Below are 72,089 nucleotides of genomic sequence, written 5' to 3' on the forward strand. Positions count from 1 at the left end.
TGTACATTCACATACATTAAATAAATCTTAAAACAAAACAAACAAACAAACAAAAACAGTATCTGGCCCTACTCAAAGCATAATGCATAAAAATATTCTGGGATTCATACTCAGATGGGTAATATTTTAAAAATAATATTATATTAATTATTTTAGAATTTAATACAATACACTTTGAACATATTTACCCCTTCTCCCGCAACTCCTCCAAGATCCAATGTCATCACCCTTATGTACTATCCACCCACTCAGCTTTCAGTTTTTTTTCATTATTTTGGTTTTTATCCAGTCCAATTTGTATTGCCTAACTATTCTGGACAGTGGGGCTATACTGGAGTATGGTTGACCCACTAGGGATCACATCATTAAAACAAAACAACAACAACAACCACAACAACAACAAACAAAAAATCAGCTCCTTTCCCAGCAGCTAACAAAATGCCAATATCTTCTCAGCTACATGGTGGCATTTTACCACTGTTCCCCTACTCCATGCTGAGACACTGTCTGAAGACAGCTTGTATATGTCTTGGGCATTCTGCCATAACTATTGTGAGTTCCTATGTACAACTGCCCTATTACCTCCAGTAAACACATTTTCCATGAAGTTATCTACCTCTTTTGGCTCTTACAATCTTTCTATCCCATCTTATACAAAGATCCCCGAGTCCTGGAGGGAAGTGTGTGAGGTGCATGTTCTATTTAGGTTGAGCATACCACAATTTCTTATCCTCTACATGATGACCAGTTTTTGGTCTCTTTGTTAATTGCCATCTATAGCAAGAAGAAGCTTCTCTGATGAGTACTGAGATATGCAGTGATATTTATATGTGATTAAGAGTCATTTCAATACTATGCCCATTTAGCAGAATAATTGTTTTAGGTTTCCCAAATAGTTCCTAAGACCTATCCAGCCACGGGTTATTAGCCCCATTAACAATGCTAGGTATGGGTTCCATCTCATGGAAGGTGACATATATCCAATTAGAAAGTGGTTGACTGCTTCCATACCATTTGTGCCACATACCAGTGGGCATATCAGGTCGGTAGTTGTTATTCACAGCTGGGCGACATTAATAATTACTTTTTTCCTCCATTAGATGTGTAGGACCTTCCACCACTATAAAAGCTAGCCAATAGGAATGAAAATTCCAGGTCAGAATTATATTGATTTCCCCATGGTCTATGATAAAAGCTGTGTGATGTTCTCAGCAATAGGAGCTGGCCACCAAGTTCCAGAGACTAAACCTAAGAACATTGGTAACAGATTGTAATGCTTCAGGGTTCCATGAACCACATTGACTAGCAACTCAGTAATAGGCCATTCCAATACTTTCTTTTTGCTACCATGTGGTTTCTAGTCAGGTTATTGTTCTCTTATGATAAAATAATGCCATTCAAATTGTTTGTGCATGTGTGTGTGTGTGTGTGTGTGTGTGTGTGTGTGTGTGTGTGTGTGTGTAAGAGAGAGAGACAGAAAGATAGACAGAGACACAGAGAAAGACAGAGAGACACAGAGACAGAGAGACAGAGAGATTAGAAAGTTTCTACAGTATTAGGTTTCCACATGGCTTTTTAAAAAATGGTTTTTAATATTAGTTATGTATCCCTATATTTGTTCTACCCTGTCCTTCCATCTCCCACACCATTTAATCCTTCTGTAGCATTTATTACTCTTTACTCCTTTATATCTGCATATCTATATTCTGTACATCTATATTTTGTATATCTGTATATCTGTACATCTGTATTCTATTTCCCCTGCCTTGAATGATCATTTAGCAGTATTGCAACTGAAGTACACATATGTAAAGATGCAAAGCTAACATCTGCACATGAGAGTAAACATGCTATATTTATCTTTCTGGATCTGAGTTACTGCAGGATGATTATTTCTAATTCCATTTATTTATCTGAGAATTTCATAATTTTATTTTTAGAAGTTAAATAATGTTCCATTCTGTAAATGTTCCATATTACTCTTATCAATTCACCAGTTGGTTGAAATCTACATTATTTTTATTTCCTATCCATTGTAAACAAAACAGCAATGAACGTGGAAGAGCAAATATCTCTATAGTATAATATACAGACGTTAGGGTGTGAAGAGTGGTGTAGCTGGATCATTTGGTAGATTGCCAGCTTTTTGAGGAATCTCTTCACTGATTTTCATAGTGGTTACACCATTTTGTGCTTTCTCTAGCAACAAATGAGTACATAGAATGACAAACTGGATCAGTAATAGAATTCATCTTTCTGCTTTCTTTAAGAAACAGATTTCAATAATACCATCAATACCATCAATAATAGATACCATCTTACAGGAAAGAAACAGAAGAGTTATTCTAAGCAAGTTCAACAAGTGAACAATCAGGCTTAGCTATTTTAATATCTGATACAACAGAACAAAACTAAACCAGAAAAAAAGTTATAAAAAAGGCTTTTATTCATTAAAAATTTTACAAAGAAAATATTATAATACTAAACATTTATGTACCAAGCACAGGACACTCAACTTCATACAAGAAACACTAATAGAACTAAAGTCACAGATTGGCAGAGTGACCATGTCACCCCATTATAGTGATAGTGTATCGTTTCAATACCCTGTTCCCACTGCTAAATAAGTCATCCAAACAAAAACTAAATATAAAAACTCTAGTGCTAAATAATATCAGAAATCAAGTGGCTCTAAGACATATGGAAAATATTTCACCCAAAGACTAAAAAGTATACCATTTTGCAAGTGACCATGTAACTTTTATGATGTTGACCACATATTAGGACACAAAGCAAATTTCAACCAATTTGAAATAATATCTCAAATTTTGATCACAAAGAGTAAATATAGAGGGGCTGGAGAGATAGCTCAGCATTTAAGAGCACTGACTCCTCTTCTAGAGGTCTTGAGTTCAATTTCCAGCAACTACATGGTGGCTCACAACCATCTGCAATGGCAATTTTGCCCTCTTCTGGTGTGTCTGAAGAGAGCAATATTGTATTCATATGCATAAGATAAATAAATAAATAAATAAATAAACAAATCTTTAAAAATAAAAAATGAATAAATATAGATATCAACAACATAAATGGCAGAGAGTGTAGAATCTCCTGAAAGCTAAACAACTTACTACCTCATGAAAATTGCTCAGAGGAGAAATGAAGAAGAAAATTTTAAAATTATCTTGAAATGACTGAGAATGAAAACACATTATTCCAAAATCTATGAAGCATAATGAGAAGGCAGTCCTAAGATGAAAGTTTGGAGTTCTAAGTTTCTATATCAAGAAACTAGACAGATCTCATATTAATAGCTTACTCCTCTACCCAGGGCTTTGGACAAAAGCACAAAAATTAGCAATACAAGAAAAGAATAGACCAGAAGAGATAATCAAAATCAATAATCTTACCTTATCCAAGTTCATGTTCTCTGTCTGTCTGTCTGTCTGTCTGTCTGTCCATCTGTCTTCTGGTGTGTGTTGACACATCAGGTGTAATACTGTTAAAGAAAATTCATTTTCCCTTTTCCAGAGCCTACTAGGAGTGAAACTTCCTGCCATCCTCCCTTTCTCCATCTGGTTTTGTCTGGCTTGAGTCTGCACAGGTCTTGTGTATACTGTCATAAGATACCATGTTCTTGAAACACAGAACCTAGAAATATAAAGCTTATTCTGAGCTGGAGGTTTCTTCCCTACTGGCTATCTGTCATAATGATAGAGGATTATATATCTGACAATGGGTGAGAAAACCTATCATCAATCCCACACAGATGTGAACTGTGCTACAATAACTACACAGCAGGCAAGATATGCCCATGGTGCACTAGCTCCACAGATGTTAGCGGAGTAACCAATGATGGGTATGAATTTAAGGCACAGTTTCATGAAGTGGAACCTATAACTTTTACTGGGGTAAATCTATAATACAGAACATATCAAAACTACAGACAAGTCATCTATACAAATCTGTAAAGTGACTTTGTCTGAAAGCTTTCACATTAGTGTCTGCAGGGGTCAGGTTTGGGATGGGATCAAAAGGATGACTTTAAAGAAAAAGTATTTGGTGCGAGCAGTATTTTGTTTGGAAGGAGGAAAGTTTGCCTTTATAAGTTTCCAAATAAAGGTAGGAAAAGTCAAAATGAGAATCGCCTAATGAACAACTTTCCAAAGGTCAGTGTAAAAAAAAATCACTGAAACAGAATCCCCAAAAATATATACTTTGATTTATTTGTTTAAAATGTTATTTTTCTCTTAGAGCTGGGTTCTTGATAAATGACTAATAAAACAAACAAATCTGAGATTTTATAGGATAAAAATAAAAATACCTCCTCAAATAAAAGCAGAACAGTGGGAATCTGCATTCAAATATGCAGAAAGCTGAGACATGACAATAGAGACTTATTAGCAAATCCCAAGGGAATGAAATGAACTAGTTCCTGGTCCAAGTTAGTAAGTAATTAGAAGACAATTGAAAGACCTGCGTGTGTGCTGGATAGAATAGTTTTTAATTTTTAAAAAAATTAAATCGTTTTTCCTTCCCAGTTCCTTTCCTGAGTCTTCTCAGATAGTAATCAAATATCAATATTCTTTAAAACCAAAATTCTTTTAAAATAATTTACAATCTTGATAATTAAGTTAATCGATCAAAACTTATTGAAGCTAAAATTAGTTTTCTAACAAGCTACTAAGATTTTGATTCATGGCTTCATATATTGTCAATTTTAATAATTGTTCCTTTTTTGTTGTTGTTTTGGACATTAGAGGTCACTCACCCACTGTGGGCACAGCCTTATATTTATTTATAAGTAGGCTAAGTCTTGAAGATACTTAGATCTTTGTATTGCTTTACTCAGGTTTTTTCTGTGCTCTGTTGTACAGTATTAGGAGAGATATGATAAAATATTCTTATGTAATTTGTATGTGTCTATTTTCCTCATTAATTCTTGCAGTTTTGCTCTGTATGCTTTGAAGCTTAGTAGTTGTGTCAAAGCTTAGAATTGCTTGATTTCATTGGATGATCGCTATCATTGTATCAAACCCAGGACTTTGCCATGGATGACAAGTCTTTCAACAATGAGTCACACCCCAGCCCTGGAATGGCTGCTCTTACTGTGTTAAAATCTGTCTTAGTTCTTAGTTCCTACAATGCCTATGTCCTTATTTCTGCTCTCATAGTTTCTCTCTGTGTCTTCCTGTGTAGGCAGATATAAAACATTGCTTTAAAACTTATCCTGTAGGTTTTTCTTTAGACTATTCTGTCATTTGCTCTTCAGACATTACTTTGTCAGTCTCACCCATAAGACAGCACATATACAGATAAAATTCTTTTGTCTAAAATGCCTGGTCTCTGTTCCTTCATTCATTTAGTTATCTTTAACTTCGTCGTGGGACCTAACTTGGCCAGATAACCAGGTAAATTTCCCTTTTATGGTTATCTGTGTAGTACTTTGGTTTTTCTCTTATGACTATATATTTCAGCTATATTTCATAAACATGTAAGATTAATGTCCGTTTCTGCCTATATGCCTTAGTTTGATGAAAGGAACACCAACTGATTTTTTTAAATCTTTAAATATTTGCAGCATTAATCAGTTAAGAGGTAAATATTAGTACAGTCAAGTTCTAAGTTTCAAGTGAAAGTTAAGTTACTCAAGTAAAACTTAACGGAAGGCTCCTCTCATTTATCTGCATGACCACACCTCACTGAGGAGTGAGGACCATATCAAGCCTAACTTGTTCTACCCTATTCAGCCAGTCCCTTTGCCTGCAGTTTCCAGTAACTGTAGGCTTATTATAAAGAACAGTTTACTGAGACAATGCTATCTTTTGCCCACCCACACCAGGGACAAACAGAACTGACCAAGTCCTGATTTATTTCAAATATTTTCCACATCATTTGATGCAAATTCCTTTTCTACAATATCCCATTGTCATGTTTAAGTGGACGAGGCAAAGCAAAGGGCTCTGACTCATGAATGTTCACTTTCTTCCTGGACTAAGTAGGCAGTTATAGGCAAAAATGTTCAATGACTCAACTCCCTGTGAGTGTATTCGAGTTTGTTTTCTCTTTTAGAAACTATTCTGCATACAACTGGGAGAAATAATGACCTGCAGTGTGTCCTCCTGTCTCTCCAGCCCAGCACTAAGACCTCTAGGACCCTTATGTTTGCAAAATATTCCTATTTTTCAAGATTGCCTCATCCATTCCTTTCTTACATGAAAACAATCTGCTCTTTCCACCCACTTACTCTTAGAAACGTTTACAGCAATCAGATAAGACCAAGCAGAATAAATACCATGGAAAGTTAAGAAAACTGGGTGAAATAAATGACTACAAATTGTCTAAGGCTTGAACTGTCCTTGGATCGAGTTGATCAGCACTGGGATTCAGTATCTGTGATCGGCAGCACATAGCTATACCCTACATAAGCATCAATCAATATCGTATTCAAATCCACTTACTCGAAGAACAGATCTTAGTTTATTTTCAATGCACCAAAATTTAAAGTTTGTCAAATAAATGTTTAAAAGAAGAATTTTAATATCTAATTCCTTTGAAACAAACACTTCTGACTGTTACTCCTTTAAAAATAATGATTGCCTCTGATTCCTATATCCTCCAAATGTATATATCTTTGTTTTTATTTCCTGTTATCGTCTGGAAGATGATTTACCCTCAACCCCCATATATTGAAACTTAACTTCCACTGTGGTAGTGCTAGGAGTGAGTTTTTAAGGAAAGGATGGATTCCTCATGTATGGAATTAATGTTCTTATTTTGAAAGAATACCCAAAGATCTCCATTACTTCTCTGGCACATGTTGAGAATAGATGTGTATGAACCAGGAGGGCCACCCTCATGACAGCATTTGAAGTTACACTTTTATTATATATACATACATACATACATACATACACACACACACACACATACATACATACATTTATGAACACACACACATACACATTTCTGTATAATGACTTGTGGATATATACAAACATACACACAAGCACAAACTTCATATATATTAAGCTAAAGAATGATTATGTTACAGGTGTTGAACTATCCTATGTCTAGCTATTCTGGATCAGTTTTCACATGAAAACATAGTAAGGTGGACCAAAAACAGTAATAATAGCAATAAAATAGCAAGCAGACAACTAGCATAAAAGTCCATTGAAAGAAATGATAAATATATAAAGCAACAATAAAATTGATAAACCTCCATCTAGATTTTTCAAGGATACAAAAACAAAAGACAATAGACAGAAGTCATGTATTTCAGATACCAAGGATGGGATGCTACAGATTGTAGGAACACTCAGGTGTTCTTAAGATAACACAGCAAATGTCTTTTGGCAACTTCACCAACATATATGAAACTAGTAGTATCTGTGAAGTAAAAAATTATGAAAACCGATGAGATCAAATAAAATATCTATATAACTTTACACCAATTAAATAATTTAAATTCATAGTTTAAAACTTTTCTACCAAGATAGGTCCCAGTGGTCTAAGTGGTAAATAAGTTCCATGATTTAATAATAGCTTGAATAAATAGAAAAGATGTGATCATTTCCAACTCAGTTTTCAAGGTCAAAAGTCATTATAAAAAGATGAAGCATAATAAGGATTAATATCTATAAACTTACATGTATACAACATCACAGCATATTTTCTTATTTAATATAAGAATATATATTATTTAATCACCAAGTAGAGGTCTTTTAAAATTATGATTGTTACCATTTTTAATTTAATTGAGAATTTCACTAAATCAGTAAATGAATACAACCTCAATTATCTTTTAAAAATCTATTTATTTTTGCTCACTTTTAAAACACATGACCTATAGTTAGTTTTGCATGCATGTCTATTTTTTTTGTTTTCTGTCTTTAAAAAAACTTTAAATATTTTCATATTCAATTTGTTACTTTATGTGTCTGAATGTTTTGCCTGCCTTTATATTTGTACACTGTGTTTGTGCTTGATGCCTGAGAAGGTCACGAGAGGGCTTCAGATCCTCTAGGACTGGAGTTACACACACACACACACACACACACACACACACACACAACTCTGAGTGTACTTTTATTGTTTGTGTGTATATGGATTCAAGAATGACCACTCTGAAACTGATAGCCAAGAAGGGGGCTCATCTCCTCCCAGAAGGCATTTGTTGCCTTCTTTGTATAAGGATAGGACCCCATGAAATTTTTGTTCTTCCATGTTAACATTTTGATTATCTTAATAAATGAAGAAAGGGGATATTTAAAACTTGAAGTATAGTTATGATATTTCTGTAAGTGCATGTATGAAATACCCACTGTTAACATAAATCCTAGTGAAAGATCACTTAGGATTAGGCAGACATGAAAACTCAGCCTTCACCACTTCTAATTTAACATTTTCCTGCAGATCTTGGCCCCAGCATCATTTTAGGCAATTCAAAACTCACACCGAGTATTTATGTCATCTATATAAAACTTCAAGTTACTTGTCATGACTGCAGGCCAATAAATTGGAGTTCCACATACAATAAAAACTATTTAAACATGAAAGTATAACAATGTGGTTTCTTAAATTATTAATAAATTTCTACTATTTTTTAGGTATTTATTTTTGTAAAAATCATGAAATATTTAGAAAAAAATGTTCAGAAATGGCAGAAATGACTTGTACAATAAAAACTTCAAAGTTTAGCAGAGAAGAAAATTAAAAACCAAGAAACTGTTGGTGGGTTAAAATTTCAGTATTGCTAACATTCCAGGTAAGATGGCTCCATAAATAAAGGATTTTGCTAGTACAAACTTAGTAACCTGAGTTCTCTCCCCAGAAACCACATAGATAAAAGGAGAAAGCTAGTTTCTACATGTTGGCTTCTGCTCTCTACATGTGCACTGTGGCATGTACACACACACACACACACACACACACACACACACACACACACAAATCAAATAAGTGTAAACATTTAAAAAAAACTTTTCAGTTGGTCTGAGGCTTTAGATTCCTGAAGCACAACAATTAAAAATCTATAATTTCTTTGTAGACTTTGTCATGATTATTTAGACATACTTATATGACAACACAAAGAGCATTTCTTTTAAGCTCAAGTTCTAGTAGCCTTTAATATTAGCTACAGACTAAAGATCGTTATGTTGAGTCTAACAAGCCAGTCCAGCAAAGACATTCTTCACCTTTTTTCACATTTGTCATATTTAGGGGATAAAATAATGGAAGAACATGAAAGTAAAACATGAACTACCAAGAAAGTTGAAAGGGATGCGGAGAGAGGAGAGGGGTAGTCTGGGAACAGAGGAATAGTTGATGAAGTGAATGTTTTCAAAAGTACATCATATACACATACAGCAATGTCATGGTGAAACACCTTGCTTTGTGCCATAAGTATATAATAAGCAAAACTGCATGTAAGAGTTCAAATGTATTCTGGATTGCATTTCAGAGAGGAGACCCTGATACGTACAAAGGACAGGTCATTTTGTCATTTTAATCCATCATGCCAACAATTCTAATGCACTCTAGGAGTCTGGGCCTGCAGTGTTTCTGCAATTCACACTCAGGAAAAAAAGTGTAAAGTGTTAGACTTCTTTTTCAGACTTGGAATGATGCAAATTAAGAAATAAGTTTGAATTGTATCTGTCAGTTTTTCAGCAATGGAAATTTTAGGCAGAAAGGGATTTGACACAGGGAATAAGCTTCTAAGCAGTTCTGGGGATGTTCTGCAAAAGCTACTGTCAACTTGCAGAAAATGCTCAAAAGGAAGAGTGGTGGAGGCGGGTGCTCTTGAGGCTCACAACTGCAGGATGTTCAGCGGGGGTTTTTCACCATCTTTCACAACTGCCCTGGAGCCACAAGAACAATGATAGCTCCCTTGGTGTCTTTCGTTGGTGGAGTTCCTGGAGAAGCAGACTGATGGAAGCAGGCATTCTTAGAGCTTGCTCCAAGCAAGAACACAGCTCCAAAGCTTCCAGATGCTGTGACAGAGGAAAGAGTAGTCACCCTGCCACTGAGAGATGCAAACTGTAAGACATTTTGTTCAACAAATAAATCATTGAGCACATACACTATGCAAGGCATGACCCTGGATTGTGAGAGAGGTGTGAATGAATTGGCATCTGTCATCAAGAAAACTGCAAAAGATAAAATTTGTACCCAAATAATAGAGTTTAGTGAGTAGAAAGCAAACATTAGAAAGTAAGTAGAGTGTAAAGAAAATAGAAAGGGCATCTATGAAACCTTAAAATTGACGTTGCTTAATTAGTTCCCTAGTATTTTAAATGTGTAATCTTTCTGTTCCTGTATTTGCAAGAGACATTTATCCTGAAGTTTCAAAAACAAAACAAAACAAACCAACAAGAACATAGTCAATTCAGCAAAACCCATTGAAAGTTAAATGTTTTCCTTGAGAGTTGAGGCAATGCTGAATGATGAGTTTGCAGACACACTGTGACATGGTGGAGCTCCCAAATGTCAAAATCTAGGTCTTCCTTATAGATACTGCGAAACTTACCTTTGTTATCTCATCCAAAGATAAACATGTCCTGAGGGCTTGGACCCAACTGAGCAATGGCTGACATGACAGTTCTTTTAGTGAGCTGCATCTTCATCAAATACATCTTCAGCTTCAGAGGAGTATGTTATATTGATACTGAAAATTTTTACTTAGAAATATATTTTCTCTGCATACACCTAACATATTATTGGGGTTTGTGATTGCTGCAAATCTAGAATATGTATTGGTTGTTTTCCTTTGCTGTTATAGAACCCCACAGCTATGACAATACACGGATGGAAGGGTTTGGGAGCTGGGGGGCTTATGGTTATAGAGGGATAAGAATCCATTATGGCAGCAAGCTGCAGACATGGTGGCAAGCACAAAAGCTAAGAGCTGAAATATTCAAGGGTGAGCACAGAGCACAGAGAGTCGACTCAAAGTTGGGCAAGGCTTTAAGTACCTAAAGCCCACCCTAGCACCATACTTCTAACAAGGCCATGTCTCCTAAACATCTTGAACCAGTATCACTACCTTGGGGACCTGCTGTTCAAATACAAATACCTGAGCCTATTGGGAATATTCTCAACAAGAGATTTCTGAACAATTTAAAAGATTTAGATTTTTTTGTACATTAGTTTTTTGGCATTAATTAATTAATTAATTAATTAACTTCACATCTTGGTCAAAGCTTCCCCTTGCACTTCTTTTCCACCTTCCCTCCCCCTCCTTTCATATTTATTTTTACTGTTGTCTATCTGCGGATGTTTTTGACACCCTGATTTGTATACAAATCCTCTCTATTATAGGTTAGCTTTGCAGATATCTTACTGTATTAATTCTGATGATTCTTCTTAGTCATAATTCTAGCTACTGGTATCCAGATGTTAGAAGTTTGCCTCCTTCCACCTTTTGACAAATGGATACATTTATTGCAGTTAATGCCAGCAGTAGGTAGTAGTAGTAAGAGCTCTACATGGATTTTTATATACTTTGGGATTATTTGTAATAAAGATCATGTAATGTTTCAAAGCTATTCTATATTATTTTACAGATAAAACACACATTGTTTTGTATTAGTCATACAGATGTGGAAATTTACACTCATTACTCAGAAGTGATACCATATTGCAAAATGTTATTTTTATCTCAGCAAAGGTTTAAAAACAGTTTCATTCTGATTCCCAGACTCTTATTCTACTTAGGCTCTTCTTTCATATGCAATGAGGTAGATTGCTATTTTAAGTTGCTAACAGTTTGTGATTTTTGTCCTGTTCTCTATTTGCAATGATAATTGGCTAATTAGTGAGTTGATCATTCACAAAAAACACAGCCCTGTAGAGAAGCAGGCTTTGGATATGCAAATGTTCTCATATATCAAAAGAAATTATTTTGAATATTTTCCCCAAACTCAAGTGCTACTGCCTACTTCACTGCTTTCTTCAATACCAAAAGGTCATCAATGACATTTTAAAAAACACACCACACAATAAACTGTGATTAATCTGTTTTAGGAACCTTGTGCTTTAATGTTTATATACAATTTCACACTGTGCTACTATCATTTATGCATAAAATCCTGTCTCAACCAACTACGTAGCATGGAGATTGTTTCATCTTTATATGTGGTCATGACCACGTTACGTTTAAGAAGATGATATAATGATATCCTTTAGAAACATTTATGGTAAAGGCAGCTACTCAAGGAGCACAGATTCAAATTAAACAGGATCCTGGCTTCATTATGTTTCTATTCCTACAATGAAATCATTGTAATAATTAATTTGCAAAGAAACAGGTTTATTATTTCAGCTTTTGGTTTTGCAGGTTCTTACCTAGAACTGATTTTTGTTGTTGTTGGCCAGGGGTGAAGTAACCTAACCTGATAGGAGCTTTTGATGAAGGTAAAAACTAAACTCATGGCCAGGAAGCAAAAGAAGAAAATACAGGAGTCAGGCTCACACAACACACTTTGTGGACTCCCCAGTTCAGTGTGCTTCTGTAGTGCTTAGTGGAGGGCTTGTCCTTTAACTGTTTGGCTTGTCAGGGAAAGCCAACATACAAAGTATGTTAGACTCTAAATAGCACTGTGCCTTTTTTTTTTTTTTTAGCTCATGATTCTATCACTGGATAAAAAAATAAAGACACCTTTTAAAATCATTTTCTTATAAAGAAACATCTACAGCAAACCCAAAGTTTTTAAATATAGTTATTTTACATATAATTTCTTCTGTTTAATTCTCTTGTATTAACTTTTGTACATGGGCATCTATTCATCTTAACACATTATCAAATTATTTTAAGACCAATATATCATTTATTATATGATTACATTTTACAAACTATTTAATTTGATCTTTACATAAATCTCATCAAATATTGACAGCAATTCTACAGATGAAGGAAAGGAGGCATAGAATATTTGAATAATTTATTAAAGTCATATAGATAACTAGTGGCCAAGGTAGGAATTGAGCCTGTGACTGCTCAATTCGTAAGTTTATGTTTTTAATCACTGTTATAATAAAACATTACCATGCATAGCTCCTGGATTGGAAAACAAAAAATAATGTATGTAACAGTACTTTGTTTGACAATGTACTTTCCTTTCATAAGCTAAAACATTTTTCAGGTTTTATTTCAGTGAGTCAAGATCAATGTATCATTGATTTTTAGAGCCCACGTCTATAATGTCTTTTAGCTTTTTCTTATGTGGAAATGGACTCTCTATTCAGATATTAAAGAATCATTACACAAATGACAACCCAATCATCTATACACCATAGCACGTTGAACGTTTTGAATCAAAATGGGCAGACTGTAAGAACTCACCTAAAGTTTTCTCCATAGCAGTGGTGACAATGATGGACTAAGCACTCTTTTCTTTTTGGAGGGAGGTTGGCCAGAGATAAAAAACAAAACAAAACAACAACAACAACCCAAGCCCTCAGTTAGTAACCTGATCAGGGACACCTAATTATAAGATCAGAGACTACATTGTAACTAGAGAGTAGCAGAAAGGCCATGTAACTAACACTTACTGGTGAACTTACTAAAGGCATTCACAAATTTCTGCTCCAGAAGTTTTCTTAATCATGGTATATGTCCTAGTATGCCTTCTGTTGTTGTGTTATATGCCATGACCACAATACTGTGGGAAGAAAAGGATTTATTTCATCTAATAGGTCATCATCAAGAAAAACCAAGACAGGGACCTCGGGGGGGGGGGGGGTGAGAAAAGAACTGAGGCAGAAGCCATAGAAGAATTTGGCTTACTGGCTTGCTTCCCCTTTTTCATAGGGAGCAGACATGTCTGCCTAGGGTTGGCATTGCTCACAGCGGGCTGGGACCCCTTACATCAATTAGGAGTTAAGAAGATGCTTCCCAGACATGGCCTCAGGTCAACTTGATGGAAGCAATTCCTTAAATGAAGCTTCCTTGGTGACTCTGGTGAGCTGTAAGTTGAAAAAAAAAAAAACCCTACTGAGCACAGTGTACTATCTGTCATGTTGGGAGGGTAGACTATGCAGAAAACAGAGTAAGGACAGCAAAGCTAACAAGACTGGAAGTCCACACTCGCTCTCTCAGGTCCACTTTAAATTTTCTTGCTGGATTTTTCTTCCCCGTTGTCTTTTTTCAGCACAGCTGGTTCATTCCCTTGCCATGCTGGTCACTAGATTTATCAACTTGAACGAATCTACTCCCTAGGGACAATTCACTCATGCATGAAATGTAAAGAATGGATGTCATGTGGCAGTCTCTGAAAAATAGTAGCACCTTTAGAAATAATGCTAAAACACTGATGAAGAATAAAGTCCTCTTCATTATTGTCCTTTTTTACGAGGCTGTTTCTGTTTCTTCTGCCATTCTTTCTCCATCATCTCTTTCCCCATGTCTCCTTGTGATGAGGATAGAGGAGACCCAATTGCCTTCTAACCTTCCCTGATGAACTTCCATATTTTCATTCCAGACTAGCCTTTCTAACCTTGCCTACATAAAACAATACCAGTGAATATAGTTTGTCTCACATTCCTCATATCACACCCAATTCATCCTTTCAATTCATTTGCACATAGCATTTTCTGATTACTGCCATCCGGTTTGTTAGCTATATCTGCAAGTTCCTATATTCCACAATTATAGGTGAGACAGTTTTGTCTCTTCATCAAGGTGACACTCTTTTTTTTGTGACAGCAGAGACAATATATTACATATTTTGCTTCATGAACAGCACCTGGCACATGGAAGCTATTCACTGAATACTTGAATTGAAACTCAATGTGCTGAGCCATGGGGAAAGCTGCCTGAACAGAAGTACTTACTAATTCAAAAGGTCAGGGAAGCACTTGAGCTGGTTTTGCTGATATCAGGCCTCCTGTCCTTTCTGCATGTGGGAAATTCGCACTTATTGTGCATGTGTGGCTGCCTCGCCACCACCCAGAAGTACAGGTGCAGACATTAGCATCGAGCAGATTTGCACAGGCAAGGACTCTTCCATTTGTCATGAAAGCTAGGCTTCCAAGAAAGGAGGTGATAAGTTGAAAAATTAGGGGGAAATATGTTTTAAGAAGTATCTGGCACACCCCTTCCCCACCTCCACGTTAATGAAAGGAAAGGGGTGGGGGAAGGAAATGTTACGCTGTACATTGGCAGGAAAATTATGCATGTCCTGTGAGCAGATGAACATGGGACTGTGAACAGGAAGCTGATTATTCCAACACATTATATTTCTCACTGGAAATATCATCCTGGAGGAAAAGTCCAACATCTCTGCTTTTGGAGCACCTACTCCTCCAGCTGTCTATATAATCTTGGCTGGAAGATAAGAACGAAGGTCATTTAAAAGTATGCTCGACAGGATTTGCTCTATGAGGCTATTCAGCCCAGCTCTGACCCTACCACCAGTTTCTGGAAACGGCCTTTTTCCCCCCTTTTGTTTGATGCTAGTTGGAGCAATGAATTTTTATTCCTATTTATTGCTAAACATCCCTCCTTCCTGTAAGCAACCTGCTGCCCACTTCTAGCCATATTTGATCATCCCAAAGTAACAAAGAAGAAGAAGCAGAAGCAGCGTAGACCAAGAAAATCTTTTTATTTTTATTTTTGCTAAACTTGGGATTGAGGAGAGAGAGGACTCTGTGTGTAACACAAAAATTGAGAGTTATTTGCATCAAACATTCCATTTACTAGAATACAGAAAATAAAGCTGGAATTTGAAGCATTAATGATTAAAAAAGGAACTGGATAAGAAGGAGAAGGAGGCAGTCAGAGACGTGATTTTAGAACACATGTTTACAAATGATTTCTGAGGTGCATTTGTTTCTATTTCCCTTGGGACAAAGCACCATAACGATAAATACAGTTCTTTTCTGTCTCTCAAAGAGAGCCGTATTTTTTTCTATTAAACACAATCAAATATAAGCATTTCAGTGTCAGATCATATCAGTATTAGCTGCCGGCATTAGTATAGTATCGGTCTGAGGTTGACTCAGCTACCCCTTGCCTCTCCACATGAAGCAGTTTCCTGTTGACCAGAGCCTAAAAACACATTCCCCATTAGCAATAGATGCAACTCTGAAAAGATTATTGGCTCTGAGCCACTAAGGAAAAAGTCAAAGGCAATAGGTGCAAAGGTTTTTCAAGCAACGGTGTTTTATAAATCACAGAGGCAAAAAGAGAAAAAAAAAAACAAAAACCAAAACCAAAAATTGTGCAGTAAGTAACAACAGTCACCTTCATCAATCAGTAAAACAATTTTGTTTTTAAATTCCACTAGAGTAGCTCAAACAACAACAAAACCACCACCACCACCACCACCACCACCACCAACAACAACAACAACAAAGATTCGTGTAAAGCTCTGCCTTGCTGAAGTCTGCCCAATTCCCACACAGAGGGTGGTATTTTGAAACAGGAAGGACACAGGTGTGCTTCATTTGAAATGGAATTCATTAACAGGCTCTATGATTTTCCTCTGCTCCCGCAGTATCAGAATGGATTGATAAGCTGCCATACTTGAGGGAGAGGGAGGCACATGTACAAGAGTTTTAAAATGGAAAGGCTGCAGAGTTAGGACTACACACAGTCCACCTCGTGCCTGCTGATTTATTCAGAAGGACAAGGGTAAAGATGATCTTGTCTTAATTTCAGTGCATTTTCAATGTGACAGAGCACCAAATCCAGTCACTAACCCCGTTAAATTACTTGCCAAGGGCTGGACCCTATTTTTCTTTGGAAAAAAAGGTGCCAGGGCAATAAGATAATTTGTAGTGCTGGGTTTCTAATATAAAATAATTCTGACCATTTAAAACAGTTTTTGTAGGAAATATTTTATAGTTAGAGGAATAGTTTTTGACATTTTGGGGGGGAAGAACAATGGGCCGTTTACAGGTCTACACAGCAGATTAATGAATCTAATTGAGTCTGTAGGGAAATGCTTCAGTTTAACTACTGGAACTAATTTATACATTCACCACATCGTAATAAGTCAATTTAAGTTTCTGGAAATAAAACTGGATATCCTGGGTATAGATTTGAACTATAAATTTCTGCAAGAAAGGAGTCTGTGTGTTCATTATACATTGTAAAATTACCATATGGACCTGTCAACACTTCTTAGCACAGCTTTGTAATAATGTCATTTAGTTTAACATTGTAATGTGCCAACTGAATTAATGTGTATGACACAAAGCATGCCTCCCTCCCAACCTCTGCTTCTGGGGAACTGTGCAACTTTTAAAGATTTTTTTTTCTCAAGGCAAGAGCCTCCTGCATTTGCATAGGGAACTTCAAGATGAAGATTGAGTGTAACCACATTTACCAGGAGCCTCTGAGAAACAAGCTATGGGGCTCTGATGCCGAGACGTTGCAGACAGATGAGCTCTGTAGAAACAGAAATAAATCTTTACCTGGGAAACCTCACTTCACACCCAGCACGAATCAGCGTGGAATGAAAAATAATGTTCTCTAATGATTTTGAACCATGTGAAACTCTGAAGATGGAGAGGTAAGAAAGTATTCTATACATATTAACACTTGGCGTTACTGTAGTGCTCAAGATACTTTCTTCAATCTGAGACCTTTCTTCAGTACAGAAGGTAATGTATTCTACCTATATGTCATTAGACGGTGACTTAACATAGCCTGATGAAGAAACTGTCTTCAAAATAGGAACTGAAGGGAAAAAAATCACTAACGTTTACCCAGGTAAAGTCATTTATATGTAAAATTTAATTCTCATAACAGATTTTATAAATGAGAAAACTGAGTTGTATACTGAATTGCATACATGGCCAAACATGGACTTGAACATAGATGTCTAATGCCAGGGCCAAGTTATTTTATATACTGTACAATCTACCTATAATAGTAGTAACAGATAGAGCTGTCATGTTCCCAGATATGCAAATGATTTGACTCAGTCTAGCCTCAAAGCAACCATGAAAGATAGTTATTATTATAGTAATTTTATGGATATAGACATCAAGAGTTAGAATGTATAACAGCTCAAAATCATTGCTCTAGTAAGTGGGAGAACCTGGATTTTAACCAAAGCAAACCAACGTAAGACCATGGAATCATCCAGTCCCCTCACAGTGTATCCTAGTAACAGAACAGGTGTTAACTCCTTCATAAGAGTCTTGCCTATATAAAAATCTGTCCCTGGGTTAAGAAATTGACTTTTACAAATTCCTGTTCCCTTAGAAGCAATGCACTATGATGCAGGTATTTATGAACAAACTAGCAGAGATATGCTTCTATGGTGAGCATTTGTGGAAAGCTAGCTGTTGTCAGGCAGAGTTAAATATCACAGAAGGAACTTGTTACTAAGTCTTTAACAGAGACGAGTTTCAGGGAAGGCCTGAGCACTCCACAGAAAGTTACAGATATGGGGTAAATCTGGGAAGTCACAAACACATAAGAACTACAGTGTACAAGGACAAAGAGTTTTCCTGAAGAGAAGGGAACCTCTACTTCACAAGTGGCATCTATGCTAGCATGACACACATAAACACCAGACATGATACTAATACTTGAGGATATTTAGTTTCCTTTTAAAAAATTATGTTATTATTTAAATAGTGTATACTTGCAGGCATGTTGTACATATGTAGGCACTCACGCGCCAAGACAAGTGTATGGCAGTCAGGAGACCAGTTCACAGAATTGGCTCTTTTTCCATCTTTATCTTTTACATGGGCGGGAGGCTTGAACTCAGTCTCAGGATTGTGTGTTACATCTACCTGCTGAGCACATCTCGGACTCTTCGATTTTTAAACTTGCTCATTAATTTGGAGTTGACTTTTCTTTTCATTAATGGGGACTTTAACCTGGAACTTCATGCATGTGAGGCCAGCACTTTACCACTGAGCTTATATCAACATTGTCCAAGAAGAACCGCAGAGTCTGGGTTTGTTTTCAGTGCTTGTGACTGAACCTAGGGTGTCAGGAACGTCAAGCAAACCCACCATTGCTGAGATAGCTGAGTTACTGTCTCTCCTTAGCTTCCTGATGTAAAGCTTGGGTATTGCCTTGTTTGACTTGTTTGACTCAGTTCATGCAGCTTGAATTTTCTCTCACTTTGATACTCAGTGGTCTGAGATTGCTTTCCTCATTTGTTCTCTCACCTATCTATCTATCTATCTATCTATCTATCTATCTATCTATCTATCTATCTTCTATCTATCTATCTATCTATTATCTGTCTATCTCTATCTATCTATCTATCTATCTATCTATCTATCTATCTATCTATCATATATTTATCATCTATCTGGGGAAAAGGAGGGAGAAGAAAGAAGAAAGGGAGAGTGGGAGGAAGACAGAGGTAGAGAGGGAATGAGTCTATGCTATGGTGAATTTGTATAATTTAGAGAACAAGCTTGGGTGTTGATCTTCTCTTTCTACCTTGTCTGAGATAGAATCTGTCATTTACTACAGCCTAAGCTAGGCTAGCTTGTTGGGAACTTCAGGTGTTCTTCTGCTTCTACCTCACATCTCAGAGTAGGAAGGCTGGGATTACAGATGCATGTCACTGCTCCAGTTTCATGTGGGTTCTGGCCATACAAACTGAGGTTGTCACTCTTGCACAACAAGCACATTGGACACTGAGTCACTTTCCCCCAGCCCTCCACTTCTGTTGGTTAATGTCCTATCGGTAGTCTCTACAACCTAAATCATACTAATTCCTTGAAAGGAGTCATCTCAGGCCTTCAGAAGCAAGACCAGAGGGGTCCAGGTCCTGCGTGTGCTGTGCTAATTCAAAGTCTGTGATCAGCATCCTTAAATATGACTGTGAAGAAAACTGAAAGAAAAAAAATCAGCAGTTCTCCCAGCCACCCTCCACCCCACCCACCCCAATCCAAGCCATTTAGATTATCCCTGTGCCTTTGTCAGATTTTATAGCACATTGATCTAGCACTGATGAACATTTATTTTCTTATAATATAAAAGATAGAGTATGTATATTATAACTACTAATGTCCAAAATTGGGGAATGCTTCATAGGAGAAAACTTTTCATTACATAAATCTTGGAATTAGGCAATCATTTGGTAAAAAGCTTTGTTTAGTTGATACCTTCCATTCATGGTAGAGACTATAAAGAAACCCCATCATCAGTGTTTTCAGGTGAAGTAGGAATGTTGGACAATGACAATTAATTTATATAAAGTGACCAAGAAATATGATTGTTTTGGGAAAACATCCTTTATGCCCCAAGAAAAGGAAGGACATGTAGCAACTCTGCACTTGTAAGTAGTCACATGGCAAAGCCCTTCAGTTAGATGAGTTCAATGTATCTCACCATACCCTCCCATATTCACAGCAGAAATTATACCCAAAGTCACCCAAACACAGAAAATAGTAGCTGAGTGAAAACAGTGCATGAATAATTCGCTATGCTTGGCCGCTGGTTCCATCTTCTGCCATAAGTGTCTTGTTGGCTGTATAAGTAAGAGAAGCAAGGAAAGGTCAGAACATAACCTTTGAAACAAAACTAAGTATAAAGCCTGGTGAAATACGGTATCCCCAAGGTTTATGGTGAAAAATCATATGTTAATAAGTTCTGAGTAATTGAAAATTGATTAAAACACTCACCTAGGACATACATGTTAAGGTTTGGTTTTCTATGTTGAAAGGACTCTGGCCAGCTACAGCATGGCAAGCATGGCTCTGGCAGGCCTCACCTTTTTCCCCATTCTCTCTGCCTATCAAGATCCAGCTATCAAAGGACAAAATTCCAGCAATCAAAAGCCCCCTTTGGCTCACCTAATTAACATGCCCAATTAAAGTTAAACGTCTCATCCTTTTACCTTTATAAACCACTTTTTACCTATGGGCCATAACTGTCTCCTCTCTATCCAAAGACAGATATACTTTCTGTGTCCCACCTCCTCCAGGATAAAGTCTCCATTTCCTTCTCCTTGGTTCCTGTTCCCTTCTCTCTCATCTTTGTCCCCTCTTGCCTCTTATTCCTTACACTTTGTCTCTCTGGGGCAAATAAATCTTTTATGCTGAGAACTTGGTCCGGGGTGTTCTGAGCCAATACTTTCCTCTTACAAGTAGGGCATACATGTTAAGATTTGTTTTTTTATGCTGATTGGTGCAAGAGATTGGCATCAATATCTCTCTTCCAAACACTGGCCCATTTTTGGGCCTTGAACACCTTGGTAAAGGAAGCAGTTGATAATTGTCTCACAAATTGGGGCAGAGCAGAGGTAGAAAATCATACCATAATGTTTTGGCCTTGAACTTCTTGAGAGCACTAAAAAATATATGTATGCTTTGGGACATTCTAACTTAATTATTTTATCAGTTTCATAAGTGAGAAATTATAGTATTATGCTACTCTTATAAATTTGTATTCAGATTTCAGCAGTTATGCAAAAATTTGCAGGCCCATTCTATAGTCTGATGATGGTACAGTAAAGACCATGTAAAGGACTATTCTCCTTTGGTCACAATTACACATTCCCAAAGAACTTCTGCTTCTGCACACCCATACCTCCAACATTTGTCTAGCTTTTTCATTGAGATGAAATGCAATGTTAAATTGTTCATTCCAAACCCTAAGAAGAAAGCTTCTCTAGAAGATGAGGCAAAACATGACTTTAAAACACTTAGCATTTTATGCTGTTGCTTATCTTCAATGTACTTTAAAATATTAGCTAATTAATTCATTCATTTCTGATTATAAGGGGGTAGAAATTCAAGGCAAAATTGGAAAATGTTTCTACATCATTATTAAGAAAAGCTTACTTATATCAGAAAAGATTATTTCTCTTTTTGAGTAATACATACTACCATAAAAATGTTATAAATGCCGTTTTCTGGAACTAGATATAATAATCATTAAAAAGGAAGAATAGCTGTAATAATACTTGTACAAATGCAACAACATAAGGTGAGTACATATCTGTTACATACTGATAGTCGAGAGGAGAAGTTGTGTCTATTTGCGTTAGAGGACCTAACACAATTCCTGAAATGGAAAAGCAAAACACAATTTAATAGGTAGTGCTATCTAATTTATAAACTTTCTTTCCTACAGGGGTAAATAAACTGTGAAAGTGCATGAGAGAATTCATTAAAAAAAAAGAAAGAAACAAGATTTTCAACAGTGTGGTTAATTTTCTGATTACAAAGTTGTATCTGTGCGCCATTAAACAGAAAAAAAAAACAGAGAGAAGAAAAAATATTAAATAGGAGCAGAAAATAGATCTAATCTTTGATGCTATCTCCTAAAAAATAATGTAATTCACTGGAAGATTCTCTCAAATATATTTTCTAGCATACTTACCCTGGAATTATGACAATCAAATTGACTAAGAGTTTAATTCCTCCTTATCCATTTAATGTCAAACTGCTACATGTTTCAAACTGACCTTTTAATCTTACACATGAGTTCCCAGTTTGAGATAGGCACAAAGCTAGCCTGTCCATGCATATAAAATGATAATTTTGATAGTCAAATTACCGAGTTGGCAATAGATACAAATGGATTGACATATTTTTGTTAACTTTAGAAATAACACGATGTAGTTGCACACTAGGTGATGATCTTGGAACATGCTTCCCATCTGGAAGAAATGGAAGCATGAAAACTTTTGCTTATTTATTTATTTTTTTATGACTGAGAAAAAAAGTCATACAAAACTTATATAAACTCACTAAGAAATACAATGAAATGATTGTAAAATCAACTCAACATCCAGAGTTCCCAAATACATGGTGGTGCAAAGAAGTGGAGACATCAAAGAAAAAAATATTCTGGGAGAGAAGATTTGTTTATATCTGGAAATCAGTATAAGTAAGTGGGCATTAGAGGTGCTTTTTCACATATATGAAAATGATGGTCAAAGCCATGAGAGTCAATGTAGTAAATCAGGAAGTAGGAAATGTAGGAATAGGAATAAAACTGACGGAGAAAAGGATGGAATGTTACCTAGTTGTAAGGACAGTCAGAAAGGTAGCAATAGAAAGTGAATTTGGAAGACCCAAACCTCCCACTCTGATGGATAAAAAAAAAAAAAAAAACCATTGGAAAAGAACTTGTGCTGCAGGAAACACAGTAGAAATGGCGGGGTAGGGGGTGAGTGGGGAAAGGTGAGAGAGCTTGGATTTTTCCCATAGCATTGTATGATTGTTTCTAACAACACCTATCAGGTCTAGTAATTCATAATCAAGAGCTAGAAAAGGCATGAAGAAGAACATTTCAGTCATGTCAGGAGCATGGTCATTGAGCAGTATGGCAACTGCAAAGAATTTAAACCTGAAAAAACTGGGATCTACATTCTGGCTTATATCACCATGTTGTTCCTGGTTAATCATGTCCCTCATGTTTGTCCTTTCCTATAAACTGAGTGATTTCAAGTATGATTTCAAATAGGCAATATATACTATTTTTGAGGCAAAGAAACTGTAGCAGAGAAGGCAATAAGGAGCTCTGTGTGCACTTCTACTCTTTCCACCACTTTCTTGTTTTTGATCATGAGAAAGTTTTGTATCTTAATCTTAGTTTCTTCATCCACACATTGCTGGAAGAATAAAGCTGAAGAATATTCAAGTTCACTTCTCATTGAGTTAATACTTGTTTGGATGGTTATATTGACGTGAAACTCTTGAATCCCAAATATTTTAACAACATATTTCATGATGACTTGGAAACACCATCAAGTTCAAAGTCTGGAGATTTAATGTGATGGCAGTTGTGCAGAGATACTCACATGCTTATTTGACTCCAAGGGTCTCTTGAGAATGACCACTTTGCCATTTTATTGTAAAATATAGTCCTATAAACTGCTGTGGTCTTGGAGAAGAGAGAACTTAATGCATTTAATGCATTAAGTAAAAGTGAATAGGTGTTTAGTGAACCAATAGACAGAGGATGCATAAATATTTCAATTTAGAAGAAACATTGTTCTATTCCAGATTCTGAGCTGAGGTCTATCATGTAGGACACTGAATAATTGAGGACCCATATAAGAGATAAACATTTTCTTCAAACATAAATCCTGTAAATGTGCTGGGAGAGTATGTCGAGCCCATGTCGAAGAGAGCACACTAGCTCTAACACTCTGAATCATGTTGATCACTTCTGAAGACTTTCACCCTATTTTGAATAATGAGCAACTGGGCAAAACTGATGTGACAATGGAGTTGAACATGGTAATGGCTTAATTTTGTACAAATGGTGTTTGATTCGTGTTCTTATATTTAAAACCTGCATTGGCTTAGTCAGTGATTGGCTCTGAGGATATTTTGGTTTAGAAATAATTTTTGATATAGTTCCTGGAAAAGTAAGGTAAAGAAAAGCCTAAATAACTGATTTTGTTAGTTGTTTCAGAACCAAATTCAGAGACTGCTGGTGAACAGCAGGCAGCAAGTGGGCTGCCTTGCCTTCTGTCCTCCCTAGTCCTATTGGGTGGTTGTCCCTCACCTATTCTCCTTCTGAGTGGGATATTTCAAGTGCTGTGCTACATAGAAAACATTTAGGCAGCTAATGGTTTCTTTTATATGGAAAGATGCAATTCTGTGCTATTTATCTCATTAGGACTATTATGAATTGCTTTAAAAAAAAAACTCAACCAGAAAATAAAAAGGGGTTCTTTCTAAGAGAACACCCAGAGGCAGGAAGTCTTCACTTGCTGAATGGAATGTGAATGAAGTATACTGACTGCAGATGGTTACAGGCTGCTACCATGAGTATCCCTGTAGATACAGTCTTGAGTAAAGCAAAATTACTACACCCTTGTCTCTCTGAATTACCCAGTAGGCTAATCTTCACAAATGGATGGGATTTAAAATATGATTTTGAGATTTTTACCAATTGCATAAATCTATGTATATAAAGATGTAGGTTCAAATTTATAGATCCTGGACATAACAGGAAAGATGAGGACATTTTCAGCCAGCAATTTTATGAACATTTTAAATCATTGTTTAGTATGGATTTCTCTCAATAAAAGTAGCCCAAATGACGGAGTTTGTTGTGCTAAAATAGAAAACAATTCCATTATATTACTAGCTTAATAGAATAATGCCTTAAATATTTAAATTTGTGCCATGAGTTATATATAAACTCCCTTGGCTGATGCCACTAAATATGCAGTTGGGACGTCAACTAAGTATGGGCAAAACCAAAACCAAAACTTGAACATTACTTAATTTTTTTTTTTTTACAAAACATATATATGAGAATTACAAAAGTGTTAGCTATTTTATTTTATAATAATATCAAAGGTATTATGCAACAAACATGGAAATACTTAGTCTCTTTTGGTTTCATTTTTATTTTCTTAATTTCTGAGACAGTCTTGCTATATGGTTCAGGCTAGCCTCAAATTCAGGCCAATACTCCTGCCTCAGGCTCTTGAATGCTGAAATCTTAAACATGTAATATCCCACCTAGCATAAAATACTTAGTAGTTTAGATAATTGTTTCATAACTCTTTGCTTACTCAGTGTAACCATAATATTTTAGAGTCAAAGAGAATTGCTGTAGAATGCACATGCTTAGATTAGAGATTCAGAACATTTACGAGCCGTGTGGAGATTTTAAGGGTGTTTAGTATGACTCCAGGCTCAAGTTAGCAGACGAACTTAAGTTGGACTCATAGAAGACAAGTTCTTGTCTCTATTCTACAGTGTGCCAAGAAAGCTTGAACTTTCACTTTCTGGTTAATGGTCAAACAGCTTCCTTTCACAGTGTGGTCCATACTTCATAACGGAACATGTTTTTAAAAATGTGTAGCCTTTGGGTTTGGTACTATGCTAATATGAGTTCCTTTCTCTGTAGAGGGTCAGGGTGATTTCTTGTATTCTCTTTAACCCAACAAATATGCTAAACATCTGAGTGTAGTTCATGATGTCAATGGAAGCCTTATTTTTTGAGACGATTCTCTTCCCAAATGGAGGTAACTTAATTGTAAGTTACCTCAAGGTAACACAATTATGTGGCTTTAAAAATGAGCAGATGAACCCTCCCCAACAAATTCTTTGTACTCTATCTGTCTCCATTATATCTCCAATGGATCCACAGACTAATTCAAAATGACATACCAGACACTGATTTTGAGGTTTGGACAAAGGTTCTCACCTGAGACATTTTGATCACACCATCACTGGCATTCAGAACGCCTGGTAGACTATGCACCCAGACTTGTTCCTTATGTACGGTGTGTCTTCTGTGCCTTTTGGCAGCTCATTCAAGATGCTTCTGCAGAGCTGAGGTGAGAAGTACTGTTGTTCACCAGTCACACTTAGCCTAAGTGGGAGATCTGAACAAGGTATCCTTTGTGAAACCTCGGTGTAAATATTGAAACAAACCACTCAATTTCACAGTCCCAATTTGCTTTTGCTAAAACAATGATATGATGCTGAGAGACTAAGAATCATTTCCGAGGTAGAAACACAAACTCTATTAGCATAGTCATATCCTTTATACTTCCAAAAGACTTTTCCAATGCATGACTGTATTTAAAGTAAGTGAAGTACGTGCTACCCATTCTCAGGTCTAAGAAGTGTAGAAATTGAGACCTGGGTAGATTTTTCAAAATTATGAATAGTCTTTTAAAAGATTGCTATTTTATTCTTAGCTATTATCTTCAGTCTTAAATCACAATGTATTACGCTTTACTGACAATTTCTAAACTACCTGGAGGTTTCCACATCTAGGTACTATTATTGTCCAAAGGACATGTGTCTTGTCTTTTAAACTGTAAAATGGCCAACAGCTGATGGAAGTGCTTAGTTATGGCCTCTCCTGTGACAGAAACCTCTCTCTTAGTTATCCATGGGAGCTTTGGGTGCTCAAATGTCTGTTAGAGCTACCATGGTTTCAAGACTCCATTTGCTGAATGACATATAGCTGTGAGTGAGAGCATTTCATGTCACTAAGTTCTGAGGAAAAATTGTGTTTCCCTGTGTTACATGAAGCTCTCCCTTCTTTAATGCCTTCCAGAATTGCCCAAACTAAAGACTCCATAGGTCTGTCTAGGCCCACACTTACCCACAGACACAGGTAAGTGCCACCTCGCTACCCCCACTGCTTCTGTTTCGTTTCTGTCCTGGTTATTTTGCTCTCTTACAACCACAGAGGATATTAACACCCTCCTTCCTCCAAGAAAAGGGAGGGATACAGCTTCTATCCTAACTTGTGCTTCTAAGAGAGATGTGAAGGAGTGGCATATGTCGCTGTGCTGTGAGGTACATGCAGTCTACAAGTTCTCTGGCGGAATTCTCACAGTTGAGTGAACAGAACATGTTGCTTAACTTCCTGACCTGGAACTTAAACCATTTCAGTTTAAGTATGGCTTATCAATTATTCTGCAAATTTCTCACCTAGATCGTTGCTTTCCCCAGCCCCACGTCAAAACAAGAAATGCTACAAATCTGGAGACACTTTTTAGATTCAATTCATTTCTATTTTACTGCCTTTGTTACATAATGCGAAGTATTAATGCTACCAAGAGTTGAGTGTTTCTGTTAGTCCATTTTTATGGACTCAGAGACAAATCATTCACAAAGACTATAAAATAACACTGGGATAATATCAAGTTAGAGAGGGTGCAAATAAGAAAATTAACATTATGAAGCAACCTCATTTTTTCCCCCTTCTTTATCGTATTCCTGGGGGCATTTCTGTATGAAACTCTAATAGCAACTAATGATCCTAAAAATACCAGTATGATTCAAACAATTCTGGAACTGCGACAAGAATTCGTGGTAGCTGTCAAAGCCCAAATAAAACAAATCTGTCGGTGATTTCATTAAAAAAAAAAAAAGAGTCTATTTTAATCATTTCTTCTCTTAAAAGTCGTATTATTTCAAACCACTATCTACACACTCACGCTCAGGGTTTGAGTTCCCATGCATGTCACGTGTTCTAAAGATCTCCAACATCTCTCCTAGTGATATTACACAGCTTTGAAAGTATGCAAGAACCAGTTTACTATCTGCTCACCATTTCCTCTGGCTGAGCATATTTTCAGAGGGAACAACCCCTAGACTCAAAGAATAAGTATGAAATACTAGATACAGAAGTTGTTTTGCTTGTGCAAAAGTCTTACTTGTGTTTTCAAATTCTATAGTTTTTCAGCTAGATTTCATGCTCTGATTTTCTTTCTGGATGTTCAAAAAAAATCATGTAAAGGCCTTTTAAACCCCTGTGTACTTGAACCTACAATCAATTTAACGGTTGTGACTAATACAAAGTTCAAATGAAAGTTACTGTAAATAGTAACTGCAGAGTTCGAGTTTTTGCCATTCTTCCATTAGGTAGCCGATCTTCAGGTTATAATAAAGGTTTGTTAAATGAGATAAGTCCCAGTTAATAGTTTAGAGGTCATATTATTGTCATGGTTGTTGATTTCTTCTTTATATCGTGTAAGAAACAAATTATACATGCTCAAAATGTCCGTTTTTTTTTTTTTTTTTTTTTTAAATTTCAGGATGATGCGTATGTAACTAAACATATTTCTGTTTATGCAACAGCACCCTCTGGAGGTCTAGGACATGAGGAACTTTCATAAATCAATGTCCTCTTTTGTTAGCACTCTGGATTTTTGTTGACTTGGACATTTAATACTTTATATTCTGATAATTACATTTGTTTCTTAAAATGATTAAGCGTGTTTAATGTTTCTCGGGCATTTGTTACAATTGGTGTGTAGTCTCCGATAAGGCTCAGTGTTACCACTCAACACACAGTTCAGCTGATCTTGGTGATGTCTCTAACTTTCCAATTTTCTGTCCTGTCAAAATATTTTTCAAAAAAAGAGAAATGACAACTTTCGTTTTCAAAAATCCATTAATATGTGGTTATATGAAGGCAATGGGGAACTATTTTTTATCTCCTTTGAAGCCTACATGGAAACAGTGGCTTTCATTCTTCCTTTCCTGGTCAACAGACGCAGCTGTGGTTTTGAAGCTAAGTTAACGGAGATGGGAGAGTACGGAAAGGATCAGAGGTCAAACACATCGGAAAATAATACCCATGAGTCACGGGAACACAAGAACCAAAGTGACTTCTATTATGTTGTAGTAACATAAATAAATGCTCCCACAGTCCACGGCCTCTCTGTTGCACTTCTGCATACAAAGATCTTTTTGAAGTTCGGAGAGATGCAAAGTTGTCCACCCACTACAAAGAAGGGGACAATCATATGACTAATGCTCGGCCCGTGGAAATATGCCATTCCTCTTTCAGTAAAGTCAAGAGGTTCTTCTCCCAGATGAGTCTTCAAGGGCCTGAATCTTAGCTTCTCAAGGGCTGAGGGACAGGAGTGCATATGGACCTAGGAAATAATGCCTAGTGAAGCCTGAGCCTCAGTCAGAATGGCTTCTTGGAGGACTAGCTACCGTTGGCTGTTGTCAGCAAAGACTATCAGTGACATTGTCAATCTTAAACTGAAGCCCTAAATTTGTCAAACCACTCCATGCAGAGATTAAGGATAACAACATGAAGCCTACAAAGCCAAACTGGATTATAATTCTAATTTCCAACTACTTGAATGTGAGCACGTATGTTGCTATATACACAACCATATTAAAACACGCAGGAAAATATTGAAGCTCAAATGACTACTAGGCAAATGAAGAGAGAAGAGTAAAAATGATTTTGTTCTCTGGCTTCTGTCTTGCACCTCCTTAGTTGTCCAATTTCTCACTTTATTCATAAAACAGTCTAAAAAGTAAGCCCAGAACTCTGCATGCAAACCAAACTGAAATTTTTAGTTACATTAGTTGTTATAGGAATTGAGGGTTTCTATTTGGATTTAACTAACTTTAGGTAATTTGATTTACATAAACTGCTAAGAAAATTTATGAGGTCTTTGTAAAACATCGGATGGTATCTAGCACAGAAACAAAGACTAATGTTAACATAATTTTAATTTTTAATAGACACTTGCCTAGCATCTTTAAGGACCAAGTACTAGTTAACAAGTAAATACTGAGTCACTTACTTTTCCTAAGATGCTTATAAGGCAGAAATCTACCTCTGTGCTTCTCCATCCCCTCATCTCCGTCTTCATCAAACTATTCTTCCTTCTTTTCCTCCTCCTTCTCTTCTTCCTCCTTCTCTGCACCACCACTACCACCACCACCACTACCACCACCACCACCACCACCACCACCACCATCACTACCACCAATTTTTCAGAAACATGAAACAAATAAAGAACCTTTCTCACTGTCACACAGCTAGTAAGTGCTGGAGTTATAATGTAAACCCAAGCAATATAGATTTAAAAGTCTGTAGTTAGTCACAGAATAGCTCTGTCACTGGATCTGTCACTAAGAACTGATTTCTGTTACCATCATCACAAGACAAATTTCATTTTATATTGAATTTCTAAATTGGTCAAATAAGCCTATACCATTAAAATAGTTGTGATAATTTTATTTATGTAAGTGCAAATGCATGATTCAAAAATTCCCATAAGAACTAGAAGTTGTCAAAATGATGACTTTGACCATCATAAGAATATATGTCTTGGAGTTTTTCAAATTGTCATTAATTTGTATCTATTGGTATTCACTCTCCCTCCCCTTGTTGGCCATTGCTTCTGAAATGACCATCCTCTCAGCTTCCAAATTTACAGTAGGAACAAGGAATCAAATGAGAAACACACACACACACAAACACACACACAGAGGCACACACACCACGGGATTCTTCACCCCAGCTATTTTTGCTTTGAATAAGTCCCACACAGCACATTAATCTTAGGGCTAAGATTTTCCCATCACAATCCTTCTCCAGAGAGTCTAGAGAAAGCTTGCGATTGCAGAACCTCCCATCTTTTAGAGTACGGGGCTTATGGCTAGTAACATATATGTTCTCAGGGAAAAAAAAAAACAGGAAATATTGAGGGTGGATCACAACAGTTCTCTGTGGAAAAGACTAGCTGCTCAGATGAATGGTAATGCAGTGAGGGAATATCTAGCCACATTTCTCTAACTTAATAGCTCTCAGGCTACGGTGTGCACCAAAATTTTACCTGGAGATTGATCCCACACATCTGGACTGGAACACAGGAACTGAAGTGTCAGATGATTGTGATGCAGGTACCCAAGGATGTACTTAGAAAACCACTTACAGGCTAGTAGTAAGATGAACCAGAGTTTCTTGGGACTTGCTTCAAATCTACATTCCTGATGCCTCTCCAGATACATAAAATCCATATCTCTATGGAAAGGGCTGAGCATGTCCCTCTGATGCTGGTGAAGGTTACTACAGATTTCTCACCTTGGTCTATTCTGTCATTGCGGTTTACGGCTATGGGGTTATAACCTTTGAAATCCAGGAAATACTTAAAGGCCTTTTTGGTGTTTTTAAATTCGCTCAAACCCTTTTCCTAAAGCTTGTGTTATTCACACATTTATTTATGTGTTTGTTTGTTTATTTGTTTATTTATTTATTATTGTTGGGCTGTCTCTGGGTGTTCTCTTTCCCTCTTTTTAACATTGAAGATAAACAGTGTGTGTGTGTGGTGTGTGTGTGTGTGTGTGTGTGTGTGTGTGTGTGTGTGTGTGTGTTGTGTGGAGGTGGTATTTCAGTCTGTAGAATTAATACTAGGGCTTCTCTAAGCCTTGTAGGTAGCTCTTGTTACTTTGACACAATTTTCTACCAAGTTCCATGCTTCCTTTCTCTAACAAATGGAGTGCTATTGGGAAATATCTATCTATGTGCAACCACAAGTGATACTAAGGAAATTTACTTTTTAAACCAGAGAATATAAGAGGAACGAGGCATCCCAGCCTTTCATTATTACTTAGTGATAGCTCTATGGAGATGATCCAGAAAACAATAAATTGACCAGTGAATCCATCAGTTACTCATAACTGATTTCCTGACAGCCTTTCCTTTCTGTCAGCCATGAGCATGAGGCAAAGGGTTGATTTATTCTCTTTGGGGTTCATAATGAGCACGTGGGCTGAATTGAATGTTCTATTTACTCCTGGTTACAATCTGATGACAAGGTTGCCATTGGACCAAGAAAAATGTTTCTAGTGTTATTATTAATATCTGTTAAGGACCTGGGGTCTGGACTGTGACCACACAATTTATAATATTAAATTTATAATCTGTCAAACAACTAAAAGTCAAAAACAAGAAACAAGAAAGTACCTGTGAAAGCAAAGATAAAGCAAAGAACCACAGTGTGCTGTTCTGACATGTGCCATTGTTTGCTTTGTAAAGATATTGATTGTATTAAAACCACTTAAGATCGGTTAATGATAAAAACATTAATGACTCAAAATGCTAACACACACCATCTCACCTGAAGAAGACTGATGATTTGATGATTAGATATGAATAGAGTTGAGCTTGGCTGTTCATTGGCTCTCTCTTTTTAAGATTAGTGACTATTAATACAAGGTGGGCAGCCCCGAAATCATACATTCACAACAAAATCTGACCCAGCAGGTTGGGTTTATAAATTTATGCACAGATACATGTAACAATAAGAAAATGATGTTGTTAATTTGAGAGTGGGGGACATGGGGAATATGGGGACATGGAGGGGAATAAGGGAGGAAGTAATATAATTCTATTTAAATTAAAAATGTGAAAAATAGAAAAATGAACATGTTGAAAACACTCATGATCTTTATCTTTCTAAACAGACAAAAGTAGAGATATTTGAAAGTTAAGCCAATGTACACAAGAGAAACACTGCACTATCCCATGGAAAAAAAATTAGAACTTTCAAAAGTGTCACCTGTTAGTGGTTATCAGTTCAAGAAACATTTATTGAATACTTTCCATGAGCTAGGCATTAGGGATGAAAAATGGTGGGGGTGGGTTGTTTGCCAGAAAGGATAGAATTATTTCAAGATTTGTTTAGTCTTATTATGTGTCTATGAGTGTTTTGCCTATGTGTATGTCTGCCTGCGTGTGTATGTGTGTGTCTATGTGTGTGTAATGCCTGCCGAGACCAAAAGAGAGAATTAGATTCATTGAAACTAGAGTTAGTGGACACATGGATGTTTGTAATCACAACCCAGGCCCTCTGAGTCTTTGCAGCACCTAGAAAAGAAATTTGCACACTGGAAATAGTAACATTTTCATTGATATCGGCAATCAATTGAATCAGTTTTTTTTTTTTTTTTCTTAAAGAAGCAGAGTGGGATGGGACATAGTAAAACACCTTGAAGATAGTAAGTGAACTTATAGGGTCATGGAGGTTATAGTGCAGTTTGTTTCAATGTGAATGTGTGTACATGTGCGTGGCTTCTGCATCACTACTTAAAGACATATTTTATTCTAATGATTATTGTCTTAGGACAGCTTAAAAACTACTGATAAAGAATCCACTCGAGACGTGCAATCAAGTGGAGACCCAGAACAATTCAGGACAAGCACACTTACAGTTGATGAAAAATCCCCAATATTAACACCAACTTGAGAATTTGAATGTCTACTTTCAGGGCTTTCAAATTAGTTAGAAAACGATCGATGTAAAGGTCAAAGGGAGGGGGTCTGTAAAGGATGGTGCAGACAGAAGGACTTGTGTGTGTAGCATTGTGAACATTGTGTACAGGGCCATGAGAGAGCCTTTGCCGGTGAAACATGGGCTTATCAGACAGTTGCAGTGAATGGCACATGGCAAGCTTTTAGAGTGAGGTGTGCAACAGGCTGGCTCGTGACAGGAATCCAGTCATGATCCAGTTTTTGCTGTTGCGGTCCTCTCTGTTCATCTGAATGACATTTATATCCTTGAAGCCAGTGCCGATGAGGACGGAGGCTCTCCATGGCGCAGGCTATTTATTTTTAAAGGGAAGAATGAGCATATTGGTCATATTGTCAAAATAGTAAGAAAGTTTTCCTCCTTAATTTTGTCAGACCAAGACAAATGTGCTTATAACCCTGGTCTCCTTATCTTCCTATAATGAGAAAGTGTCTCTAGGACACATTCTAGGCCTTCATCTAAATGCCAGAGTCATTTTCTCCTCCAGGGGAGTACATCTAGTTATTTGAATATTAAAAATGCAAACACTAGCAAGTGAACTTGGATTTCCAGGCTTGTGGCCTGAACACCTGTTTGCTTAGGATTGACTTCCAATGTATTTTTCCCACATGCCAGTATTGATAACTAGAGTGGTTTTAATGAAAATGACCCCATTTACAGGGAAGGGCACTATTAGAAGGTGTGGCCTTGTTGGAATAGGTGTGGTCTTGTTGGAGGAAGTTTGTCACCGGGGAATGGGCCTTGAGGTTTCAGAAGCTCAAGCCAAGTCCAATGGCTCACTTTCTTTTTCTGCTACCTGCCAATACAGTTGTAGATTTCTCAGGTCCTTTCTAGCACCATGTCTGCCTGCATGCTACCTTGTTTCCTGCCATGTTGCCAATGGACTGAACATCTGAATTTTAAGACTGCCCCAATTAAATGTTTTTCTCTTATAAAAGTCACTGTGGTCATGGTGTCTCTTCACAGCAATAAAACTCTAACTAAGACAATCACCATGCTTAGGGAAAAAAAGGTTCTACGCTCTTAAAAACTTGAATATATGATGGCCAAACAGTGCCCCATATGTTATGATATGCCAAACTCCATAATTCAGCAATGAAGGATTCTTTGATTCTTGGCAGGAAGAGCTTTATGAAAACTCCATTCAGTGTGGACTCAGGGATGCAGTTCTGAGAAAGTAAACAGCCTTGACTAAGAACTTGGAGGCTGAATGTCGGTTTTATTCCTTCTCCACATGAAAGGTGGATGATGATTCTTCCTTCTGATATGGAATTTGCTCACCCATAAAAAAATAACACCTTTGCTCTAGTAAATGGTTAATAAAAAAATAAGTGCTCTAATAAATCCTTTTCAGTCCCCATAGCCTTGGAATTTATGCAAAGTTTATACAATGAGGCAGAAGGTAGATACAAGTTTTAAAGCCCCACTATTCTGAAGATTGGGTACATCTGAATAGAAAAACAATTAAGGTCTCAAGCAAGTCAAACAACATTCTATCCTTAGCATCCTGGGTGGACTGGAAGGCAATGGCAGTTACTAGTTTCTTTGTTTCTAAAACAATTGTTTGTACTTGATGCTGAGAACAGTGGGATGCTTCCTGTTGCTCTGTTAAGGGTTAAGGTACAGGTTTTCATTTCACATGACTGTCTTAAGAATGACCCCTAACACTTAGGTGTCCACTCTTCTGCACATAGGTAGAAATGCAGAACAAGCAAAGAATTTTCTATATTTTCCTCTACATATCTAGAATTTCTTAAATTTTGAAAATCTTTAGGTTCTGTAAAGAGACCTTGTCTTTCTGTAAGTTCATAGCCCTTTTTTTTTTTTCATAACAGAGTCTATACTCCACATTTGGTAATAAGCTGCAACTGTATTTGTCAAGAGTCTCCTAAGAAGAAAATCTACTCTAACTGAAATATAAAACTATATTTCTCTTTGAAACATTTAGAATCTTGAGGTATTTATCCCTTTTCTAACTTTTCAGTGTGGAAAATCTATGTTAAATAGAAGCTAACAGCTGAATCAAGACATAAAATTGTATGGAAGAATTTGTAGTGCATTCTGTGACAGTTCTCCCATATGAGGAGAGTCTTAGCTCGAGGGGAACCAGAAATGGTCCTGTGCCAATTATTTTTCAGGAATTTAGCAACAGAATCCAAAAACTCTTTTTATGGGTTTCTCATCATTATTAATGCATGGGAATAGCACCACTGTGAATTTAAAGCAACCTTGATCATTTTACCAGTTAACCTTCCTTGCTTTGCTCCAGGGAGAAGAATATTCTGCTTGTTTGGTGGATGAGGCTGTCTGTCTTGAGGAACCTAACAGAGGACAGCCAAATGGGGTGAACTGACTTTAAATGGCCTTCTGGGGTTATATTTATGTTGATGTGGTACTTGTTATTATTGGTTTCCTAATCAAATATTAGATGCTACGAACACTGCATATATAATCAACATGTGCTATTATTGTTTATATGTTGAGAATATACTTTTATGTATTGTTTATATGTTTACTATCCCGTGGTTATTTGGTATAAGTTTCATATGTAAAATCCTAAGTATAGTAGTTTAAAGAAGTTTTTGTTCTTCCTGATAATCTTGACTTTACCAGTGCTGTCCGCTAGTATGATCATTTAAATAACACCTATTGCTAGTTGTTACAGTTTTAGACAATGACTTCCAAAGTACTCTCAGACCTGTGCCTGTGGCCACCCAGACCCAGAAGTCTAACAGAATTGTTCCTAACTATCTACCACTCTCTGGGCTCTGAAAAGTGTTCTTTCTGTCTTATGAAGTATAATTCAATGTCAAAGTGGCTTATGTAATATTTAGAATGGTATTACATGAAATTAATCTTAACATGAAAAATCTTTTGATTACAGAGTGTGCCTTGTCAGTGATTGATTGACTAACTCATTTATTCATGCAATAATGCTGCCATTTACTTTCATTTATATTCTTGAGCTTTACCAGAAAGTTTCTATTTGTGCCATGCTAGTAGGTGGATTTACGGTTATCATAGCTTTTCTACCTATTTTACCAGACTCTCTGTAACAACAACTCATTTTCTTTCTTAATGCCGTTCTTACAAAATCACTTTCTTCACAAAGAGTCAAACTTTAGGGATAACAAAGGCAATGGTTGATCATCAATAGGGAATTCTACTCTTCCCCCATTCTCCATCTCTGCTCTCATCTCACCATCATGTAAAAGAGAAAGTCCATCTTTTCTTCATCCTTCTTTATGAACAATTATGATTGGAAGAGGAGAGTTCTCACATATGTGATTAAGGAATGGTTGGGCAATGAGGAAAGACAGCAAGATGTACCAATAGAAGAGTTTTCCAGAGATGCATTCTGGGTATTTGGTATTTCCTTACACATTGGCTCATGCTCTCCTTAGATTTCACCAGTGTTGGGGGATGTTTCTGCGCACTATATATTTAAATGCTGATATTTTGTACACAGAGATCTGGATGCAGTTCAGATTTTGGTATTGTCATTATTATGAAGCATTTCTTCACTCAGTATTTTGTAAACATTGTTCTTCATCATTTTCTATTGCTTAAATAAAAAGTCAAGTAGACTCTAGCTGGACAACAGAGGGATACAAAGTACTTTCAAGCCCAGAGGGATTGGGGGAGGGGTCTCAGGTGGGACCCGAGTAGTTACCATTGGGACAATAAAGAAGGAAGTACCAGACTGAGAAGGTATGTAACAGGCCACGTGACTGGGAAGTAGAACAGGCCAGCACAGTTGGGTTAGAATAGCTCTGAATCTGTAGTGCTATAGTACCTGATGCTTTTAATTAAAGGTCTCTGTGCCACTATTCAGAGCAAAGGCAGGCATAGAAAGCCCTTACTTTTCACACAACAGAGTGGAACAAATCATGGCTGCAAAAGACCTAATAATAAATAGTATCCAAGTTATTTTCAATACCTATTTATACCTCCCCTATCCCTTTTATGTAGTTAACACAGTCACTCATCATTAATATGTAAAATTATGTCACTTTAGACATGAATGTGGAAACCAGGGTTCCCAGAAAGAAATATTATAAATGTTGAGCAGGTTTTTAATCTTGCTTCTTCTATGTGGGACCCACTTGTTCAACCATTAATACCTTATCAACTACTATTTTGTTGTTATTGGTTTAAGTTTTGGAAAACATAAAACTTAAGGGCCCTCCTACAAATATAACATTCACATACTAAACTATATGTCAGACACATGTATACTACAAGATAAGAACATGCCGAGAACCCAAAGATACACAGATTACTATAAATTGTCTATTACTGTCACCACTTGTCAGCATGTCACCAAAACAGTGACCGTCTTAGAACATCAGTCTCTTTAATGAGTGAATTGGAGGTCTATGGAATTAGAAGAATGGGTATTTTTAATAGGAACAGTCATAAGCAACTTATAAACAATTATAATAACATGACAGAGTCTCTGCCTCCTGCTTCAAGAATTGTGGCTGAGGTTCAAATTATGACTACTATTAGGAACCACTTAATGTAAAGCTAAAATTTTAAGGAAGACTCATTTATCTTTTCTACCACACTTTTATCCACCAGGCTTGAAAAATGAGAGGAAAGTCTGGGTAAAGCTTACCTGTGGAGTAGAAGCTTTTAATTTTTCAGCCTTGATTTTTTTTAAACTTCTTTATTAATCTTTTACTTAACTTTGGACAATTTTTCTTAGTTTATCCTCATTATATGATTTGCTTGGGACAACTCTTTCCTTTGTCTATATAGAAAGCCTCAAGTTTTAAGACCTATATGCACATGTAGACATGTATGGCAGCTTAGGTATGTTATGGGTATAAAAGTGTGTAATTTTCTTCCTTTGTTATAATGAAGCTGATGAAGATTTATCCTTTCTAATGAGCCTTCTACAAGTTTACCATCAGTCCTAAGTGAGCATTCAGTTCTAGGAAAGAAAATGGAACATATGTCAATTTAGTAAATAATTTCCAGCTCTACATTGGAGAAATATTTGTAATTCAAAATTTAAGATGTCTGCTTTCTCTATAAATAATACTAGATGTAGTTTCTTTGCTAACCACTTGTTAGAGGAAGCATTTGCACCAATGTTGTCAATTATGGTAGCAGTACAAAAATAATTTAAATTGAAAAAATCCTGAGAAAATATTAGTCTCGTAATGCTGTATGTTGCAGTGGGTTTCCTTGGTGGATTTTAATATTAGATTATTCTGTCATAAAGGAGTTAGAAATATATCAATAAAACTACCTTGGAGAAGACAGGGGATAAAGAAAAAAAGGATATAGTTAATGTACTAATATTAATGATTGGGCCTTGACTTTTGAAATTATTCATGTATTGTGAATCCATTGATGATATTGATATGGCTTCAGATGTTCTTTAGATAATAATTCAAGTATCTTGGGAATGGGTTTGGTTTATATCACCTTCATCCTGTGAGGGCTCAGAAAAATCCACCAACAGTGCTTTGGGACCTAGTGTATTCCTGAGCCTTTGCTTGTACAGCTTTGAATATTCTTGAGTTACAACAGTTTTGAATTAAGAGTAAAATTTCTGCAGGAGTTTTACAACCTTTGCTCATTTTTTTAAAGTCTCTCATCCTTTTATTTGGTAGAAGATGTGGACTAATCTAGTCAGCCTAAGGGTTTCTTTGTAAGGAATAACAAATTTTGATAGAATTTATTTGTATAATACTATTATCTTGCGTAATATCTTATTAGCCTAGCTGTTTTGGAAGTCTATCTTTTGTTCCATTAATTTTCAACTGGTTTTATGTAATAGTTGTATTTTAGGGTGTATGACGAGGAAAAATGCAGAGTTTCTCTCTGACATCATAAGCAAGATGTAAGTATGTGGCAGGATGCCTTGAAGAGTCAAATGTTTAAGTCTTCTTTGTTGGTCTTGGGCATTGTTTTCCCTTCTTTATGCTTACATCTGTTCTTATGTTTCTCCTTCCTTCTATCACTGTTTTCATCTTCTATCCCCATTTTCTTCCTCCTTGCCTTCTTGCTTCCTTCATCTCCCGTGTTTGCTGAATTTGAATTCCTGCTTTCTCGAACTGTGAGAAATGTATATAAATAAAATATGCCTTGATGGATATTTGGATTGTTTCTACTCTTGGATTGTTAGCGAACATGTTTGTGTGAACTTAGAAAAACAATAAGAAATAGCGGAACGCTCAGAGACTGGCAGCGCTGCCAAAAAACCTGCCATAGCTCTCTGAAGAATCAAGAATAACTTTGTATCTTCTTCCAAACCATTAAATGTTGTAACAGTAGGGGATACAATGAGACAGAGAGAGAGAGAGAGAGAGAGAGACAGAGAGAGAGAGACAGAGAGAGACAGAGAGAGACAGAGAGAGACAGAGAGAGAGAGAGATCAGAATGAGAAACCTTTCCCTTTCCTAGTTTCCGAATTTCTCACTGCTGCCTCTTATTGGTCAAACCCAACATGACACCCACCAGGTAAGGAGCTTAACTGTAATATCTCAACTCCATGTGCACTGTGCGCCAAGCACTGATAGATGGACTGTCCAGCAGGAGCCTCAGGGAACCTATGTCAGCACCTCTGAAAAGACGAAGACTACCTGAGGACACTGTTGCCTTTCATCAGAGTTAGCAAGCACAAAGGAGCAACTTATTCCTGGAAACAAAACAAAGCAAAACAAACAAACAAAACCACACTTTTGAGGTAGCATGGAAGATTTCTTATTATAATGAAACCTTGCTGTAAAATAAGGCAAATGTGCTGTTACATGGTGACAGAACAAAGTTCGGGAAGTTTCTAACCTCATCACCTGAATGGTAGTTCATAGTAGAATAGTGCGTTCATGCTATCTGGGGTTGATGACATTTCCAGTGACATTCAGGTCACTATAAAAGACCTGCAATTCATATTCCAAGCTAGAAGCATGCAAACTGTAGGTTCTCACAAACTGTGTGTGTGTGTGTGTGTATACAACATATAGTTGTCAATTTAGGGATTGCTCCTGTTGGCTGTCATATTGGGGTCCACTTCTGTCTTAGTTTGGGTTTCCATTGCTGTGAAGTGACATTATGACCAAGGCAAGTTTTATAAAGGAAATTTAATTGAGGCTGGATTACAGGTTGAAAGGTTCAGTCCATTATCATAAAGGTAGAAAGCATGGCAGTGTCTAGGTGGACTTGGTGCTGGAGAAAGAGCTGAGAATTACACATCTTGATTAGTAGACCACCTGGAGAAGACTGGCATCCCCAGGCATCTAGGAGGAAGCTCTCAAAGTCCACCCTCACAGTGACACACTTCCTTTCAACAAGGCCACTCTTTCTCCCCATGCTGCTCTTAAGTAGCCTCTCTTTCCTGTGCTGTTCTCCTAAGAGTCGGGTGTATCCCCCCTCTCACTTGTTCTGTCATATCTTTCTCTGATTCATCACTTTGTCTGCTCCTCAATTAGAAATCACATTCAAACAGAGCTGCCTTCTTCTACAAACTGATTGTGCCTTAAAAGTGGATACTTTGTGTATATTCCAGCCAGAAGGACTTAAGGTCATGGGCATGTCTGTATTCCAGCCAGATCACACAGACCCAAATCTTTGGATGTGATCCCTTACCAGACCAGGCATGTTGCTGGATTAAAGTTCTGCTACATCAAGTAACTTAAAATTTAAATTTTGGGTATCTTGGAATGTTAGGTCTCCACCCACAGCCAGAAGATTCATTCTTTTGACCAAAAGAAAGTAACTTGCCCTAAACATGTTTCTGCAGAATTTGGATTAAGTCCACAAGCAAATGCGCTTGAACACAGCAGTAATTTTAAACTTTGTCATCTTTTATCCTAGGCTACTTATTGGATACATTTTCTTATAAAAATAATACTTGAAACAGGACTATTCTTAGAGGTAGTTCCACCTAAAATCAGATTATTACTACTAAAAGAGGAAACCTTGAATAAGAACAAAGAGAAGCACAGTTAGGAAGAGGCCAATGTGAGCAGCTTCGTGGCCTATAGGCTAAAGAAAACACTGTTCTTCATTACGAAGGACTCACGGGGGTAACTTAAGGAAAGATATTAAGCATTGCTCACATTTAAAACAAATTGACGTACATTTTAATTTATTTATCTCTGTGCCATAAGGATTTATTCTGTGTGGGAAGTTTCTATTCAAGTCAGTTGATTAAGATGGAGAAATCTCAGCTATTAAAACAAAAGTTAATAATGCTATAGAGATGTCCTATTCTACAAAAACAGCCTTGCTTTAGAAGTGTGTCACGTCTCCAAGGAAATGCCCTATTACCCAAACCTCACCCCTTTCATTTAACCAAAGGATAAAAGATTAAGGCTAGGTTGCTTGTTGTGCTTAAGGCCCTCACTGATCGAGTAACTGAATGACTGCTATATGCAGTGTTTGCTTTGGAGGACAAACATGACAAGATATGGAATCATTACAATATGCTTCCAGCCTTGACTAACACATTTCTGAATATGCAGAAGGTGTGCAGAAAGTTTTGTAAGGCTTCCTATGGTTCCGTAAAAATAAAACCTGCATTCTTATCTCTTAACATGTATAGATGATCCTGTTAATCAACACCTTCCACGAGCATATACACCATTCCTTCATTTTTATGCAAACCCGTTCTGCACCCAGGCAGGTGCACTGTCTGCTTTGTATTCATCATCAAGAAATCCAATAACTTGGCTGTGTACCTACATGTGGTTAGGGTTTGACCCAATGTGTACTTGAATGCAGATTTCAAATATGTGAAGGTGTTGAGTCTATCAGTACTACCAGCAACTGGAATCTCATTCACCTCTGCAAAGGCATGTGATTTGGGGGAAAATTAAAAAAAAAAAAAAAAAGAGTAATTCTGTTTGTGGCGCCCACATTAGTCTGCAGGGGTGAGGGGGAAGGGGCAGAGATTTGTTTACTGATGCCCAGTGAAATGTATCTGGATACAATTCACGAAAACTGAGTTAAACAATGAAAAAAAGTTGAATTTAATTTCAGAATCAAAGAAACGCACAGCCTGTGTTTACTGGCCTATTTTTCCCACAGTGTTTGCTTACAGAAGTGGCCTTCTCAATTGAACAGGGAAGTCAGGAAACAGCTGGACTCTGGGGACGAAACAAGAAGTCATCCATAAAAACTGGCAATGCTGCAGCTCTGATTCCCTCGCCACACCCACCCCCACCCCTGCCTGCCCTTAGGACAGTGATGGCTGGCTGCAGAGACAGCTCTTAATCAAAGAGCCCCTTTTGGATCCTCACATGTTGAGAAGATTAGGCCTATTTTTAGTTTTCAGGGAACAGAACTGCTAACACAGAAGGTCACGGACAGCTGCTCTATGGCAATGATGGTTTACATTCCCTTAAGAGAGAGGAGGCAGAAAACAAGAAAGGCAGGGGTAGTTTTAAAACTGCCTGCTGCCTCACAGCCATACAAACAGAAGAAAGCCTGGGGGGAAAAATACTAAAATTACTCGGATATGGCTGGCCAATTTATGCTCCTGTCTATGTGTCTTTGATTCCTAAGGCATTTATTAATTTACCTTTTTTTTTAATGTAAGAATAAAGATTTAGGAGAAAATAAAAGCTACGTTGTACACAAAGGAAGGAAAACTTAAGGAGAGGAAGGGGCACTCGTGGTGTAGCAATGACGCAAAAACTTAAAAATGACATCATGACCTCGTACTGAACACTAGGAAGGAGGAAAGAAAAATACCAAGCAAAGAGAAACTGATTTGATGTGCACTTAATAAATGAAGGAGAAGGAGGGGAAAGGAAAAGAAGGGAAGAAGAGAAGAAGGGGGAGCAGAGGAAAAGAGAAGGGGAGGGAGACAAAATCTAATTTGTCATTTCAGAGGAAATGAGAAATAGGCTGAGTGAGACATTGTTATTTTGTGTTTGGAAGTGAAGTGGAAACCTGCGTTGTTGGCTGCATAACACACGATCGCCCTGAGATCAAAGGGCTATGCCAGCCCATTCCAAATTCAGGTAAGTGAAGAGTTTTCTTACTCAGGCAAAGCCTTCAAGGCTAAAACGAAGTCCCGCCAAACAAGCACTCAGGCCAGAGTCCTGAATTAGACTGGGGCCGGCCGGACTCACAGCGAAGCCGGGAGAGAGCTGAGTGAATTTGTTATCCAGTCAATTCGCTTTGTTTCACGCCTGATTTCAAAAACTGTGGGAACGTACTCCTGCATACCTGGAAGTCTGATTGCAAAAGATAGAGGTTAATTTGATTCCCAAGTTACTACCATAGAAATTTCAAGCCCGTGAATACAGCCTAACAGCTAGGCAGAGCAAATTCCACCCAGAGAGAAGTCGGTTATAGACTAAGTAAGACCCCTGGATCATGTGCCTACAGGTAAACTGTGGTTTTACTCTATCACGAAGTCTGTTTTTGCAAACAGTTCGCACAGCTCTGATGGTTCTCGGCAACCTCGTGAACACAAAGTGTTAATGATGCTTTCAGTGCTGTCTAAATTGAACCTAGAAGGGATGCCGATTGGGTGGGGTAAAAGTCCTTTCAAATTATTGTCCTTAGTGCTCTGTGGAGCCTCGCAGACATGCCCATGACATTATACAAGCATTTATGAGAGACCGATTATGTCAACTATTTGCCCAAATGTGGGACTAAAGGGAATGAATGGAGTGATCCCCGTGAAGAGCTTGCAACAAGGCACAGCTAAACAGAGCTCAATCCTAGTTTAATTAACCCATACTGTTTGAATTAAACAAAAACCACTCTCAGCATTATTTCCTGACTTATCCTAGGGGTGAGCTAAATGTTTACGTGTGTTGTAAAAGATCATATTCTCCTTACTAGTTTTTTCTTTCACCTGAGAATTCCCATCAGCATTGAAATTGAAAACATATTCTGTGGTTTCTTAAAAATTTCACTGACTTCAGCATGTTAAAAAGAATACCCAAGAGGCAGGTTTTTTTTTTTTTTCTATACTACATCCCAACTCTTTCTCCCCCTGCCCCCTTTTTCATAGGAAAAAGAAATCTTATAACTGTAAACTGGTCTCCTGCTTGGTTTAATTTTCTTTGCCAAAACAGTGACCATTGTCAAAAGCCTGCATCTCCATGGCAACTGTTTCCTTGGCCATAGACAAAGGTCTGCCTATAACACAATGCCATGAGAGTGTCTGAGTTTGTAGATCCATGTTTAAAATCACAGTTGAAGGATATAATGTAGATTTTATATTATTTCTGCCTGTCTGCTGCAGCTGGTAGGCCTTCATTCCAAAATGATATTTTTTTTTCAAATGAAGGAACAGAAAACAGCTTTACATTTTTGTTATCCCTTGGAGCACAAAATAAAAAATGTGTGTGCTGCCACTACCTGATTCAATCAAGTGGCGTACATTCGATACCCACGGGCTAGCAGGGCTGCACAAGCTGACTGGTATTTTAATTAATAATGTGCTACACCTTCTCAACAGCTAGGCCTTTGGCAATCTGATTTGCTTTGTTCATTATTTGCTGTAAACAATTTTCAAACAACATGTGGGCAGCTCTATTTCTGAATAGCTCCTGCTAATTCACAACATTAGCAAAAATATAGAGATATTTTTTCTCTTTCTTTGCTGAAAAAGAGGACCTAATTAAACTTTAAGCATAGTCAATGGAAATCTGCAGATGTGAATATTTCATAAGAATAAAAAATAAAAATATAAACACAAAATACCACATATATACATATGTATATATATTTATATTTTCAGAATAAATGTTTATATTTATAGACATGAATTTAGAAAGTACATATTCACAGTGAGGCATGGCTATCTGCTAGAAACTTGGTGGTGCAAATGCCCAGCTGCTTCTTGTGTGGTACCAAATATTGAATTGTTTCCTCCCTAGACATATGTGTTTGAATGTGGAAAAATTACCCAAGATGAATGATGTTATCTAGGTAACAGTCTGTCCGAAAAGAATCAGTGTCTCTCTAAGAAGAGTCACACAGAAAGTTCACTTGCTTGCTTCCCTCTTTGCGAAGCAGCAGGGAGACAGCTGCCAGCCAGCTGGGAAGACAGCCCTCCTCCCAACCTGGCTACACTTGTTCCCTCACCTTGATTCTCACTCTCCAAAACTGTGAGAAATAAATTTTGCTATGGCATCCTAAACTGAAAAATACACAGAGAAGAAAGAAAGTGTATTTATATGGCATGTCACAGCATGGTGTGGTATGGTATGGTATGGCATGGTATGGTATGGCATGGTATGGTATGGCATGGTATGGTAACAAGCCACTTTGAAAAGCATTAGATGCACCTTGTTCTTACAAAATGGGTAAGAATTGTCATCTTTGTTTTTAAAATGAAGAAACTCATAAAGAACACACAGATTACAAACAGCAATGCAGAACCTGATAATAAACCACACGTGACAGAAAGAACAACAGTCTACATCTTAACCTTCCATATCTTGGAAGTAAATAAATAATAATAATAATAATAATAATTAATAATAATAATAATAACAATAATAATAAATAACTTTTGAGATCTGTTCTCTAAATATGAATGAATTAATGTGAAATTTAAAGTTTTAAGTTTAAAGTTTTCTCCTTATTCAGACTACAGTAATATAACCTAAAGTTAATCAGGTTTCCGTACTTTTGACATTAGCAATTTGTCAAAGTCTCTTGTAGGAGTTCAATAACATGTCTTAATGTTAAAGAAATTAACAGTCCTAGGACACAGTGACTATAGTCAAATCTGAGATGAATGTGAGCTTTTAGTAGCTTAACAAATTTTAAGGAGCACATATTTTGTTTCAATTTCATTCAGTGTAGAGCATACAGTGGTGAAAATGACATGAATACTGCCTTTAAAACTTGCATTTTATTATATTAGTTCCACTAAGTCAATGGCAGTATGTATCAAGAATCTACAAGTAGCAACTGCTGAGTGTATCCATAACTAGATACACAAACAAACATGACCCAGTGGCTGCCAATTAAAAAAAATGCATGGATAAAGTATTTTAATGGATTATGACCATAGAACCTATGGTCTAAATATAATGGTGACATAGTACAGAAATGACAAACTCTTCTGTACAAATGTGTATGAGGTAAACTGAGGAATAAGGCCATAGCAAATTCATTTGTCCACATTTTCAGCTTTGTGTTTGCTGGGGAGGAAGCAGCGTCATAACAGGGAGTGTAATATAATGTATGCTATAATGAAGAACAGTGAAGCTGGAGATGCCAGGGAGAATAAAACGCAAAGAGTTTGCAATGCTGCACAAAAGAAATTTACTTTGTTCTGTTAGAAATCTCAAGGAATTGAGGAACTGGACGCAAAGGTGAAATCTACAGGGATGTGGAAGACATCAGTAGAGAATGAGGCACTGGAAACCATTGATAATTAGAACAGTGAAGGTGAAATAAAGAAAGAGCTAAATGAAGGCAGTTAAGACGAAAGCCTTCACCAATGTGACCATTCAGAAAGTGCATGCAGCTTGACCTCTTGTTCTATGAACAAGACTTCAAAGTCAGGGAATAAGTGGCTTTTCCAACAGCACACAGAGCCAGGGCTACAGCTTGGATCTCTCCAGCCTACTTCCCATAAGACCAAAATGCCTCACTTTCATCTTTATCCTATTTCACATAATGACAGAATTATAAAGCACCCGAGTTCCCATAGAATCCCTCTCTGTGTCTTTTTATAGACTCCCACTGAAGCCTGATGACTTGCTGATCATTTAATCAAGTCAAAACAACTTAGGTGGAGAATCAAAGGATGCCCACGCAGCTGAAAGCTGCTTCTGATTTCCTGGTACTGTGGGTCTTAAAACAACCCTTCAGCTACTGAGCTCAGCTTTGTAAAGCTGCTCTGTATGCAGCCAATCATGTGATGTCACACCCGTCTAGCCATAGAAGTCCAGAAGATCAAGGCTGGAGGAAGAATGCTTCCTAAGGGCAGCAGTAGCATAAGTAGTCTGTTTCTTATGTTGCACTTGATGGAACACAAACTCCTTGGAGTCCAGGGGTGTATCTTCCTTTGAAGCGAATAGCAGTCTTGGAAAACAACACACTTTATGTTGTTGAAGCTGCTTCATGAGGTTAGTCTTTGTTGCATATGAAGTTCCTTATGAGGGTCTTAGCAAATTTAGACTTAGACCCTGCATCCTAATTTTCATGTGGTCTTCACAGAGAAAAGCAGGGTGTCAGCTGCTCCCATATTAGTGCATAAAAGATGCAAACATCAACTTGCCTTGAGCAGTTGCTCAGTCTCTCTGCTGGAGTTAAGATGCTGGTTCACTCCAATGTACCGTGAATAAGCTAGCATTTCCAAATCTTGATAAACACTAACCTTTAGCATATAGGAATTAAAAGTTGGGATTCCTCCAAAACTGCTGGAATACCATACTAAAAACAAAAAATAGGTTATTCTCATTTTTTTCATGATGCTTTATAGGGTAGTAGTTCCCATAGTAACAAATGACCTTTTCCCTTTTCTGTGGTTGAGTTATGTTGAACTATTTTGTACTTTTCATTCTCAAAATACATGATAATATGCACACGTTTTATTTTGATTTGAAACATATTTGACCATATTTACCTTTTCTTAATAGTTTCAGCATTTTTCACTTTGTTTGTTGATGCTAGGAATATAATTGGTTTAATAAAAATTTCTAGGTTGATCATCATTTACAAAGACCTCTAACCTATATATTTATTCAAAGCCTAGAAGATTCCAGTGAATATTGTGCAATATTTGAACAAAATGTTACCTCCTAGCATTGATCATTCAGGGCACTGCATTTTACCTAGAACCAAGTATCAAAACTGTCAGTTTTGAATTTATTTTGCACCCAAACTTGTTTTTTTTTTTTTTCTTCTTAGAACATCAATCACAGGATTCATTTTAAGGATTCATGCACAGGAATTTATCAATATTTATTTTATCGGCAAGAATGATGAACCAGTAGCCCAGACAGGCGCACAAGCATGCATTTATAACCCTGAAACCCTGTTACAAAGCTTACTCGTAAGAGCCTTTATCAGTCCTCTCCTCCTGGTTCCCACCCTATCTTCCTGTCTCAAGAAACATCCCCCTTGATCCAAGTCTGCACTGCCTGCATCTTAATGGAAATTGTCCCAACAATGTTCTGTGTTACCTAGAAAGCTCTTAAAACTTCAGGATTCAGGATGGAAAAACAATATGTAATTCTTTCCCATGAAATACCTCTCTCTCTCTCTCTCTCTCTCTCTCTCTCACACACACACACACACACACACACGCACACACGCACACATGCACGTACACACACACACACACACACACACACACACACACACACACGCACACACGCACGTACACACACACACATACACACACACACACACACACACACACACACACACACACACATTATCCACACAGTAATGGCAGAAGCAATCATCTTTGAGCAACCTGAAGATGAGCAGACACCAGACACTCCAGCATCAAATCCTGAGCTTGTGAAAACAAGAGAATTGGAAGCCCACAAATTTTATTCACATATAAAACTCCTAATTTCAAGTAAAAACAACAACAACAAAAGCCCAAAAACTTTATGTTGAGTGCCTTACCCAACTGATTAGGTAAGAAATCACTTCAAAACACGTGTTTGCTTCTTGTTATTTATTCTGAAATCACAAAAGTAAACAGATATTCATGATGCCTTGCTTTGAAGTCAGGGGGTATCAGATTAACTCTGCAAGTCACTACATTGATGGCATTATAACCAATCACTAATTTTGTTCTCAACCTCTCAGAAAATACTCTTAACTTTCTTGGAAACATGAGGGCAGAGAGTAATTGTAGAGGATTTTCATTGCTTTAAATAAAAAAGTTTAACGTCTTTTAAAAATGGTATAAACCCAGCATTGTACCTGTTCTCACACACTTATTTTTAGTACTGTTTCTTTTATCCTCAGGCTTTTCTTGTGGATCTTGCTAGGATGTCGGAGACTAAAGACACAGAGTGAGCCTTGACAGTGTTGTGACATCTAGGTTATAGAGAAATGGCTACATCCCTGTCGGGATCTTTGCTCTCTGATTAATGAGAAAGCATTCATTACGGGCTCAGAAACAGTCAGCACCTCCACATATGGGAACTTAATTTATTAGTCCAAGGGGCAGGGGTTAAGAATCATCAGAGAGAGTGGAGGGAGAGAAGAAGAGAAAGATCTCATCTATGGCAAAGTAGAAACAAGTAGTGGTAAAGTCCAACCAGCTTCACAATGCTAATTCAAACTGCTGGAAGTCAGTGCATCTTAGAAACATGATGGAATACTTCACACAGTTAAAGAAATCAGTATTAATGGCTCAGCACAGTGTACTATTTTCAACTTAACCATACCAGCACCACTTGACTGCTATTTTAATTCTCTTAAAAACCAAATAAAACAGAATCAGAGAATATAATTCTAAAGAAAATATGTTTACAATATTTACCATCTCTTGCTTAAGTAAAAGATACCTCAATTGCTGAATTGTGGAAACATGTTTGATGGAATCTCTTGCTTTTAGGCATGGCCATGTTTGGATCTGGATATAAACTAGACTTATATGGGAAACAGAGGTTTCAGCAGAAGGTATCTGTAGAACAGATTCTTGCTCTAGTCTCTTCTTTCCATGGTTGTAGCAACACTGGAAGTTGACTGCAATCATTACCATAGCTGTCATTCAAAATCTCTTATTTCTAAAGAAATGCATGTATTTCTTCTGGGATTTGTGAAGTAAGTTATCACAGGCCATGGAGTTTGCTATCATCAGGTCAAACAACAATGTCCACAGCATTTTCAAGAATCAAAACAGCACCAAAAGCCTCCTTCTCCCTTATAAAACTGTCTTTTCCATTTCCTTCTCTTTCGCAACAGGTCCTGGCTTCTGAGCCACACTCAGCATTGTTGACTGTCAGTGCTACTCTGTGGCCTCCTAGGAGGTCCTGTGTGCTTTTTTTATTCCTGTCATGGAGAGCTAAGTTGTATTTGTTTGAGTGCCAAGCTCAAGAAGGGGAGAACATAAAATCAGTCTGGGTCCTTGAATCATCATTTACAGTAAAGCTGTACAAAAAACACCAAAAAAAAAAAAAAAAATCCACTAGAAACGTATTTCGGATTATGGGATGGACGTATAGATTCTCAGTGGATAGGCACCACTATGTATTCATTGGTCATTTTGTTATTAGAGTAGTTAATGACACCTTAATTATTTTGTTGGCTATTTTCATGTAAAGCTACATTTAAATCCAATTGTTCAAAGACCTCAGGCCACTTGAAAGGTCAATGTGAATTCTTACTAAAACAAATACATCACCTCTGTACTTCCCAATTGTCATTTCCGATGATTAACTTTGAGGGTTATGATTAATTATTGCTCACTATCCGTATTTCTAGGACTTTCTAAGTTTTATTTTCATAATTCTAAGTGTCTGATGATCTTTTCTTTTAACAGTAATGGCTGGATAAAAGCAATAGGGTGAAGCTGATCGAAACCAGGGCTATTATTTTTTGAGCTTTAATTGTTTTACTCGGAAATTGGCTTAAATGCTTCTACATATGTAGAAAGAGTCTAATGCTTTTAGATGTGAACTCAGTACCAGATGAGCATAAATGAGAAGCTTATTCTCCAATACAATAAGAGAGAGATGAACAAGGTCAACACCTGCCATAAGCATGCATGGAATTGTTATGTTGAAACTTGTGAACTTACATAATTAATACAGAATAAAATCACTTTAAAATTAAAAAAAATTTAAAAAAGACCCTGGATTTTGAGTTCAAGTGTTACATGAATAGGACGAAGATTTTTAAAATATGAAACTTCACTTTGAAGTTTCAGCTAGTGTGTGAGAAGGACGACCAGGAGTGTGTTGTCACTGTTGCTGACACCTAAGTGCAACACAGTTCTAGAGAGGACATACTGAATTACTGAGCCTAAAGGACAGTGCACAAACCCATATTATTAAGTTTGCCATCTTCTGTTCTAATTAAGGATTTTGTTTAGAAAGTTACAGAAACGCAGTAAAAACTTGTTGGTTTTTTTTTTTTTTTATTTTCCCTTCCCAAAAGAATAATCAGGAAATCTTATATGCTATAATACATTTGCATTTCTAAACAAATGAAAGTCAGATAAACAATTTAAAAAATGATTATTCATGCCCTAGGAAGCCATGTTACCCCGGAGTGCCATTCAAAGGTCAACCATTGCCTGAAACTCTGTTGTGAACACCCTGACCTGGAAGTACCATTGATAATGACCCCGCAGCTGCAGGACTTGAAGACTTAATCATCTGACATACAAGCAGCCCGGGGCATCCATAGCTGGCATTTTCCTCTGTGAGATGTACACAAACAATATGCATTTTAAACAATTCAGAGCACCAATGCTTAAAATAGATCTGGCACGGTGCACGTCCTTAGGCGCTGCTTCCTACCACCTCAGCTCTCACTCCAAGGCACACGCCAGGAATGTGGGGCTGGCTGCGGCAGCTGGAACCAGAAGCCACACAGATGACTGGCTTCTCTCCCACCCTGCAAGGCGAGCTCATCATGTGGATCATCAGAAACTTAATTGCAGGACGATATAACTCCAGCCCCGTTGGGAGGAAAATTTAAGTATTCTTCAGTGAAATAAAATTCTGCAGAGTTCTCACCTTTCCATTTTCTATGTGAAACCGAAATTGAAGATGTATGCATAAAATATATTTTAACATTATTATTGTTATCTGAAGTGTTGGAGATCAAAGGCGGGCCTCACACATGATAGGCGACTGCTTTGAACCTTGAGCCATATCCCCGACCCCTGCTTAAAATACCGTGATTGCTATGTTCCTTTAAGATGTGTCAGTGTGCTTTTTAATTACTCTACCTGTGTTTGAGACTCACCCAAGACCTGTGGAAAAACTGTACAATGATAGAAGCAAGGTCTGGAAAGATCTAGAATATGCTTCCTTCCTGCCTTCCACCCCCACCTCTCTCTCTCTCCATCCCTCCTCCCTTTCATTTTGAGACAGGGATTATTATATAGTCTAGTCTGGCTTGCAATTAAGTTATTAGGCTGCCCTGGAACTTGGAGTGATCCTCCGGCCTTTACATTCAGGATGCTGAGATTTTAGGTGGGACTACCACACCCTGATACAAACTGTGTTTCCAGTGTTGACATGGAGAACAGGGTGAAATGAATGAGTATTCTTTCGAGAAAGGAATCCTAAGAGTTGATAGAAACAGATCCTTATCAATTGAAAGTCCAACTAAATTTTATTTAGGCGTTTATCTTGCATGTTTACATGCGCATTCAGATATGCCAGAGCATATAGTTAGAAGTCACAGGGTGACTTACAAGAATCTATTATCTCCTTGAACTAGATGAGTCCCAGGGATCAAACTAGATTATCAGGCTTGGTGGCAAGTGCTTTTACCTGCTTAGCCATCTCTCCAGCACCAAAGCCTATATTTTAAAACAGAGGACACATTTGTAATGTGAAAAGAAACCTAAATTGACAGACCTCCCAGTGTGCTACACCTCAATTTTGAACGGAGTGAATGGGGAAAACTAATTCTTCACATATGACCAGCTGAGTGACATGTCACCCATGGGGTCACTCTGACATCTATAAAGTTAAGAAGAGTTTGGTTTTGCATAACCACTATAACTCAAAACTCAGGCCTCGTAACTGAGTTCAAATGCAAGGCTATATATGCAAATCAACATTAGCTATAAGGCCACTTGGAAAGAGTCTCTATTAATAGGCAGTAATTCAACCATTTATTTATTCAACAAGCCTTTACTGCACTACATGCTATGTTTGATATGAAGAGAGTTTGCGCGGTAAAGAGTTGGCCAACTATATATACAGGTTTGTAGAGAAGGCGGTGCTGCAAAGATATGAAAACATTCACCCTGATGTTATTGGTCACCTGTATGAGGACTCTTTTCTAGCACTCTATGATTTTTTTCATAATTTATTTCATTCAATGAAGGGTTTAATCTTAATCAAAAGAGAAAAAGAGAAAATAAAACAAGGCAGAGAAAGCTCAGCGCATGAAACGTGACGTCTCTTTTCTATTTTTTTCTATTCCTTGACACCAAGGAAATGAAACCGTTTTCTTGCCATGTGTTGTGTTTTAATAAACTGTACATTACTTTCATTCAACGGCCCCAGCCCCTGGCTATCCACTTTTCTGTCTATTAGTTTTAAATACACATTGCTTGCAATAACTCTGTAGCTGGGGCTTCGCCTCCAGTTAAGAAATGGTTAGGCCTCTCTTACATTTGCAGTCCCATTGAAAACATTTATTCAATCAAAGGGAAAAATAAATGTGGTCCCTCAGCTTTGTCAAGTATAAACTGTTATTGATCCCCTAAATGAAATTTGTTCATGCTGATCGATCAAACACATTATCTTTTTTTCCAGTCTATTACCAGCAATTGGAAACTCTCAGGCGTCGATAGTTGTTTGACCACATGCAGCTGTAAATTTAGAGGATAGCTTTCAAACTGAAATGATCTCTCCTCCATCCATCTTTCTCAAAAAGAAATGTTGACATTGAGATGATTTCTCTCTGAACTGATGCTTTAAAAATAATTGAGTAGCATGCTAGAAATATTTGACATCTTCACCAATGAGCTGTGTGACAGTGGGAATGTCAAGGCCATAATGAAACATTGTTCTAGTGACCACAGACCTTTGAGTGCCCCTCCCCCCTTGGTCTTCTTACACTAGGGCTACCTCAGTGTCTTCAGATATTGCTAATACATCAAATCACTGGCTATCCAGTTTTTCTCTGTAACTAGATTTTTTTAGCTTTGGGTAACATCTTATTAACCTATTCAACTCGTTTCCACTAATCTACTAGGGACATAATAGCTCAATAAACTATTTGTTTTAATTCTTCTTCCAAAGATGGGCTTCAGGGATACAGTTCTACAGGGTTTTCCTACATAAGTGCACTATAAAGGTGTGATCTAGTAAGTCAGTCAGTCATGTCATTTGTTCTCTTTCTTTAGTCTCAAGACTTTTGTCTTCTATTTCTAACCAGCTCTCTACAAAGATCTATTATATCATGTGATCTATTGCACTAAAATCATTTACATTTCCTTGTACACACATAAAAACAGGTCAATAAATTGATTACATTGTGTTGTATTTGCCCCAGTACCAGCATCTGACTAGGACCCACAGTCTAGCCTCTTGTATCTGAAAAAATGTGACAAGAAAGCTAAAATAGTTCACATGTTCTTTGGGTGTAACCACAGATTATTCCAGACATATCCAAAAGTAGATCTGAGCATTAACTAAGATTTGTCAAATATCATCGAAAAACAGAGGACATTTGTCTGAGATAGGACAGCTGTTTTACTCCTATTTAGGCACTCAGGAAGAATTCTATTTTTGTATTGTTTCTTTATAATATAATATTTATGTTGAAACATCAGTGATTGGTACATGTGTTTGGTTAGTTCAAACACTAAGATTTAAGCATTTCTTTCTAGTCCACCATTCTACTTTCCACTGAAGCAAATCTTCAACCTCTCTGCCCCTCTTCTGCCCCTAAATTTGAGAATTCATGTTAGTCTTCAAGAGGAATATAGTGGTTGGTTGAGTATATTTTTTAAACGTAACTTTCACTATTAATAGCCATCATTAGGGACTCATTTTCCACTGCTGTCAATATCTCATATGTTTGCCTTCTGTCTTTGTGATAGGTAATAATTTTCCAAGTAAGCTTAGGGAGCACTGACTCTATTAAAACTAATAAGAGAGGGATTCACAGGTTTTTAAAGATTACTCTGGAAATTATTACTGACAAGCCCATCTCAAATTCCCAAGCAGAAAAGAAACAATGAGAAGTAAACACGCTTGTCACAAAACAAGGTGGCTCTCTGCTTTGTTCTTCTGTAGAATAAAAAGGACCTATTGGTAGATGCTGTTCTTATCTTTCTTTTCTTGTTTTCCATTTCTCATAGGAAAGCAATAAAATGTCCTTTCAAGTGGGGTAAATATTAAATGCACTAACTTGAAAAAGCAGATATCAATGATATCTGTTATTAATAACTGTAAATCTTAATAACAGAGAGAAAGAGGATAAACAGAGAGTGGTAAGTCACAGAATTAAAGGTCAATTTGTAAAAAGGGATTGTTGACTGTGAACAAGGCTGGAAGTTCATGATAAGATTAGAAATAACAAGTCTTAAAGAGCCATGTTCTTCTCTCAATCTAACTAGGCTCCCCCAATATCTGCTCTGTCCTCCATTTTACATAGTCTCAAATGACACAACCAACATGATTGCTAGAGAAAGATCTTCTAAACAGAAATAAAGTCTCTTTCCTGTCTTATTATCTGTTACAACCCCAAGACATTGTTCCTTCTACTCTCCTGTGAATTCCTGGCAAAACAAACTTCTTGCTATTTCATTGAGATCAATTTCCAACTCAGAAATGTTTTAGAATTAATTCACACAGCATAATGAATTCCTATAATTTAATGATTCCTGCTAATTAGGATAGAGGCAATTGATGAGATGTGTGGTTTTATTCTTGAAATGATGTCATACACACAATATGCTGGGAATAGAGAATTTTTAGATTAATATTGACAAATAATACTGAGGTTTCCTATAATGTTAAAAAAATACACACTTCAGAAAGTCAAACATAATTCTCATTTTCTCTTCATAGGAGAATCAATATGATGGAAAGAAAGTCCAAATTAGTAGAGGTTGATTTTAATACTGCATTGCTGGAAGTAAGAAGAAAAAAGAGCCCTGGATTTCTTCGTTTATTCAATCTTCTTCTCCCTATATACTTAATATGACCATTTGATTCCGAGTTATGGTTATGTGGATGGGAATCTTTTAAAACAACAAAAAGACAAATATCCATAAATCAATAGTCCAAAAAGCTTGGAGCTCACTCCATTATAAGAAAATATTGGGAGTTCATTGGTTTCACTGAAAACTTAGTTTGAATGATAAAATATTAATTTGAATCATCACTGTACAGACTTTGATTGGTAACAATTTACTATCCAATTGTGCCCAAAAAGCTGTAGTTGAGCCCTGTTATGTCTAAATGGTTTTAGCAGAGACACAAAATAGCACAAAGAGAGGACACATGAATAAACTGGGCTGTCTTTTTAATATGGTTCTGAGAGCACAACTGAATTTTATTTTTGTACCAATAATACACTGTTTACAAATTAACTTACAACGTGTACAAATCAGTATTGGGGTGGAAATCATTTTAAATGAGTTTCTTTCCAAGCCATTATTCTAGTGTCTACCATGAATTCATCATACTTTAAAATCTTAATAATGCCCCTAACTATTATCTTATTAAATCATGGCCCTGTGTCCCCTCTCCACTGTACTCCTACCAAGCATTTGAACAAGACAGACCTCTCCTTGGTGGTAAAGCCAATGATGAATCCACAAGCTAAGCTCCAATCCATCTCCTCATAACTTTTTTGACTTTCAACAAAATAACAGAAACAAATCTTAAATGTCCAGCTAGTTCCCTGACTTTCAAAGAAAGAATGAAAAAAATAACTTTGATAAGTGAAAAGAAAATTGTGGCGGCTCTTACTCAGTAATTTCAAGAAAACAATTTACTACTAGAACCATCCATATCTGCTCAACACCATCATAGGGCATTCAGTCCTTTCACATGTGAACTCTTTAACTTGTATAGACAATGCAAGTAGAACAAAGCAAAAGAAAGGACCTTCCTTTTGGCAAAAGAGATAGCAGGTTTTTATAGCTACCTGTTGCTCAGACATCAACATTAATCTTCTGTGTCAGGCTGAGCAACATCTCTGAGATTCTGACATGACATCATAGACACTTAATTCTGAATCCATAACCTCTAAAACAGAAGCCTGTGCACTGGGCTGATGTCTTTGTGGCCATTTGGTAGAGGTTGCCATGCTTTGGAGGTTTATTTTCAAAGTTGGATATGTTAGCAATGTTATTGACTTAGTGGCTCAAAAATTACCAAATTCTTCCTTCCTGCACATTGCATATTCTTCACAAGGAAAAAATAATAGCCAAATCATAGCACACTAACTGTGGTTTGGTCAGACTTTAATAAGCTAAAGAAACCGTAAATTAAGATTCTGACTGGTAGGCAAAAATAAGTCTTTTTTTTTCTTCCTTAAGTCTAAGAGATGTGTGTTGTCAGGTATCCCCAACAGGCACAGAGAGTGACAAGTACTGTGAGGGAGAAACCAAAGAGGTGGCACAAAGAAACACTTCACTATTTGAAGCAGTAACTTCATGAGCGTACTCTCTGTTTTCTAAAACTGTGGGTCCCATACTCATATGTGGTCATATATCCAAATGTGGGGTTTGCATATAGCACTTGTCAAGAGACGAGGAGTTTGAGTATGCAGTGATCAAATGTTAATCCAAAATTAAATGTGTAATTGACCCAAAGTGTTCCCGAGAGCTCTTAAGCATTTTGTATTATGTGACTTCCCTGCAGACTTGGTTCTGAACAGATAGCATGTGTGAATAGCACTACGCATGCCGTCACACCATGCTATACCAACAGTGTCTAAAATTCCTTGGCTCAGATTTGAGACTATTGTCATGTTGTGAGCTGCAGGGATTTTACTGAGCACACAAAGCTTTCTGCTGTTACAGAAGCATAATGGTTTCTTTATGGAAAAGACTTTTTAACAGTTTCCTTTATCTTCAACATGTAAATATCAAATAGGGATACCTTTGGATGGCATTGATAGAATGCTGGATTTTTAAAATTATATTTGAGTTGCCAGCTTTCGTATCATGAAAAAATGCAAAAATGAATGTTGGGGGATTAAGGCAGATTGTCCAATCATTCATGAAATGGCCCTAAAGTCACTTCTGCTGTTTTGTACTCTATGTCTCTGTGAAATCATATTGACAATTACAAAGTGGAAGTACTTGTCAGCTCTGAAGACTATTACAGATGCCTTGTATCTCGAATTGCCAAATATCCAGTCAAGTCTTAATTTATGTAAAAACAAATGGTTGTACATGTTTCACTAATGTGTGAATTTACTCAGTCTTTAATAAATAATAAAGTTATATACACACTAAAGAATTCTTTTAAGGTGCTGACCTTATGACTTGTTATCATTAAATGTTAACTTCATATGTCTGTTTGATATAGCTACACCCTGGACATCACTAAAACTTTCTCGGGTGAAAGGAGGTAATGAGGGAAATAGAGGAGGGTGTCTTAAATTAGTGAACATGGTTCAGTAAGTATTATAAACTCCTGTAATAAATCAAGCAACCACTTACTCCAATGAAAAAGGATGGCAGAACGTTGGCTAAGAGAATGGGGTAGGACCAATAGAATCAAGCCCTGCCCTGTCCCAGGGGCTGAGTGGATAAGCCAGGCCTGGTAGGCTTCACACATTCTCTGCATGACTGTAGATGCTGCAGTGAAGATGGCAGTGCACATCCTGAGCATGGCATCCTCCGGCTGGAGCCAATAGTACAGTATCCCCTGCAAACACACCTAAAGCATGGACACACCGCTGTTCATTTACTCAGGCTGGCATTTAGCTATAATCATTTTATTTCTGCATATAATTAATCATAAGGAAAATGTACTTTGTTTGAATGTTCTGTATGTTGAATTGGAGGAAATCATTTTGTGATGTTTTCCAGAGACCGTCATTTCTCGTTTCTAAAAATTGTTATTCCCTTTGGAATACATATATTTTCAGTTCATGTCAGTCACTTTTATCCTATAGAGTTTGATGTAACATAAAGAGAGCAGAACTGCTAGCCATGAATTCTCCAAATTTCTATTTCTTTTCTTATTTTTTAATTGAAAATATTTTTTCATAAAATTTATTATGATCACAATTTCCCCTCTTTCATTTCCTCCCAGATCCTTACTCTTCCAACTCCATGCTCTCTCTGTCTTTGTCTGTCTTTCTTTCTCCCTTTCTTTCTTTCTTTCTTTCTTTCTTTCTTTCTTTCTTTCTTTCTTTCTTTCATACTTTTTGTCTTTCCCTCCCTGCATAGAAACAAACAGGCACATATAAAACAGAATATAACAAAACAAACAAAAAGAAAAAACTCCAGAAACACATATGCATGCAGAATTTTCTTCTACTATTGGTTTATTATGTAATTCAACTATTTTTTTTATCTTTCTGCCATTTAGCCATCCTGTTCTTATGATATATATATATCATAAGAACAGGATATATATATATATATATATATATATATATATATATATATCATCATCATCATCTTTTTTTTTTGTTTGTTTTGTTTTGTTTTGTTTTGTTTTGTTTTGTTTTGAGTTAGGGTTTCTCTGAGTAGCCCTGGCTCTTCTGTTACTCTGTAGAATAGGCTGGTCTCAAACTTGGAGATCCTCCTGTCTCAGACTCCCAAATGCTGGGACTAATGACATGCCATTACTGCCTGGCGTGTGCTATGTATTGAGTTTCCATGGGACTTTATTTATACTTTATTTATTTATTTATATCGAGGTTTCTCCTGCTTCATGTGGAAATATAGTCTGTCCATTTGGGACTTGTCCATTTTAAAATCCTCCTCTGAGAGCAAAGGATCTGAACAATATCTCTGCTCTACCCATTAGTTGGTTAATTTATTCTAGAATAAGTGTGAATACTTTAAAATCACAAAACCTTAAATCCTGCCTTTGGCACTGCAACTCTTAAGTTGCCATGAACTCCTTGCTATAATATTCTGTTTTTAGTGGCTTCAGGTAATTCAGCAATGTTCTGGTCAGAGAGCCAGGTGATTTTGTTGACAGTTTCCCCATCAAGGTGTATGTACCACCTTCCGGGAAGGACAGCTGAAATACAGTGAATTCACTTCTACTCTCTTCAGTAGATCTGAACTCACCAGATTTTAGGCTCTGGTTCCTCTCAGCTGGACTCTTGAGTTCCATGAACATATATTTCTGCACAGATGCTGAGCAATGTTAACGTTGCTTCTTGCTAATGTTATTTCTGACTGATGCCAAATATTAAATCATCCTTGAATTTCTGATATATGCACACACACACACACACACATATATATATACTGCTGGATTTAATTTGATTCTGATAAGAATGTTTGTACTTTTACTGATGAGATGTACTACCTTGTTATCTTCTTCCCATAGGATTTATTTGAGTTTTCACATAACCTGATGCTGCCCTCGTAGACTGAGATGAGCAAAATATGCCCCTGTCCAAGTTTTCCAGAAGAGGTTTTGTGATACATATAAAACAACAACAACAACAACAAAAACAAAAAAAAACAAAACAAAAAACCATCCTGTGTTTGCTAGAATAGATTAATTATGCCATCTGTATTTGGTGTTTTTTCTGGGGAATGTCACTAACCATATGCATTTTCCTTAACTGACATAGAGGTAGGCAATTTTTAGTAATTACTTAGTAATTTTTAAAAATTCAATCAAATTTATTAATATTCCCAAAGGAGCATCTTTATGTTTTATCGATTTTTATTTATTGCTTTTAAGGTTCTATTTATTTTTATCTGATATTCATTAGTTCTGCTTAGTCTGAGTTTGATTCAGTCTACTGATTCTAATACCAGTAGTTGATCATGAGGGTACTGAATAAAACTATTTTTTCTAATATGTGTGATTAATACTATAAATTTACTGCTGTGTTCCACTTAAACAGCCTCCCCCATATTTTAGTTTATTCTGTTTTCTTCAAACATTTTAAAATGTATTTTTGTTTTTAATTACGTGTGCATGTGGTGTTCCCTGAGGACAGAAGAGGGCATCAAAACCCCTAAGCTAGAGTTAAAAGCAGCTGTGGGCTCCGTTCTGTGAGTGCTGGGAACTTAACCCTAACCTCTGTAATACCATAAAGATCACATAACCACTTAGCAACCTCTCCAGTCCCAATCATTAGATTTACTGAGATTTGTTCTATAAATAGAATTTTATATATATATATATATATATATATATATATATATATATATATATATTATATTTTTATTAGTGTTTTATATTCATTTGAAAAAACTTAAGTGTGTGGATTGAACAGTTCTACAAATATCAGTTGTGGAAAACATTAATTATGACATGTATTGGTAGCTTAATGTCTATTAATATTCATCTCTCCATCTACTGAATTTATAAATTATTGAAATGAAGGTGTTAGAATATCCAACTGCAATTACTGGTTTCTTATTATTTTATCCTGCATTTCTGCACGTATTTTGAGGATCTGCTTTTGTGTGCAAAATATTGTTTTACTTTTATGATGGTTTCATTAATCTCTCATCAAAATTTGACTTTAAAAACAGCTATGGTAGCACTATTTTCTTTAAATTCTATTTGTTGGATATTAATATCGATATTAATATCCTATTATGGAAGCAGTATTATCACAGTATATATCTTTCCATCCTTTAAATTTTAGTGTATTTGTGTCTTATATGTCAGCATTTTTCTTGAAGATGACATATTTGGTAATGTCACTGAGTAGATATGTATGTCAGAATTTGCTAAATGATATCTTTACAATATACAATTTGAATACCAATTTTACCCTTTAAGTGAAGCTGTTTAGAAATGTAAAATAGGCAAAATAGATTTTATAATGTGGAATACAAACAGGATGCAGAAGGAATATTGTTTGCCATATTTTTGACTTGTTTATAAAGTGTGGGCAGTGTGAAGCAGGAATCTTGCTTCACACTGACATGAGGCAGACAGGAGCCCACGTTCCTCTAATCACCCATTCCTTACCTGCATTCACATCTAGATCATCAGTCTATAATATGATGCAAAGACATCCCCCACTAATTCAACGTGAACACCCAGTTGCCTTCTTTCTATTCTGCTATAGGATGTGCAAACTCCAGGCTGTATGAAGAAATATGGCTGCCTACTTGCCTTCAAAGTCTAGTCTAGAAGCATGCTTGATACAGGTGACTCATGGACACTATAGTCAAAGAATCCTCAGCATAGAAGGTCATTTCTGTTCTATTAGTTTCACTATATCTGGTTTTATGTGGAGGTCCTTGATCCACTTGGACTTGAGCTTTGTACAAGATGATAAGAATGGATCAATTTGCATTCTTCTACATGCTGACCTTCAGTTGAACCAACATTATTTCTTGAAAATGCTGTCTTTTTTTCCACTGGATGGTTTTAGCTCTTTTGTCAAAGGTCAAGTGACCACAAGTGCGTGGGTTCATTTCTAGGCCTTTATTTCTATTCCATTGATCTTCCTCCCTGTCTTCATACCAATACCATGCAGTTTTCATCACTATTGCTCTGTAGTACACATTGAGGTCAGGGATGTTGATTCCCCTAGAAGTACTTTTATTGTTGAGAAAGTTTTTGCTATCCTGGGTTCTTTGTTATTCCAGATGAATTTGAAAATTGCTCTTTATACCTCTATGAAGAATTGATTTGGAATTTTGATGGCGATTGCATTAAATCTGTAGATTGCTTTCAGCAAGATGGCCATTTTTATTATATTAATCCTGCCAATCCATGAGTATAGGAGAACTTTCCATCTTCTGAGATCTACTTCCATTTCTTTCTTCAGAGACTTGAAATTCTTGTCATACATATCTTTCCTTTGTTTGGTTAGATTCACACTAAGGTATTTTATATTATTTGTGACTATTGTGAAGGATGTCATTTCACTAATTTCTTTCTTAGCCTATTTATCCTTAGAGTAGAGGAAAGCTAATGATTTGTTTGAGTTAATTTTATATCCAGCCACTTTACTGAAGTTGATAATCAAGTTTATGAGTTCTCTGGTGGAAGTTTTGGGGTCACTTAACTATATTGTCATATCATCTGCAAATAGTGATATTTTGAGCCTCAAATACATGGGTACAGGGGAAAAATTCCTGAATAGAACACCAAGGACTTATGCTCTAAGATCAAGAATTGAAAAATGGGACTTCAGAAAATTGTGATACTTCTGTAAGACAAAGGGCACTGTCGATAGGATAAAACGGCAACCAACAGATTGGGAAAAGATCTTTACCAATTCTACATCTGATAGAGGGCTAATATCCAATACATACAAAGAACTCAAGAAGTTAGATTCCAGACAATCAAATAACCCTATTAAAAATGGGGCACAGAGCTAAACAAAGAATTCTCAACTGAGGAAACTTGAATGGTCGAAAAGCACCTAAAGAAATGTTCAACATCCTTAGTAATCAGGGAAATGCAAATCCAAACAACCCTGAGATTCCACTTCACATCAGTCAGAATGGCTAAGGTCAAAAACTCAGGTGGTAGCAGATGTTGGCAAGGATGTGGAGAAAGAGGAACACTCCTTTATTCTTGAAGGGAGTGAAAGCTGACACAACCACTCTGGAAATCAGGCTGGTGGTTCCTCAGAAAATTGGACATAGAATTACCTGAGGACACAGCTATACCACTCCTGGGCATATACCCAAAAGATGTTCCAACATATAACAAGGACACATGCTCCACTATGTTCATAGCAGCCTTATTTATAATAGACAGAAGCTGGAAAGAACCCAGATGTCTTTCAACAGAGGAATGGATACAGAAAATGTGGTACATTACACAATGGAGTACTACTCAGCTATTACACACAATGAATTCATGAAATTCTTAGGGAAATGGATGGAACTAGAAAATATCATCTTGAGTGAGGTGACCCAATCGAAGGGGATATTAGCCCAAAAGCTCTAAATGTCCAAGATACAACTCACAGACCACATGAAGCTCAAGAAGAAGAAAGACCAAAGTGTGGGTTCTTCAGTCCTTCTTAGAAAAAGTAATAAAATACTCATCGGAGCAAATATGGAGACAAAGTGTGGAGCAGAGACTGAAGGAGGGGCTGTCTGGAGACTGCTCCACCTGGTGATTGGGCCCATGTACAGTCATCAAATGCAGACAATGTGGTAGATGTCAGGAAGTGCATGCTGACAGGAGCCTGACATAGCTATCTCATGAGAGGCTCTGTCAGAGCCTGACATATACAGAGGCAGATGCTCACAGCTAACCATTAAACTGATCATTGGATTTCCAATGGAGAAGTTAGAGAAAAGACTGAAAGAGCTGAAGGGGCTTGTGTCTCCATGGGGAGAGAGACAATGTAAACCAACCAGAGCTCCCAGGGTCTAAACCACCAGCCTGGGAACACACATGGAGAGACTCATGGCTCCAGCTGTATATGTAGTGGAGTATGGCCTTGTTGGTCATAGATGGGAGAGAAGGTCCTTGGTCCCGTTAAGGCTGAATGCCCCAGTGTTAGGAAAATCAAGGGAAAGGAGGAGGGAGTGGGTGGATGGATGGAGGCACACCCTCATAGAAGCAAGAGGAGGGGGGATTGTATAGGGGTTTCTGGGGGGGAGTGGAAAATGGGGGGGATAACATCTGAAATGTAAGTAAATAAAATATCCAATAAAATAATTTTTAAAAAGGAAGGTCATCTTTGAAGTTTCTAAAAAGGACAGTTTCATTCATGTAAGGGCTAAAAATATTTTTTTTTCTAAGAACATCCCACAAACACTATTGTTCCCAAATCATCCATGCAGCTTTGTTCATCCTTGCTCATCTTATTTCTATGATTTTGGAAAGCTGTAATTATATCAACAGACAGCCTCCCACAGTGTGACAAGTGGAAAGATACACATTCATTCCAGACAAAATGTGGGTGGTGGCATCTTTTTTATCCCCTTGGATATTATACTGTGAAAAACTATGGAACACTAATGTAAACAGCCCCAAGTCGCTGAGTCTCTTGTGTTACAAACTATCATAGAATTTATCAGAATGCTATAGAATATTATTTTTACTTTGTGTCATCTCCTGAGCAATTAAAAAAGTAAAACTCTAAGATCTCCAACTTAATTATTCCTCCTCTCAGATGGTCTCTGTTCACCTCTTTCCAAAATGTCTAGTCTCCCAATTCTAATTAGAAGTAGTTGCTACTTCAACTTGGAGATGTATTGATTCTAGTTTCTGCTCCTATCACAGATGTTTGTTATTTGATTGCCATGTGTCTGTGAGCAGAGCAAGAATGACAAAGTAGGTGCAGTCTGGATGGAGCATTTCATGTCACAGTTGACAAGGAAAACAAGACTACAAAAGCACAAGTTGGAAAGAGTGCTGCTTCCAACTATGTGCCTTGGAACATGCTACTCGTTCAACCTCTGTTCATATAGTCAGTCAGTATTGCTGAATGATTGCTATTGGGGTGGATTTGATCCAAATACATTGCATTAAAGTGTAAGAATTTTGAAGGATAGACGAAAGTAAGAAAACCCAAATATGGTTGAGGGGGGTTGGAGAAGGGGGGGGGGAGGAGGAGGAGGAGGAGGAGGAGGAGGAGGAGGAGGAGGAGGAGGAGGAGGAGGGATATTCTAAGCTCTTTATACTTATTCCTCAGTTTCTCCTCACAATGTATCACAGTGGTCTGCCCTCTAGGTGCTCTGCTTTTCCAGTGTCTCTTATGATGAGAGTGAGGCTCAGAAAGATATAAGTGTTTCAAGGTTTGCAGCAATAGTCATAGTAAGGACTCTTCAAAGCCTGAGCTTCTCCCCCAGATACTAAGGAAAATGGCTTCAGTCAAGTAGCAGAGCCCACCACTAAAGCATGGTATCGGAAGCCTGCTGAAAACCAGTCAAGGGTGTTTTTAGGGAGTCAGTCAAGCAAGAAAGACTCACCCTGAGACAAAATGTGACAAGAAAGTTCAGGGAAAAACCAAACTGAACTTTAAGTGATGACAAAAGAAAGTAGTTACAAGCCTTACACAACTCAAAAGTCTGGCTTATTCCTGAAACTCTGACTGATGACATACAAAAGTTAGAGCAAACTTCTGTGCATCAAAGCCCTGGTGAGACCTCATAGCTGATCCTTGCAAAGACTAGCCATCAAATCTCCCCACCAGTCAGCAAGTGGAGAGAAGAGGATGTGAAAGAAAGAGGATATAAAAGGGGATGAGAGAGGAGACAGATATTAGCAAAGAGAGTAAGAAAAGGAAGGGGCTTTCAGTATGATCTAAGATACGTAGTACTGAATGAAAATCGACACTCCCAATCTGAGTTGTCATGGGGGGGGGGGGGACTTGCATTAACAAAAATGAAATGAAATGAAAAGCAATTTAAATAGTAATAAAGAAAAACCATTAGGTATTGTGTTTTAGGTTTTAAGGAAAGTCACCTAGTTTGAAGACTAGAACAGACTAATATATCAATCTAACACATTGAAACTGCCAAGATAAACTGTCTGTTTTTACTTTACTTTACTTTGTATTTTGGTAATTTCAATGCAGTATATTCAAATTATTTTCATCCCTCAATTTCCCCTTTGACCTCTCCTGGACTCCTCCTGCCCAAGTTCCCTTCCTAATTTTATGATTTCTTATTGTTCTTGTTCTCCTTCCTTTTCCCTCTCTTCCTCTTTCTCCTCCTCCTCCTCTTTCTTCTTCAACACTTTTTCTATAACCCACTGTGGCCCATTTGTGCTGCCGGTATGTGCATGTGTGTAGCATGCCATCTACTTGGGCATGGGCAATCTACCCACCATGGACTATATACACATTAACCCTCTTTGTCTCAATAACCATCAACTTCCAATACCTCCCCAGCTAGAGAAGGAGCCTTGTAAGCCTCTCACTCTTTCATGTTGAAGTGTTAAGTAGGGCTTGATCTTAAACTGGTCTTGTGCTGGCAATCATAACTACTGTGAAATCATAAATAAAACATCCCTGTCACAGACAGAATTTCACAGTAATCTTTCTCAATCCCTGGATTTTTAGATATATTTTTAAATCATTATCAAAAACAGATTTTTTTCTGTATGATGTGTTCTAATTATACTTTTCTCTCTCCCAACTCCTTCCAGATCTCCCTAGATCTCTGCTTCCAACTATGTGCCTTGGAACCTGCTACTCGTTCAACCTCTGCTCATAGAGTCAGTCAGTATTGCTGAATGATTGTCATTGGGGTGGATATGATCCAAATACATTGCATTAAAGTGTAAGAATTTCGAAGGATAGACAAAAGTAAGAAGACCCAAATATGGTTAAGGAGGAGGAGGAGGAGGAGGATGGGGGGGGGGGATTATCCTTCTGCGGTCTCCCAGCCATGCCTGAGTGACCAAGGGCTGAGAACAGCCAGTCTCCAGCCAGCCACCGCATCCCGAAGACACCCAATCCAAGAGCTCTGACCCCAGAGGACCTCAGACTGGTATCTCCCCACGCTTGGTGTGGAACTCAGTGGCTTTCCCTAGCCCGGCATCTGCCTGACTCTACGTGGAGTGAACTCAGTCAAATTCTTGCACTTCTGCCCCGCCCCCCATCCCCCAGCCACCTGAGCCTTGGCAGACACAAGGGATCTACAATTCAGCCCAACAGGACCCACGCCCATGCTCAAGCTACAGCCCCACAGTTGAGTGTATATATTTTGCTATATTCAAAGTAAGGGAGGCATAGCAAATATCTTGTTCCTGTCTTGTTTGCCTTCAATACCCCATCAACTAGTAGTTAAGAAGATGTCTCATAGATATGGCTACAAGCCAGTTTGATAGAAGCAATTTCTCAATTTAAGTTCCTTATTCCCCAGTGAGTCTCAAAACATAAATAAAAATTTTATTTTATATGATTCTTAATTTTCTCCATCAAATCCATAAATTAGCAACAAGTATAAAGACAAACAAGCTTTATGTTAAAATTTACACAGAGAATCAAGACAGTGTTATGAAATATTCATAGCTTTGATGTTTGAGATTCTTATTAAGGTCTCTATGAAAGACTATAGCTGCAGACTGCTCAAGTCAAGAGCACACTATTCGCATAGACTGTGTCTTTGCTACCATGCAACTGTCTATCTGGGTGAGTCAGAAAGTAACCAGCTTTTATATATTTTTCAGAGCATGATGATGTATCTCCAGAGAGGCAAAAGCAATAGAAGAACAGCAGCTAACACCCTAGACTATGGGACTAAACAAATCTATGCACACATTATGGCAATATTTTTCTCAAATGTAGGGAGCCACACTCAAGTCACATAACCTTTCTGAGCCCATTTCTCTAATACTACCTGACCTGATTTTAAAGAAATAAAAATGGGCTGAGCCTTGAGGTCATACTATAAACACTGTGCATACTTTGTTGAAAACAAAAGACAGAAAGACACTATCCAAATAAACAAAACCAGAAATGTAAAGGTAGGCATCAGAAGGGAAAATGGGGACAATGAAGAAATTCAAAGATTCATTAGGTCTTAGTTCAAAAGCATGTATTCCACAAATTGGAACATCTAAATGAAATGGATGGTTTTCTAGACAGATGCTATTTAGCAAATTTAAATCAAGATCAGGACTATTTAAACAGTTCTATAACCCCCAAGAAGCAATCATTAAACATGTCCCAAACAAAACAAAATTAACAAACAAAAAGGCAGGGCCAGGTGGTTTTAGCACAGAATTCTACCAGACTTTCAAAGATGAGTTAATACCAATATTCCTCAAACTATATCAAACTCATTCTATGAGGCCACAGTCACTGTGATACCTAAATCACTTAGGACTCAACAAAGAATTTCAGACCAATTTCTTTTACGAACATCAATGCAAAAATACTCAATAAAATACTCAAAACCTGAATTCAAGAACACATCAAAACCGTCATCCACCATGATCAAATGACTTCATTCCAGGGATAGAGGGATGGTTAGATCTATGGAAATCCATCAACATCATCCACCATATAACAAACTGTAAGAAAAAAATCACACAATCATCTCTCTAGATGATGAAAAAGCCTTTGACAACTAGTCTTCATATTAAAAGTCTTGGAGAGACTACCTAAACACAATAAAGGCAATATATAATAAGCCAATAGCCAACATTAAATTAAATGAAGAGAAACTGAAAGCAATTTCACTAAAATCAGTCTCTCCAAATAATATAGTATGTGAAGTTCTAGCTAGAGCAATAAGACACCTAAAGGAGAGCAACAGGATTTGGAAAGGAAGAAGTCGAAGTATTGCTATTCACAGATGATATGAAGGTATACATAAGAGACTCCACATTTGCATTGTAGAATTGTGGCTGTTCGCCACAAGGCAAGAATTGCCTCTTTCCAGCTACAGACAAATTACTGTCCAGAAAAGAACACACTTGCAGAATAGTCGACTGATTATATCTGTCTAGACAGAGTAATCAGCCCTTAATAACTCTGCAGGTTTGTCAGATGATTCTGGGCCAGAAGGCTAAAGATTTGATGCTCCAACATTCGGTAGTATAGGGGCTTTCCAGGTGTTCAGCAGTCTCTATAAATTGGCTAAGTTTTAGAAGCTATGCTTAATGCTTCCCATAATTTCAGTTAACTCAGTCATTCTGGATTTCTGACGGGGTTGAAGACCTATAGTCTCATAGCCAATCCTGGCTATTTACTTTGAGAGAAAAGATCTGAGTGGATGGTTTTCAGCTGACATTCATTCTAAAGCCAAAAAATAAGCCAGGTTCAAAATAAAGTGTTTTAGTTAGGAGAAATGACAGAGGTTCTGGTTAGTCAACAAAATGATGGACTGGGTATTAGGACTATCTTGTACCTCACTGGTACAGTTAGGAATAATTATGCTCTAATTGTATTTTGAGAGAAAAGTTTTATTTTAACAGGAAGAATGAAGCTAGGTGATGAGAGAGAGAAAGAGAGAGAAGCGGGGGGCATGGAGGCAGATGTTCACCTGTCTCTACCAGTCAAAGATAGTTTATATATCTAGGTTGGGTATGGGGGTTACACTTCTGATTGAGCATTACCAAACTTATAAAGCCTTTGATTAACATTTTAAAAAATGTATAAAAGCAAAAAGGAAAAGGGGGCATGGTATAGGGGTTTTCTAGGGAGGGGAAATAGGGAAAGGGGATGGCATCTGAAATGTAAATAAAATATAAAAAATAAATAAATAAATAAATAAATAAATAAAAGTAAAAAAAAAGAATTGTGGCTGTTCAACTGTTTTGGTTACTGCATAAATTCAAAAAAGCAATTACTCAACTTGTCATCTTACCTCCATTCTAAAAACTACACTGGCTATGCCCATTCAGTGAGTAGCTTTCAGAGATTTTTCTTTAACAGAGGCAGCAAAAGCTTCAGGTTCTCAATTAGACTTTTACATAAATCCCTGCAGACAGGGCAGTTATTCTAGAAAGAACTTTGAGCTGTGAGACCTGGATCACCCAATATTGTGTGACCTGAACTTAGGAACATTACTTAAACATCTGTACTGACCTTGTTGCTCTGCAAAATCTAGTTACTATAAAGTGTGGCCTGGCTTTGTTTTCAGGGCTGTGCTTCTCAGATGAGCCCATGTGTATGAATGCAAGTTGAAGTAGTAACATACTATACAAACACACACTAACTTCTTATCACAACACAAGCTTCTGCAATTTGGCTCACCTATTTGATTTTCTCCCAACAGATTTACCTTCCTAATTACAGGCACTTCCTTGCTAACAAGCATGTTGGTTTCCAAAATTTAATTTGCTAATCAGTTGTTAGGAGCTCAGAACACATTTCTTTTTAGAAATGATGTTATAAATGGAATGGTTCACTTCTGAAACAATCGCCCAATGATTCGAAAGTCTACCATGTAGTTCCATTATCCATTATCCATTTGCCACGAAACAGTTGGAAACAGTTGGAAATGTTGTAACATACGAAATTCAGAGGTAAGCATAATCAAAACAAGCGTGTTTATTTTAGTGACTAGTAATTCTATACAGAAAAGAAGTTCATATGAACATTTGCGGAAACCCTAAAGAGAACGTTCTGACTACCAAGTGTGTTAGAGATGGGCATTACTTGCTTGTTACTATGACTGATAAGCTTCAAAATGTGAATTTTTCCATTTGGGAGTAATATATGCTCTTAACTTGGAAAAAAAAAAAAGTAAAAGTTGAAATGATGTAAACTAACCTTTAGGGTAAGGGCAGGGAAGGAAGGAAAGAATTTACATGACTTCACCCAGTTAAAGCTTATGAAATGCAGCAACACCTTCAACAGAGAGAGAAAGTACTTGAGTTGATCAGTTTTAGGAAAAGGGGCAGTCCATCCACCATGCAGCAGGAGGGTTTGTGGAGTCCTCTGTAGGGGAGGTAAAGACAGGAAGTAGAATTAGCTATATATCTGGCCTTTGGTATGAGCTAGTCATTTGTAACTGAATGTAGCAACCCTAGAAGACAATATTTAAATAGCACTGGATTAGCCAGGGTTCTCCATAAATGTCTATATATGTTATGAGAATTCATTGTGATGACTTACAGTTTGTAGTCCAACTAATACAACGATGGGCAGCTGTGGATGGGAAGTCCAAGAATCTAGTAGTTGCTAAGTTCCATGAGGCTACATGTTTCAGCTGTTTTTGGTTTTGTTTTGTTTTGTTTGTTTTTTTTTTTTTTTTTTCACTGTCTTTATGTAGGCCTCCAGCAGAAGATATGGTCCACATTAAATATGTGTACCATCATGACAAGACCTAAGCTTTTCTATACTTGGAATTTACTCTGTCACAGGCTGGCCTTGAACTCAGATATTTCCTTGCCTTTGTCTCCTAGGATTAAAGGCTTTTATCACCTTGCCTGGGAC

The sequence above is a fragment of the Arvicanthis niloticus genome, chromosome 2 (genome assembly GCF_011762505.2).
Source record: "Arvicanthis niloticus isolate mArvNil1 chromosome 2, mArvNil1.pat.X, whole genome shotgun sequence".
Taxonomy (NCBI): Eukaryota; Metazoa; Chordata; class Mammalia; order Rodentia; family Muridae; genus Arvicanthis; species Arvicanthis niloticus.